Source organism: Macaca nemestrina, chromosome 9 (assembly GCF_043159975.1).
Source record: "Macaca nemestrina isolate mMacNem1 chromosome 9, mMacNem.hap1, whole genome shotgun sequence".
In the NCBI taxonomy this organism is placed as follows: Eukaryota; Metazoa; Chordata; class Mammalia; order Primates; family Cercopithecidae; genus Macaca; species Macaca nemestrina.
In genome coordinates, this window is record NC_092133.1 from 138988260 (window position 1) to 139059144 (window position 70885).

General features: G+C 38.9%; 1 protein-coding gene and 2 long non-coding RNA genes across 7 annotated transcripts in view; 1 reads left to right on the forward strand and 2 right to left on the reverse strand.

Moving 5' to 3' along the window:
- LOC105490785 (aldo-keto reductase family 1 member E2) overlaps positions 1-4763 on the reverse strand; it is a 20405-nt gene extending 15642 nt beyond the window's left edge. Inside the window, exons 1-2 of one of the 5 annotated variants that reach the window (XM_011756695.2) lie at positions 4608-4763; positions 162-329 (exon numbers count right to left, since the gene is read on the reverse strand). In XM_011756695.2, the coding sequence (XP_011754997.1) occupies positions 162-329; positions 4608-4646 (207 nt within the window). In that variant the 5' untranslated portion in view covers positions 4647-4763. Of the gene's footprint in view, positions 1-161; positions 330-4111; positions 4460-4607 lie in introns of those variants that run through there. The other 4 variants (XM_011756697.3, XM_071070528.1, XM_071070529.1 and 1 more) reach the window with 4 other exon arrangements.
- A 26018-nt stretch (positions 4764-30781) lies between these two features.
- On the forward strand, positions 30782-52820 carry LOC139356132 (uncharacterized). Its single transcript, XR_011607529.1, has 5 exons — positions 30782-30884; positions 42368-42438; positions 45541-45616; positions 47869-48003; positions 52625-52820. It is a non-coding gene; the product is annotated as an uncharacterized lncRNA (long non-coding RNA).
- Positions 52821-63246: 10426 nt separating this feature from the next.
- LOC139356133 (uncharacterized) overlaps positions 63247-70885 on the reverse strand; it is an 18819-nt gene continuing 11180 nt past the window's right edge. The window contains exons 2-3 of the long non-coding RNA XR_011607530.1: positions 64682-64827; positions 63247-63391 (exon numbers count right to left, since the gene is read on the reverse strand). This is a non-coding gene — a long non-coding RNA (uncharacterized lncRNA). The remainder of the gene's footprint in view (positions 63392-64681; positions 64828-70885) is intronic.

Sequence of the window (70885 nt, forward strand, 5' to 3'; positions counted from 1 at the left end):
TGCACACAATATAATTCAGCATGCTCATGAAGCTGTGAATATTCTTGTTTATTCTGATTCAAGTATGAAACAAAGTCATCAACTCCCATAAAGAAAGTAGAAAGCCCTCCCGAGATGTAGCATTACCCAAGCTCTGCCAGCCTTGCACAGAGAAGCCCTACCTTACTGGCAATGAACAGATCCTCCCGTCTTACGGCTCCTTCCTTGATCTTGTAACGGATCCCTGCTCCAACCTCCTTCTCGTTGTGGTAAAAGTAAGCACAGTTGAAGTGCCGGTACCCTGCGTCAATGGCTACTTTCACTGCCTCAGTCACTTTCCCCGGAGAAGCCTGCAAAACCAACAAAACAAAGTGTCTTCCCACAGTCAGAGGAACCCAACACAAATCTCCCCTTTAACCCAAGCATGTGGACCACATAATACATACAAAATTAAGTCACTAATTTGGTACTAGTATAATCAGTCTAAAAACAGGTAATGTCAGAGTTATGAAGTAATTTATGAATAATCTAAGTTCCAATTCCTTTACATATTTTGGGAAACAAACTATAGGTTATTTTTAGTGTCTGCAGAAAACTGAGCTACATGGTGTGCTTTCTGAATGATCAAAGCAATAAAAAAGTGTAGAATGAATAATAACTGAGATGCAAAGAGGCTTAAGATTTATCCTGTACACTCAGATTCCACAGCGTCCAATAATAAAGGTTGAGGTGTAGACTCACATGAAGGTATCCATTCAAAAAGAAGCATATAACAAACCCAAATGAATGCATGATGCTATAAGCCATAAGGTAGTTTAGAAAAGAGAAGAGTCACTCTAAATGAAGCTCAGGCAAGGGAAGGAACTAGAACTAGGGAAGACCATGGGGGTGGGTGGGCTTGCAATCACATTAAACAGAAGACTGACAAGGGCTTTATAGTTCACAAAGCACTTTCTCATTGGAGCTTCACAGTAATCCTAGAAGTTAAAGCAGCATAATTATCTTCATTTTATGGGCAACAGATTTAGAGTGGTTGAAAGCTAATGAACCAAGTATCCATCTTAAGTTAGAAAAAGAACCCAAGAAATTGAATGGAAAGATAAAAATATGATTAAGAATAACATCAATAAAATAGAAACAAAGATGTAACAGAGAAGATCAACAAAACCAGACGTCAGTTCTTGGAAAAACTTCAGTAAAATAAACAGACTTCTGGTCAGGTTGATGAAGAGGCCAATTTTTCAAAAAACTGACATGAATAGAAAGTAAAACATGCAGATAAAATGGACTTAAAAGAAAATATTACCAATAACTATATGTCAATAATTTGGAAAAATGATATAAAATGGGAAAATTCCTAGAAAAATTTAACTCAAGAATAAAGCTTGAATAGTTACATAATTAGAGAAAGGAAGTAATTTGAAAAAAAAGAGAAAACCACCAAAGTTTCATAAAATGTTCAAGAAATCATCTCAGTTTAACACAAACTTGCAAACAACAGAAAAAGACGGACTTAACTCATTCTACAAAACCAGCATAACCTTGAAATCAAAATCAGACAAAAATATTAAAAGTTACACATTCATCTTATTCGTGAATACCGTTGCAAAATTCTTAAGTAAAATAAAAGCAAATTGGATGCAACAATATTTATGAAAAGATAATATACCATACCCATGTTGAGTGTATCTCAGACATCTAAGGATGGTTTGTTATTAGAAAATCTGTAATTCATCAATATTAACAGATTAAAATACAAAAACAAAAGTAATCTCAATCAATATTTGTTAAGATTCAATACCAGTTTAGATTCAAAATCTAAATTCCCAGTAAGTTGGGGGAAAAAATTAATCTGATAAGAGTATCAATATTAAAAAAAACCCATCCTACATCCTTTAAAATCAGGTACAAAACAAGAACAGCCACTGTGCTGGAGGTGCTTTCCAGAAGCACCTAAACAACTAAGAAGCTGCAATTTTAAGCTTAAAGACTGGAAAAAAAGGAAAGTAAACTGCCATTATTTGCTGATGATATGATCATTTGTGTAGAAAATTCAAACAAACGTAAGGCAAATTAACAGAAATAATAGTACAGTTTAGTAAAGTGGCTGGAACTGTAATGAATATAGCAGGTGAAACAAGTAGAAAACGTAATTTCAGAGAAATATAATTTCCAGTAGTATAACACACTATCAAGAACCCAAGAATAATTCCAACAAAAGACATATATTCTCCTCAGGAAAAACTATACAACCATATGAAAATATGTTAGAAATGAATCATATTTAGGACAATTTATTAACGGAGAAGAATATCATGCTTGTAGAAAAGTTAGATTTAATATTACAAAGATGTCAATTATCTCCAAGTTGGTCGACGGATTTAATGTAGTTCCAATCAAAACCCCAATAAAGTTTTCCACGGAAACTTGTAAGCTAGTTCTAAAACTTACAGTGGAGAGTAAGGTGCCAAAATAAAAAGCCAGGACCCAGGTACACGCATCTGTCAAAACTCATCAAATTGTACACTGTAAATCCACAAGAGCAAAGAGAGGTGACCTGCCCTACTAGGTATGAGGGCTTATCAAGGAACTGTAGTAATTAAGACAGCGCCGATCAGGCACACAGATGGATCAAATGGCCCCTAATAATGAAGAGCCCAGGCTGAAGTCTCCAGACATCTCACGGCTCCCCTGGCTCTCTTGTGCTTCAGTCATCATCTTGAGAACACTCCCTAACTAGCCGCATGAGGACAGGAGGTGTGCGGAGCCAAGTGGAGTGGCCCCAACCATCCCAACTGAGACCAGCCAACTCCCAAGTGAAAGAGCCCAGCTAAGGTCCACAGAGCTGCTCTCCTGACCTCCCATGCAGGAGGTACACACTTGCTGCTGTACACCACCAAGGTCTGGTGTTTGGCCATTGATGCAGCATTTCTGGGGCAACAGATAACTGATAGATCTGTGATGTTCATTCACTATTAAAAATAGGCAAGTAAAAATAAGCCTTTGCATAGACCAGTGATGAGTGATTGTGATTAATCCAATTTGATGCACCTGTAGTCCAAGAAAGAAATAAAATATTTTGACCGCTTGAGCACAGTTTTCACTAATTTTTCCTTATCCTGTGTGCACAGAAGTCTGGACTCCTGCACCAAATTGTTGCATAAGTAAAGGGAAGCAAGAGACTCAACAGTTTAATCCATCAAGTGCTTCCTGAATGAATGGCTGCCAGATGCACGTCCTTTACTAGATGCTGAGAACCAATATGAACAGAATGACACTCCTAGCCTCTAAGAGTTGGTAAGCAAGTAGGAGAAATAATTTAAATAATATTTTCATGAGCAGAACTTGAGCATTCTGACTCCTCAGTAACTAACTTCCTATGTGACTTCTTATAGCTTTTATCAACAATGAAGTTTAGCTTTAAAAAAAAATGAAATTTTAAACGCTTTTTAGTGCTGTCTCAAATCACTGGCAGGAATTGAGTTCAAAGTAGAGAAAGGTCATAGAATAGAATGGTGGTTATAAGAGGCTGGGGCTGGGGGAGGTGAGGAAGGAGGGAATGGAGAGTTGCTCATCAAACGGTACAAAGTTTCAAACACACAGGAGACACAGCTTTTAAGACTTACTGCACACTAGGATGCCAAAGGTCAACAATAATTTACTACACGTGTATTTCAAAATAAGACATTTCAAACATCTCACCACAAACAATAATACCTGAGAGAAGTGATGGATATGTTAATTAGTTTGATTTAACCACGCTGCAATTGTACACACGTCTCAAAACATTGCAGTGCCCCCCATAAATGCACAGAGCGATAATATGTCCTTTTTCTCAGGCATCTGGACGGGCTACTTCTAAACAGGGAGGAACATGAGGTCCCAAAGTTTCCTTTAAAGCCTAATCAGCAATTCCAATTTTCCTTTTTTTTTTTTTTTTTCCAGCAAGGTCTGGCTCTGTGCCCCAGGCTGGAGTGCAGTGGCGCCATCAAAGCTCACTGCAGCCTCGACTTCCTGGGCTCCAGTGATCCTCCCACCTCAGCCTCCTGAGTAGCTGGGACCACAGCCGCGCACCCCTCAAGCCCAGTTGATTTGTTCATTTTTGGTAGACACAGGGTTTCGCCATGTTGACCCGGCTGGTCTTGAACTCCTGAGCTCGGGCGATCCTACCGCCTCGGCCTCCCAAAGTGCTGGGATTCCAAGCCCGCACCCCGCGCCGGGCCCCAACTTTTCTTTCTCTCATGACTGGAGAGGAGGCTTCGAGGTTCCCTGCTCAGGCTGAGTCCAGCGCCGCCAAGGCCTCCACTCTGCATCCCCGCTCCAGCTCTGAGTGACTACAGGGGCTCGGCCTCTCCACCGAGCAGCTCGGCCCAACGCCGCGGCTGCAGCCCCCGAGTCTGACGCGTGGCTGCCGCAGTCCCCGCTTGCGCGGAGAGCGCCTCCGCGGGCAACACCGACTCGGTTTTAGGAAAGGCCAGGCCCGGCCGCGTGTGGGCGGTAGGCGGGCGCCGGCCAGGCGGAGGGGAGGCCGCCACGCTTCTCCCCGGCCCCGGCCTGGACCCCGTCGGGCGCCCCCAAGTCCCGCGCTCCCCTAGGTTCGGCGCGCCTCCCTGCCGCGTCCGCGTCACCTTCCAGCAGCTGAGGCCCACGACGGGGATATCTCCCATGGCCGCCGCCGCCGCCCGCCGCCCCGCCGCCCCGCACGCGACTACCCAGAGACGCCGCGCCAGTTACCGCCGCGCTGGCGACGGGCGGCTGCGATTGGCTGGAAGCGCCTGGAGACGGTTGACAGTCCGACAATGGTTGGAAGCGTGAACGCTGGGTTTCCTGACTGGCTGCTGCTGTTGCGCGGCCGGCACTCTGACTGGCTGGTTTTATCAAGGACGGGCATCCTGATTGGCTGGAGGCGCAGAGCCAGCGGGAGTTTCAAATGGCTGGAGGCGCTGCGCTCTAGACATCCTGATTGGCTGGCGGCATGCACGACGGAGTTTTCGATTGGCTTGCAGAGCCACGCAGGCGCGGGGAAGGTTTTCCAATTGGCTGGCATTGCCGCTCACGCAGGCGTGACGTCCTGGTTGCCTTCTGCCTCACACAGGGTGCACACGCGACTGAGGGTAGGGCAGGGGTGCCAGGCTGATGGGGAGAGAGTCTTCACCGTTCCAGGGCATCTCCATGGCCGGGCCATCCTAGGGCAAGCTCTAGGGTCAGGGTGCAGAGTCCTGCGTCCCCTGGGCCACAGGGCACGCGGGAGTGGGGCCCCACCCCCTTGCACCAAGGATGGCCATTCTCAGGTGCCCTGAGGCCCCCAGCCTGGGAGAAGCGTGCCTGGCTTTGGTTCCCCATCAGGGACCCACCGTGCCCTTGGAAAAGGCCTTCCAGTCCCTGGGGTCCTTCCCGGCCCAGAGCAGCTGGGCTTGCAGGACAGCGGGGGTCCTGGGTGGTGCAGGAGAGGCCGAACCCTGCATGTGGAGTGGGGTGTCCTTGCTTGCAGCCTCGGGCTCCCGTTTGGAAGTGGATGGGGTGGACTGGACACCCCCCTTATGAGTGGACTGTGCTCCTCCGGGGCCAGTGGAGGGAAAGAGGGGTCAAGAGAACCTTCCGACACCCCTCTCATCTCTCCTGGAGTTTACAGCTCCCCTTCATTGCCCCCCTCAGCCCTGAGAGTCTTACTGCCTTGAGGACACCCACACCCAGGTGAGGGCTTTGTTTCTGGGTTCCTCGCCTGGGTCTGCAGTGCCAGTGCTGGCCATCAGGGGAGGCGGTGCCCATTTTGCTCAGTGGGGCAGCTGCAGCCAGAGAAACTCCCAGGGTCCCCCTGCCTCCCACCCAACTTGCATCTCCTGTGGGTAGCATCCATCCCCACAATGTGAGCTCCTCACAGGTGGGAAGGGGGCTCTTGGATACTCTCATTTATTCATTCAGAAACTGTGCCTGGAGCACTCACCTGTGCAAGGGGCAAGTTAGACCAGGGTGCAGTGCTGAAAATGACCTGCATGGGCCCTGCCCTCAGGAGCTCACCGTTTGGAGGAATGGATGGACAGAGCGTAAAAGCAAATGCATGAGAAAAAGAAAGAGCAGGTGCTATAGTAAAATAAAGCAGGTGCTTGTGGTGGGAGGCGGAAGGGACAGAGTGAGGGAGTCCTCAACACCTCAGTGAAGTGGCATTTGTGCTGCAAACAGAAAGGCAAAGAGTGAGGGAACCAGCCCTGCACAAGTCTGGGAACAGTGTGCCTGGGGGAAGCTCAACTGCACTGCGATCGTGTGTGATGCTATTTCATTGTTTTAATAGAAATTCCGTAAGTCTATGACGTTGAGCATCTTTTACTCTGCTTGTTTGCGATCTGTATATCTTTGATAAGGCGTGTTTTCAGGTCTTTTGTCCATATTTTTATTTGGGTCGTTCATTTTCTTATTGTGCGATTTTAAGAGTTCTTTGTGTATTTTGGATAAGAGTCTTTTATTAGATGTGTCTTTGTAAATATTTTCTCCCAGTCTGTAGCTTGTCTTTTCATTCCCTTGACATTGTCTTTAGCAGAAGGAAAGCTTTTTTATTTTAATGAAGTCAGCTTATCAATTATTTATTTCATGGCTCATCCCTTTGATGTTGTATTTTAAAAGTCACTGCAAAGGCATAAGAATGATATAATGGACTTTGGGGACTCGGGGAAGGATGGGAGGGGAGTGAGAGATAAAAGACTACACACATTGGGTACAATGTGCACTACTCTGGTGATGAGTGCACCAGAATATCAGAAATCACCACTAAATAACTTTTCCATGCAACCAAACACCACTTGTCACCCCAAAACAATTGAAATAAAAATTAAAATTAAAAAATCAGAGACCAGACAGAAAAAAATTAAAATAAAAATTAGTAAATTAGAATATCCTGGAACACAGTAATCACTATAAAAAATAAAAATAAATAAATAGATCACTGAACCCAAGATCATCTAGATTTTCTCTTATTTTCTATAAGTTTTGTAGTGTTGTGTTTTACATTTAGGCCTTTGATCCACGTTGAGTAAATTTTAATGAAAAGTGTGAGATATGTGTCTGGATTTATTTTTTTGCATGTGGATGTCCAACATCATTTGTTGAAAAGACTGCATGTTCTCCCGTGTATTGCCTTTGCTCCTTTGTCAAACATCAGCTTACTATATTTGTGGTGGTCTATTTCTGTGCTATTTTGTTGCGTTGATCCATTTGCCTGTTTCATAAATGCCACACTGTCTTGATTACTGTAGCAGATTTCTTGTAGGTCTTGAGGTCAGGTAGTGTGAGTCCTCTAACTTTGTTCTTTTCCTTCAATTTTGAGTTGTCTATTCTGGGTCTTTTGCTTCTTCATATGAACTGTAGATGCAGTTTGTCCACAAAATATCCACAAAATAATTTAGTAAAATTTTGATGGGATTACATTGAATGTTTAGATCAATTTGGGGACAGACAGCTGATGTCTTGACAATATTGAGTCCTTGTATTCATGAACATGGAATATCACTTTATTTATTTATTTATTTATTATTTATACATCTTTCATCAGAGTTTTGTAGTTTTCCTATATAGGACTCATAAATATTTTCTTAGATTTATACATAAGTATTTCATTTTGGGGGCTGCTAATGTAAATGGTACTGTGCTTTCTAGTTTCAAATATCACTTGTTGAATTCTGATATATAGGAAAATAGTTGACTTTTGTATATTAATCTGGTCTTCTGCAACCTTGCTATAATTGTTTAGTGGTTTCAGAAGAGTATTTGTCAATTCTTTGGGAATTAAGATAGGCAATAATGTCACCTGTAAACAAAGATAGTTTTTTTTTTTCTTCCCAAACTGTATACTTTTTTGCTTTTTTCTTTTTTGAGACAGTCTCATTCTGTCACCCAGACTGGAGTGCAGTAGTGGGATCTCGGCTCACTGCAACCTCTGCCTCCTGGGTTCAAGTGATTCTTCTGCCTCAGCTTCCTGAGTAGCTGGGATTACAGGCATGCACCAGCATGCCTGGCTAATTTTTAGGTTTTTAGTAGAGACGGGGTTTCACCTTGCTGGTCAGGCTGGTCTCAAACTCCTGACCTTGTGATCCACCCTCCTCGTTTTCCCAAAGTGCTGGGATTACAGGCATGAGCCACTGCACCCAACCTGTATACCTTTTAGTTCCTTTTTTGTCTTATATTAGAATGTCCAGTACAGTGTTGAGAAGGAGTCGTGAGGGGACTTTTTTTGCCTTTTCCTGATAGGAGTGCTTTGGAACAGTACAGTTTCCCCACACGTGCCCTATTAAATGAGAAAGTTATAGTGGGTGTTTGGGACCTTTGGTCTGAAAGATTTCTAATGGCCTCATTGACAGATGCATTTGTATGTTATGGTGTAACTTCACACTCGAAATATTTTTGTCTTTGTTATGGCATTCTGCTATAGCTGCTAAGATGCTGAGGCTTAAGAAATTCTTCTTCATGAATACTTATTACCTCCTTCTCAGGTATTGTCTTTTTATCCTTGTCACTGTCTTTAGTGGATACTGGGATTTGCTGTTTGTAATTGTTGTCCTAGTGATCTGCTTCCTGTGTGATATACTAGATCTATTAGTGTCTCCTGCATATCCCATGGCTGGGGATGTGAAGAGTAATAGATAAGAGAGCCTCCCATGGAAGTCGCTGAAGGGTTTGTGTGTTTGGGAGAGGAGATTAGGAAAGTTCACAAGTAATAATATAAACTAGAATAAAAAAGCAGCATGGGATAAATATAAATGATATTCAGTGGGATTCTAAAAGGAAGAAATTATATGAAGTTGTGAGGGATAAATGATCATTGAAATCAGCCTTCAAGATAAGAAGTACTAATGAATAGAAATAGGGAGAAATAATTCTTTGGTGGTTGAGGAGTTTTATTTAAAGATTCTCAACATATAACACATTGTCAAGGGGAAAAGGAGCATGAAGATGAAGTGTAGTGTGAATACACTTTTTAAAAAGTGCATTTTGGTGACTCCATGGATGGCCTGTTCTCAGGGATGAGGGAAGTTAACTCTGGGAGGGAGTGAATATTTTAGGTTTAGATATAGGCATTTCTTTATCCAGTTGCTTTATTGGATATCTTACACTGAATAATAATGTATAGGGAATAGTCTCTCTGGGGCATCCTTTGCACAGTGGCTCATTCTAAATCCCCATCATCAGTGCATGCATTGAGAGAATAACACACATCTGCTACAGCCTGTGTGTATGTCTCTCAATGTTTGACACAGCTTCACACAACCTTCATAATCACCTCAGCAAACTCAGGCCTAAACCCTTTGAGACAACAGAGCAACAAGTGTGATTTCTCTGCACACATATGATGTTTAGAGATGAGGACAGGGAGAAGTGCAGGAACAATAGCACACGGGTTTTTTTGCATCTGGAAAGATAAGGACACTCAGGGGAGAAAATGCAGGGTCCACTAGGGTTGAGAGAAACCAGCAACAGAAATGCCAGCTGCCCATGAAGCATCAAAGAAGCAGCTAACAAAAGCTAAGCCCCGTCCCACTGGTGGCGGCTCTGCCAAGCCTGTTTTGATAGAATTGAATTTTTGCACACCTCACAACAAAGCACTCAGCCTTTCAGTTGTTGCTTTCAGTCACTTATTCTAATAACATCATTAACCCAGGGAACAGCACTAAGTGATTCTGTTTGGGTTGAAGCCAGTAAGAAGCCCAAGGATGAAATGTATCACTTCATGCTGGATCTTTACAAACACCATTCCTGGCACTAATGGTTTACTTGACTTCTCTCCCTGATAGCCCAGGGACCTATCTTCTGCCAAGGTTTCAATGAAGATGACCAATCAGAATCATCTAAGCCAAAATAAACCTCTTTTTGTCCTCCAAGAGCAGATATGCTTGTGTGAATGACGCAGTTGTTGTCTTGCCAAGTCAACAGCTTTAGAAGTGAATAGACTACTTAGAGGCCAGGGATTATAAATGTACAAAAAGAGGAAAGACTCCACAAAGAGTATGTGAGATTTATGACCTTTGAGAAATAGCATTTGGCTGAGCCAGTGATGACAAGATCAAGTGGGGAAGCATGGACCTCTGCACCGAACCACTGTGCTAGATCTTTGTGAACAAGGAATTCCATTTGTTTGGTTATTCACCAGGACTCCAAGTATACTGTTTTGTCTAATAAGAAGCTAAAACGGCCAAATTCAGCTCAAAGGAAATACCATGGCCACTCAGGCAGCAATACTAGTTTACAGAATCTGGACAAAATTCAACTGCTGTAGTGGAAGGGAGCTCAAGAAGGAATGTATGAAGTCTCTATCTTAAATTCTGTTTAAAGTGACACAAAAATAATAGCTTGTCATGTGAGCAACCAAAAAAAGCCATCATGTGGCCAGGTGTGGTGGCTCATAGCTGTAATCTCAGCACTTTGGGAGGCTGAGGTGGGTGGATCACAGCGTCAGGAGTTTGCCACCAGCCTGTCCAAAATGGTGAAACCTTGTATCTACTAAAAATACAAAAATTAGCCAGGCATGGGGGCACACACCTGTAATCCCAGCTACTTAGGAGGCTGAGGCAGGAGAATCGCTTGAACCTGGGAGGTGGAGGTTGCAGTGAGCTGAGATCGGGCCACTGCACTTCTGCCTGGGTGACAGAGCAAAACTCCATCTCAAAAAAAAAAAAAAAAAGCATCACTTTTTAGTCATAAATGGATTATGACAGAAAAATAAAAATCACTGTGGTGTAGTGTCAGAAGACCCTCAAAACACTTCCCACTATTCAGAGTGCAGAGAAAAAAAAATCAGGAGGAAATTCTGCTTGTAAATGCTTATTAGACATTCCCAATAAAGGAAAATTCCTTCTTCATATCTCACATAAACTGGCCCCACATACACAGAAAGCAACCAGTAAGTGGCTAAAGTAAAGGATAAAAAGACAGCCACAAATATTAGTCCACAAGTTTCTGAGGACAAGATTATGATATCATAAGGAGCTCTTTTTCACTGAAGTTGAGCAAAGCCAACTATCCGGTCTTCTACCACAGCTTAACTGGTGTTAGACTTTCACCTGAAATGTCTGCCTTATCTTTGTCTCATGATGAAAATAAAGACTGTCCAAGCAACCGCAAGAACCATAAATGTGGTTCTCATCGATGCGGACACACGGGGGACTGCAACTTGTCAATCTCAGACTGTGCAGGCACGTACCCTTCAAAGCAGCAGTTCTTCTGCATTATAGCACTGTGTGACACAGGAAAAAATAGAAACAAAAGATGTGTCTGTAGCAAGGTTGCTTCTGGAGGTATTAAATTATGCATCTCTCCTCTCTCTGCTTCTCCTTCTTCCCTCTTGCTTCATGTTTCCTGCTGTATCCTCTCCATGTGGCTTTAATAAATGGGAGCATCTGCCCATATCTGAAATGGCTACAGGTGTTGCCATCACATAACCAATGTGTTGATTTAGTATAGTATTATCGTGTCATTTCACTCCAATGCCTGAACTTTGTGGAAAATGACAACCTTGAATGGGGTGGAAGACACTCATCTACCCCTCAAGTGAATTCCTTGCAGATTTGTTTATCAGTGATTGAGTACGACCAACCGCCACATGTTATCCACTTCCAATAAAATTTTAGCCTTAAGGAGAGTAATCCCAGCTCTCTCAAACATCACTACAGGGGATCCCATTTCTTGTTCAAATTCAATCTTGAAGTAGATTCCTTTTAAGCTGAATCAGTTAGAATTAACATGGATTGGAAGAAAAAAAGATTAAACAACTTTTGAAAATAATTGTAACTATTAAAATGACAATAACTGAAATTTATTGAGAATACCACACTTCAGGTATTGTACTAGGACATTTACCTGGCTTATCTCATTTAACAATTATTTGGTGGAATCTAACTATTTTAAATTGCTCATAGTATTGGTAAGTTAAACTAGCAATTTGTTTTTATTTTCCCACGCTGAATTATATATTAGATGCCTTTATTGTTTTAGTTTTGTAATTTTAAAAAATGTGCCCAGGACTTCATTGCAGGTATTCTTCAGTATGGGAAACTCCCCATCTCCTCTCTACTTTACTACCACTGTGCTTTTGTTTTTTTTTTTAAAGTTGGAAAGGTAGCCCATAGTTTAGAACTATGAGATAATTTCCTGTAGCTTTTCATTCTAAATTTTTGTTTGTAATAATATGATAGCATTCATTTATGGGATGACATCTGATATTAGATAATAATATTGTTGATACTATATGTCAGTTTTTATAGCTCATAGTCGAATTTACAATAATTCAATCTCAGATTTCTAGAATATATTTGTCCTTTCTGTAAATGATTTACATCTCTTCATAAAATCTTAGTTTGAACTATCCAGTTATGCCTTCTTGTTTTAGGATACTTCAAATGTCTTGGGCAAGAATTTAGGAGAATAATATAAATGGTAAAGATATAAAGAAATGAACAACGTACCACATTCTTTATAATGAAAGAATTGAAACTCTAGATGACAAGAAGCTGGTATATATATTAGTAAATGTTAAAGCCCCGTTGTGTACACATGAGAATGTGGAAGGAAAGGGTCTTGCATATCATCGATGGGGACACACAGGGAACAGCAACTTGTCAATCTCAGACTGTGCAGGCACATACCCTTCAAAGCAGCAGTTCCTCTGCATTACAGCACTGTGTGACACAGAGAAAAAAATAGAAACGAATGATGTGTCTGTAGCAAGGTTGCTTCTGGAGGTATTAATTTATGCATCTCTCCTCTCTCTGCTTCTCCTTCTTCCCTCTTCCTTCATTTCCTGCTGGAGCTGGGCCTTACAGCTCCTTGTCTGAGGGATCTGGGCAGGGAAGGCAGCAGAAGCTTTTGGACGACACAGGCTCTTCAGGCCAAGTGCCCTGGATACAGGGTGAAGAGAAGGAGCTTTGGAAAGAAGGGTCTGAGGGTAGAGCCTGCAATGCCTCTCCTGGACCCAAGGGTGGGTGGGTGACTGCTCTCCGGCGGAATGGCTGCTGCTTCATCCCTTGGTGTGAGGGACCCAGAGGGACGACTCACAGCCTGAATGAGGACGCCCTGTTCCTCTGACCCAGAAGCAGCCAGAGCCTGATAAATGGGAGACAAGAGCAGGGGCCAGCCACCTTCAGCAGTGATTGGCAATCCAACTGGCTTCTTCACCAACCTGGTTGGAATTAAGACCACTGGAAGGAAACAACAATGATTTTTAATATGAATTTAGTTTGTTTGTTTGTTTGTTTGAGACAGAGTCTTGCTCTGTCGCCCAGGCTGGAGTGCAGTGGCGCGATCTCGGATCTCGGCTCACTGCAAGCTCCTGGGTTCACACCATTCTTCTGCCGCAACCTCCTGAGTTGGGATTACAGTCGTGAGCCACCATGCCCGGCCTTAAGTTTTTATACTGCAATTTGTTTTGCCTTAAATAAGGAATGAAGACTGTTTGGATGAATTGTAGAATCTATAGAAGGGAATATTCTGCCACTACTGAAATCCATGTGGTGCAGCCACACATGCTGATAGGGAAAGTGTCCAAGGTCCCACACTCAGTGTAAAAGCAAGATGTGTGATACGGTTTGGCTCTATGTCCCCACCCAAATCTCATGTTGACTTGTAATTTCCAATGTTGGGAGAGGGACCAGGTGGAAGGTGATTGCATCATGGGGACAGATTCCCCCTTGCTGTTCCCGTGATAGTGAGTTCTCATGAGATCTGATGGTTTAAAAGTGTATGGCAGTACCCACTTCCCTCTCTCTCTTCTGATCTGCCATATTAAGATGTGCTGACTTCCCCTTTGCCTTCTGCCAAGGTTGTAAGTTTCCTGAGGCCTCCCCACCCATGCAGGACTGAGAGTCAATTAAACCTCTTTTCTTCATAAATGACCCAGTGTCAGATAGTCATTTATAGCAGTGTGGGAACAGATTAATACAACATGGAATTTGACAAATATGACACATTCAAACACATAATATACTGTACATACATACACACACATATACACATATGCATACATATACAAACATACACATGCCAATACACACATACATACAAATACACAGACACAGGCACATAGACACACACACAGATGTACTCACACACAAATACACAGACACAAGTACACAGACACATACACATATGCTGTATACACACGTGCATACACGTATGTAATATGCATACACACACAGAGAGACATAAATAAACACAAATAGACACACATACAAACGCCCACATAGACACACTCCCCCCCCACAGACACATACACATTCATATACACATACACACCCCATCTATCTATCCATCTATGTGCTCCATATGCATAGAGAATTTTGCAGTAAATGAGAAATGTAGCAGTGATTACCTATGGGAGGGAGCAGTAAGGCATAAGACAATTTTTAAAATGCTGGATGTTTTGAGATTTTTACAATATACATGTCTTAATTTATGATTTTTAAAAACAGTTTATAAATGGAAGCAATGTGAAGAAAGGCATTTTTATATTTACTTGCACAGGCAAAAAATGTAAAGCCAACATATTTTTACCAGCCTCATTTTCTAAATAATTATATTATTGTTGATTGTATATAGATTGATTCAGAGAAAATTCACAAATTGTAAATCAAGTTGATAAGGATGTACTTGAGCTTTGGAAATATTTTGTGAATTGATTTAATTCAATTGATTTAACCAATTCAAGGTGAATTCATTAATTTATAAATAAAATTGAGGAGAAATAATGGTATAATTAAAAATAGTTCCTACGTATTAGCGGACAACTTTCCTTCTAAGGTAGGACTTCAAAGTTGGTGAAACCCTTGTGCACTTTATAGATTGGTTCTTCCTGCCCTCTGGTGGCCATTACTCAAAATGCAGACAGAGCTATGTGGAGGTGAAACAATGAAACGTTTTTTGTTTTTGTTTTGTTTTGTTTTGCTTTGGAGACGAAGTTTCCTTCTTGTCGCCCAGGCTGGAGTGCAATGGCGCAATCTTGGCTCACTGCAACCTCCCCCTCCCGGGTTCAAGCGATTCTCCTGCCTCAGCCTCCCAAGTAGCTGGGATTACGGGCGCCTGCCACCATACCCGGCTAATTTTTGTATTTTTAGTAGAAACGGGGTTTCACCACGTTGACCAGGCTGGTCTGGAATTTCTGATCTCAGGTGATCCGCCCGCCTCGGCCTCCCAAAGCGCTGGGATTACAGGCGTGGGCCACTGCACCTAGCACAATGAAACTATTAATACAACCCAGGCAGTGACTCACGGAAGCCTGAGAAATCCTCTCAACATCCTCATTTTAATTTTGCAACATAATCGTGATATCTTGATTAGTCTCACTCGATATTACTGACATAAAATCGAATTATGCCATCTCAAGTATTTGACTTATATATTAAATTATCCAAAGCTACAATAATTTTCTGTAAAACGTTTACATGTATATTGTTAGACCTTACCACGTAAGAGGTGTTTTGCAAATAAGAAAATAAAAACACTTCTAAGTGTACTTATTTTTTTTTTCCTACTGTTAGGTAAGTCGTTTAAATATTCTATTTTTTGTTCCACATTACCACTCTGTATGTTCTGTCAAGTGTACACTTATTATTCAGATTCCATGAGGAATAGAGTGACTCTGAGGGAGGCTGGTACACTTAGTAAGTGGCAGGCCCAAGGGTTGGAAAACAATCTGGCTCCTGAGTTTGTGTCTAAGCTTTCCTTCCTTTAAAAATCCATAGGGTTGGCCGGGCGCGGTGGCTCACGCCTGTAATCCCAGCACTTTGGGAGGCCAAGAGGGGTGGATCACGAGGTCAGAAGATCGAGACCATCCTGGCTAACACGGTGAAACCCTGTCTCTACTAAAAATACAAAAAAAAAAAAAAAAAATTAGCCGGGCGTGGTGGCGGCGCCTGTAGTCCCAGCTACTCTGGAGGCTAAGGCAGGAGAATGGCCTAAACCCGGGAGGTGGAGCTTGCAGTGAGCTGAGATCGCGCCAGTGCACTCCAGCCTGGGCGACAGAGCGAGACTCCGTCTCAAACAACAACAACAACAACAACAACATCCATAGGATTAATTTTGAAGTAATTTTTAAGTATTTAACTAGAATGAGTTGATAACGTGCAACTTATAAAATCTTATAAGATACAATTTTTTGTTTAAGGCAACGTTCGTTTACCTTTTTTTTTTTTTTTTTTTTTTGAGACAGAGTCCTGCTCTGTTGCCCAACCCGGAGTGCAGTGATGGGATCTCTGCTCGCTGTAACCTCTGCCTCCCAGGTTCAAGCATTTCTCATGCCTCAGCCTCCCGAGTAGCTGGGATTACAGGAGCATGCCACCAAGCCTGGCTAATTTTTGTAATTTTAGTAGAGGCGGGGTTTTACCATGTTGGCCAGTCTTGTCTTAAACTCCTGACCTCCAGTGATCCGCCTGCCTTGGCCTCCCAAAGTGTTGGGATTCCAGGCGTGAGCCACCGTGCCCGGCTGGTTTACCGTATTTTTTAATACACTAATATGTGTTAGCCTCAAAGACCTAGGTTCTTCTCTAAAGTTTATAAACCAGGCTTCATGACTTTAGGGGAGGTGAGTTTTTAGAATATCGAAAAGGAGATTTTTCATTTTTTAAACCAAAATTTAGAAGCAGAACCTACCTGGCACTAGCGTCCTTTTATCCATCATGAAAGTCTGGTCCCTTTGGTAGGGGTCAAATGGATGCTTGTGGCTCAAGAGAAGGTAAACCCTGAGAAAGAGTTACTGAGTTAAAGAGTATAGTTTCAGATAAAAACGATTAACTTCAGAATTTTTTTTATAATTATGGAACTCCAGACTAAACATTCTTAGGGTTTCTGGTCCAAAATAGCTTCATTAAAAATATATATATAATATGTGTATTATATTATATATATATATAAATATAATATATATATACACACACACACACTTGGACATTCCACTGATCGCTGCTATTTCAGGTGGGGTCATTTTAAGCTGTTAGTCATCTCTGGACCAGTCGCTGTGATCATTCCAAATGATTTCCCCCCTTGAATTTCAGTGACATCTATGCTGGGCTCAAGGGTTCATGCCTATAATCCCAGCACTTTGAGAGGCCAAGGCAGGTCGATCACTTGAGACCAGGAGTTTGAGACCAGCCTGGCCAACATGGCAAAACCTTGTCTCTACTAAAAATACAAAAAAAAAAAATTAGCTGGGCACGTTGGCTCACACCTGTAATCCCAGCTACTCTGGAGACTGAAGCACAAGAATTGCTTGAACCCGGGAGGCAGAGGTTACGATGAGCCAAGATGACACACTGCACTCCAGCCTGGGCAACAGAGTAAGACTCTGTCTCAAAAATAATAACAAAAAAAAAAAAAGAAGAAGAAGTCAATGACATCTGGTGCTAATGTATGCAACTCATACGGTGCTAACTTTACACAACCAGTAGAGTAGGAGCAATGGAACGACCCCCAAGAGCTAGAGAAGAATCATCATCCCATAGGAGTTAAGCACGTAAGCCCCGTGTGTAATGGACCAGGTCAGGTGTTCGCAGAGTCACCAGTGATGCATCTGGAGATGTGTGACTCCCTGCAGCATCAGAGCAACTCCTGGGAAGTCTCACGGAGGCAGAAGAGAGACTCAGTGATAAATGAAACGCTACATCTGGCCAGCTGTACTGCCTATGTGAAGACCGTATTAAAATAACCAGGCAACTCTTTCGATGTTAGTTTAATAACAGCTATGCGAAATACTTAAAAACAACAATAACAACAACAACTGTTCTAAGTATTAATTCAAGCAAGTCCCACTTCCACCCTAGGGGTGGGGTATTCTTTTTAACCCAACTTTCATGATGGATAAACCAACGCACAGAGAAGTTCAGTAACTTTTCCAGGATTCCAGTCTTGTAAGTAACAGGGAGGACCGACTCCCGGGTCCACCCTGGCATAGAAGCACACTGTGCTGTCTGTGTAACGGCCGGCCTGCCAGTGCTGCAAGCTCCTGAGGACGGGAAATGTGTGTTACCTTTCCGCCGCAGGCCCAGTACCTTCATCACTGCTGTTTTCCCAACGCAGTGTGTTTGTTGGAGTGGAGGAGTGCTTGGAAGGCAGGAATTTGCTCTTTTTTTTCCATAGCACTGCCCTGGAGACAGGGACCAGATCTTCAAGAGGGAACATTATTTATTCATCATCAATTATGGCTGCAGTGTGAAACAGAAAGAATACAGATATAAAATACACAGTACCTGCTCTCACAGGCCTCATGTCTTCTTAAGATGACAAAGTGATGTTAATTTTAAGATAAAATTCTTATTTAAAGGGTGACTTCCATATTAATCCTAAATGAGTGTGGGTTTCATGTTGGAGTTTCAAAATACAGGAATCAAAAGCTGATAGAACTGAAAAGAGGAAATAGTCTGCAATTCTAGCTGGAGATTTCAACACAGTAACTGTTAGAATCAGTGCCCAGACAATCTGTGAAAAGATAGAAGAGCCGGACAACTCCATCCTGCCCAGGACATTATTGACCATACCCAATCGAAGCAAATACACATGCTGTTCACAGGTACTTGGGACATTCACCAAGAGAGAAGCGACCACATTCTGGGTCATAAAATGAGTGTGAGTATGTTGGAAAGGATGGAAATCCTGCCACATTTGCACCCCCAGCTGCAGAGGCTCTCTCTGGGTGCAGGTGGAGAGAACAAGCCTACTGTTGGGGTGACAGGCAGCACCTGTGTGCAATCGTAGAGGCCTGCACTAAACAACCTCAGAGTGTGCAGAAGAGGAGAAGCTGGTGAGACATGTGGAAGAGCAGCCATCAGCAGGACACAACTCCTGGCAGCAACTGTGGGGCTCAAGAGGAGTAACAGCCAGGAACATTCACTGGTTCCTGGCTTGGGTAATGGTGTGGGTTATGATTTGATTCACTAATTAAAAGTGCAAGGCAAGAGGAAAGATTTGGAATGAGTCTGTGCATCTGTGTCATTGTGTGTGTGTGTCCATGAGTTTGTATGTGTGTGTGTTTCTGTGTGTCTGAGGGTGTCTGTGTGTGTGTGTATGCATGTGTTGGTGTGCGTGTATGTGTGTGTCTGTGTGTATTTCTGTGCGTGTCTGTGTATGCGTGTGTGTGTCTAAGTGTGAGTGTATTTGTGTGTGTATAAGTGTGTGTGATTAGTTCAGATTTTCTGTCTTATCTATCAGAGAGAATATCAATTTGAACACAAGTGAGATAGCTCTCCTAGATAAATGGATGTCCAGGTCAAGTGCATTCAGGTGGTGGACAGGCCCAAAGTTGTGAGTGGAAAGTGGGGAGGGAGAAGTGATGGGAGAGGGTCCTGAACACCTCCATTAACCAGGACATTGACGGATGGGCAGAAGCTGAGACCATGAAACTTGTGCCACGGAACTAGGAAAGAACCCAGGGGAAGGAGTTGGGCAGGCATTACTGGTCGTTCACCCAACAAGCATTACTCCTTCATCCACACTGGCAGAACCTGCCCAGCCCTTTCCTCGTGAATCAGGACAGTCCTGTTGAGTGTAAACCTGTCCTGTGGTCCTCTTCCCTATGGGACTGAATCATTTAGAGGGGGGAATGGCTCCTAAGCCCAAATAGGACTTTCTCTACTTAGGAACTCCTAAGCTAAGGGGAGTCTTTTCCCTCAAGGCTGTGAATCATTCATGCTGGGACAAGGGGTCCCTTGTCCCAAAGGATTCCTAGAAAATTTTTTCAGGTTCTCAAAGCCCGGGAAGAAACAATTGCCTTGCATTTGGTGGACAGTGGTGTGTCTGGTTTTGTTTTTGCCAAACACAGGTACTCTCACACAGTCACATGTCACATACGTGCACACAGCACTCTCCATTTCTCTCTTATTACTCTCCCTCCTTCCCTCTTTCTCTTCCTCCCAACTTCCTATGCCTTTTCTCAAACACACACACATGCACACACACACACACACGCGCGCGCACACACACACACACGCACACACCACAAAAGCTCAAGTGGATCAAGCCCCCAAATCAGCATCATATGAACGTGGCCACATTGAAAAAGGCAGCAATAGCACCTTGACGATGCAGGCCCTGATGATGAATTAATCTTGGAGACTCCAGATATTGGGACCTCTTGTTGCCAGGTGTGGTTAGTTTACCTGAGATAATAAAATTTCCTTATACAGTCTTTCATTTTTACCCATTTTTTAAAACTTAAAGCTAAAGATATTCCGATTTTTATACGGTGGCATCACAGACACCTGAAAAATGGCTTAAAGGAGGGGAAGGTGAGGCAGTGACAAGTTCAGTGGTGACATTCACACAAGCGGCTTCAGTGTGACCCATGTGAAGGCAAGATTCATCATGTAAGATTCGAGAGGGAATGAAAAGTGAGGAGGCAGGATGTGCAGGCTGTGCCCTCTTCTCTACAGGACTTGGCTGTGAATGGAGAGATTGAAGGCCAGGTAGGGTCAGAGGGACGATACTTCCTTTGGTTTTGGGTTTGGATTTCTTTTGGCCTATTTAGTTTTGCTTTGTTGCCTGTTTGTTAACGGGCACTGGACTGTGTTTATTTGCCGAGGGGAAGGCTTCACTGAAAGAGGGAAAACTTGGCACAAAGAAGAGCCTGGATGTCATCAGCGGGTAGAGAAGCAGAGAGAAATGGCTCCTTAAGGAGAGGTGGAAGGACTGGCCTCTGTCCTCAGGAAATAACAACTGGGTTGTCTGCTTCTGCTGCAGAGTTGTCATGGGCAACCCTTACACACTTCTTGGCAGAAAACTGTAGCTTCCTCAAGGGAATTAGAGCTTTGCCCCTATTAATTCTCTCCTCCAAACAACACCATTAAGACTCTGGCTATTTGTGAATGGTATCTGTGGAGGAACAGTAAATATCCCGTGATGTTGCTCCCAAGCCCCTGTGCTGACAGAGAACAGCCCAGCAGTTTTTGTCCTAAGGTCTCCTAACCAAGGATCTCCAGCAAAGGTGGAAAGAAGACGCCCTGGGTCTATTCCAAGCCTCCGTCTTTCAGTTTCCTTCATCTGTCTGCTCATCCTGTCTTCCATTCCTGGATCACCTGGTCTTGTCAGACACTGCTGTAATTCCACTGTGCAACTCACAATGGAAAACCTGTACAGGCATTGGGAAAGGGATGGAACCAACAGTTCTATGAGCCTTTTGGAATTAAAAACTTGCTGTGTCTGTGCATAGATAGATTTATTTGTAGTCAAGAACTCTCTGCATTCATTGTAAGTTTGAAGTGGTCTGTGAGTCCAAAGGGCATTACAGACGTGAACGTGGAACTGCAGAAGAGGATTATCTCACTTCTGCCCACTCTTCACTCCAGCCAGTGCCCAGCAAAGTTGTAGGGACACTGGCTAATGAGACGCAAATCATGGTCACATCCTTTCTCAAGAATCCACCCATGTCAGTGCTGTTTAGCCCAGAATAGTTCAACAAACATTATCAGGTACTTGTGATGGAGCCAGGCACTGGGCTAGAAGCAAGGGATATAAATACAATATCACTTTGGGAGGCAGAGGCAAATGGATCACCTGAGGTTAGGAGTTCAAGACCAGCCTGGCCAACATGGCGAACCCCATCTCTATTAAATATACAAAAATTAGCCAGGCATGGTGATACTTGCCTGTAATCCCAACTACTCAGGAGGCTGAGGCAGTAAAATCACTTAAACCTGGGAAGCAGAGGTTGCAGTGAGCCAAGATCACGCCACTGCATTGCAACCTGGACAACAGAGTGAGACTCCATCTCAAAAAATAATAATAAATAAAAATGAATAAATAAATAAATGTAATACCACCCTAATTGTTCTCCAGGAGCTTAGTCTTATAAGGAAGACAACCCTTAGATAGATAACTTCACTTTCACATATTTGCATATGAATATATACACATATATAATAGGTATCTGAGCTGCCTATTATGTTATACATAAAAGAGGAAAATAGCCTTTTCTTGGAGACTGAGAGGTTGCCTGAGTGGAGACATAAAAAATGATGAAAAGATGTCTTCATAATAAATATGGTACAAAAAATATCCAGGAAAAGAAATAGTGTGAGCAACACAGTAGAGTCAGAGAAATACAAGAAATATGGCTTTTGTGGACCACGGTATTTCAGGAAAAGGAGAGAAGAGATGAAGCCGCAGGCTTTTGCTAGAGATCCATTTTTAATATGCTGAGGAATTTATACACTTAGAGATGAAAGGGGTCTTTAGAAAGCTAAGAGCCATGATTGATATTCTACTTTGGATGGATGGTGCCGGGACTCAAGTGGATTCAAGTGAGGATAAGATTGGAGGAAATGACTAATGTGGCATTGCAAATATTTCAGGCAGAAGACAATGGCACTGGATGAGAAGGGATGTGAATTATTCTAAAAATGTTTGCAAAGCAAACCCAGCAGCATGTAAAAATGGCATCATGTCATGACCATGTGGGGTTTATTCTGAAAATGAAAGACTGATTTAATATTTGAAAAATCATCCATGTTAATAAACCATATTAACAGACTAAAGAAGGAAAAGCATATGATCATCTTTAGAGATGCAAATAAAACCCTGAAATAATTCAATATTTATTCATTCAATATAATAAGATGCCCTCAACTAAAAAAAACACACACACAAAATCCCTACAACTGAAGTCATTTGTTAGTGAAAGATTGAATGCTTTCTTTCTAAAATCAGGAACAAGACAAGGATGTCCCCTGTTACTATTTTTATTGGTCAATGTAGGTAGCTTAATAAGGAGCAAGAAAAAAGAAAGCACATAGATTGCAAATAAAAAAAAGTCTGTTTCTATTCACAGATAGTGTAATTGTGTAAGAAAATACAAATGAATCCATAGAAGGCTACTAGAACTGAAACATGATATTAGCAAAACAATGTTTAAAAATCAGGCCAGGTGCGGTAGCTCGTATGTGTAATCCCAGCAGTTCGGGAGGCAGAGGGAGGAGGATCCCTTGAAGTCTGGAGTTCCAGATGAGCTTGCCCAACATAGCAAGACCCTGTCTCTACAAAAAAAAAAAAAATTATCTGGGCATGTTGGTGTGTGCCTGTGATACCAGCTATGAGGTGGGAGCATTGCTTGAGCCTCCAAGTTTGAGGCTGCAGTGAGCTATGACTGTGCCACTACACTCCAGCCTGGGTGATGGAGTGAGACCCCCCATCTCTAATAAATAAATAAATATATAAATAAATATCAGTTGCATGTTAATATGCTAGCAATGAACAATTTGAAACTGAAATTTCAAGATTGCCATTTTAATAGCACCAAAAACCTAAAATAATTATGACGTATAAATGTTATAAACTCTATGAATGACCTGTATGTCAAAAAATTAAAAAAAAAAAAACTTGTGAAAGACACATTGATTAAAGACCACCTAGAAAGACATAAAGATGTTCGCTAGTCATGATCTGGAAGACTCAAGTGATATTGTCTTTCTCCCCAAATTAATTTATAGAATTAATGCAATTTGAATCAATATCACATGTGATTTTTAAAATAAGAATTGACACAATACTTCTAAAATTTAGTAAAAATTCAAAGGAATAACCCAAACCACACTGAAAAAGGGAGAACATAATTGGAGGGCTCATGCCACCTGGCTCAAGGCTCACTGTAGAACTGCCATAGTCAAGTCAGTGTGGCATTTTCAGGATAGACACCTGAATGAATGGAACTGAAAAGAGAGTCCAGAAATAGACCTGCTAAATATTATCAATTGGTTTTCTCCAAAGCTTTGCAAAGGCAATTCAATTGAGAAAGAAAAGTCTTTCTAGTAATTGATGCTGGGACATTCATATGCATAAAAATTGTACTTTGACCCATATCTTGCACTGTATACAAAAATTAAAATAGATTATAGGCTTAAATATTAAGACATACAAAGTTTATTTTTTAAATTACTTTGCTTTAAGTTCCAGGATACATGTGCAGAATGTGCAGGTTTGTTACATAGGTACATGTGTGCCATGGTGGTTTGCTGCACCTATTGACTTGTCCTCTATGTTCCCTCTCCTCACCTCCCATCCCCCAACAGGCCCTGGTGTGTGTTGTTCCCCTTCCTGTGTCCATTCGTTCTCACTGTTCAACTCCTTCTTATGAGTGAGAATGTGCAGTGTTTGGTTTTCTGTTCTTGTGTTAATTTGCTGAGGTTAGTGGCTTCCAGGTTTGTCCATGTCCCTACAAAGGACACAATCTCATTCCTTTTTGTGGCTGAATAGTATTCCATATTCCATGGTGTATATGCAACACATTTTCTTTATCCAGTCTATCATTGATGGGCATTTTGGTTGGTTCCAAGTCTTTGCTATTGTGAATGGTGCTGCAGTAAATATACATGTGCATGTGTCTTTACAGTAGAATGATTTATATTCCTTTGGGTATATACCCAGGAATGGGATTGCTGCATCAAATGGTATTTCTGGTTCTAGATCCTTGAGGAATCACCACACTGTTTTCCAAAACTGTTGAACTAATTTACATTCCCACCAATAGTGTAAAAGCCTTCCTGTTCCTCCACAGCTTTGCCAGCATCTATTGTTTCTTGACTTTTTAATAAACTTCATTCTGATTGGTGTGAGATGGTATCTCATTGTGGTTTTGACATATAAAATTTCTAGAAGTCAACTTGATGACCATAAGTTCAGCAAAGAGTTCTTAGATATAAGAATAAAAACACTGTCCTTGAAAGAAAAGGTCAAATATAATTAATCGAAATTAAGAAACCTTGCCTTTTGAAAGACCCTGTTAAGAAAATAAAAAGACAAGCCAAACTATGAGAAAACACTAGCAAAACATATATTTAATAAATAAGTAACATTCAAAATATATAACAAACTTTCAAAATTCAATAGTGAAGAAAGAAAGCAATAAAAATTGGGCAAAATATTTGATAAGACATTTCACCAAGTAAGATATATTAATGAAAATAAACGTGAAAAGATGCTCAATATTCTTAATTATTACAGGAATTCAAATTAAACCACAGTACGATACTACTACACCTCTATTAGAATAATCAAAATTAAAAAGCACTGGCTACATAAGGTGTTGGTAAAGATGCTGACCAAACAGAGCTCTCCTCTATTGCTGGTAGAAATGCCAATGTTATAGTCACTTTGGAAAAAAACGTTTCAAGTGGCTTTGTTTGTAATCCTCCCTGGAAACTGGAACCATAAAGAGACCTTTCTACCGTATTCACACATTTACCCACTCCCAATCTTTATTTTACTAGGAATCTTTTAATGATAAACATATTCCAAATAAGAACCAATAAAGATTTTGAATATAAAAAATAGAGGTTTTTAAATTCTGAGGATTAGCAATAGTGTACATGTTGGCACATATGTATTTTATTTTTACCTGTATACACTTTCTCATTCTTTTGCAAATCAAAGTCTACATTAACCCTGAGACCCCAGCTCCTTCATTTTATCCTCACATGATAAACTCTGAGAAAACTTTAAAACACATTTACAAAGGACATGATTGCAACTCTTGCATGCTCTTTCAGCAGAGCTAAACTCAGGATATAATTATTTTCTTCAAAAGTTCGGTTGACTCAACATATTTTCTAAAGAGGAAATTCCAAGGCTTTGAAAAACACATCTGTGTTATACAGAAAACATTTTCTAAGCAGGAAAAGTCTTTCTGACTATGCAAAATGTCATCAGATTTTCAATCGCATGTTATCTCTCTCCAAAGACTCCTTTTCCTTGAGTCAGTATGGTTTAGAAACATGGGCAAGCAAGTCGTGGTAATGTCAGAAGCTTAGCCAAACGACTATGGAAAACAGATACTGTATTAAGGGATTTTCTTAGGATAAAACAGCAGCTTTTTAAGTCAGCTCTGCATCTCCGGTTTGCATGGTTAGGCTTGATAATGGCACGCGTCTCAAAAGCCCGAGATAAGCGATGCCCTTCAGCTGCTCCTCATAGACGTACTACCGACCACTGGTAATTATGTCTTTAATCTTTTGAAGTAAAATGTTGTTGATTCTTTTCAGCTTGTATTTTTCTCTACATCTCATTAAAAGCCTACAGTGAGTAAAAATAATAGATGAAAAGTTGATGTGGATGATGGAATCTAGAAATGAAACTTGAGAGCCTGATGCATCATCTGTCCATCACTGGTTTTCAACGCATTTCTTCTGCCCCTCATGCAAGGAGGCGGGACCCACACTTCCAGCCCTTTGGAGCCCCTGGGGAAACTCTGAGATATTCCAGTCCCCACCTCTGTGTGTTCTGATGTCACAGGTCCACTCCACGGAAGGACTGGAGCATAGAGGTCTGATACAACAGCAGAATCTAAGCTGCACAGCTCTATACCTCTAACAAGCAGTTTTGAAAATACACGGATATTATCATTTTTATAAAGAAAATCAATTCAAAATTATGCATGTTTCAAGAAGTTGGAGATAATTTCCTTTATTTCGAGGAAGACAATACTGAACTATGGGAAGATGGACAAGGTTAGTTCCAGCACAGAGAGTCAAGCTCTCGACAGACATTGGCCTGGACACACAGAAGGGCAGGGTTCAATACTCTCCACCAAGCAAGAAAATCGTTCTGTTTCCAGGCTACTGGGAAAGCTAGTTCAGAAAAGGTGGGCTCCATACACTCTTATTCTTTTCTGCACCCCTAAAATCCTGAGACAAAGATGTATTCTTAAACTAGGCAAATGCTCAAGCAGTCATTGTAGATTCTGAAACCAAAGGGACGTGTGATTTGCTTCTTGTTGTTTATTTGTTGTGTTGTTTTTTGTTTAGTGTTACCCTTCCAAGTCATAATAAGTAATATTTGAGAAGCTGCACTAAGGTGTCAAATGTCGCTCTTGATTACAGGTAAAGTACGATTTCAACAACAAATATTATTTTAAGTGAGTGATTTCTTAACAACACAACGTCCTCCTTCTGGCAGATGGACCAAAGAGGCTTAGCTTTATTGCTTTGTTAAAACTCAGTCACTCTGTGACGAAAGACGCTATTTTGCACTCTGTAGATCTATATGGGAGACCTCCCTGCGCTGTGGCTACTTTCCTGCAGGGTTAGGTAGGGATGTGCTCTCCATGGTTCCTGCCAGCAGGAATTCCTCCTTTCCCCTTCCTGGGCTCCTCCTCCACAAGTACACAGTCCACAGACCTTGAACTTAGGTAGTGAGAGTAAGAAAGAAAGAGAAAAGAAAAAAAGAGGTAAAAATAAACATCCATAAGTTCCATATACACTGCTGTGAGCGAGTGTGTGTGCTTTAGCAGGATAAAAAACTTCTAGTATTGAACAAGCCAACTGAACCTGGACTTTTCCTGCAGAATCCTCAAATAATTGAGCATCCAATAGAAGAAATTCAGCCAGAATGTGACATCATCTGGCCTAGTTTCAAGAACAACTCTATGTTAGACATTCTTCGCTCTTTCACCTGATGGGCAGGTTGAAGTGTGGCATTGCCTTATACCCCATCCCTTGCTGAACACTGGAAAGGAAATCACCCCTATGATTAGTGAACGTATGTCCATTTGTCTGTTCTTGTTCAACAGCAACATAAACTACAAAAGCCTGGATTTTTTCTAGCGCTAGGAATTTGGATGATTTAAAACATCTGATCAAATTCAGGTAAAATAAAACTGGTGCAGAAATCTAGCTATGAAAGAAAAATTGAATAAGAATAAAAGATCAATGTGTTGATTGCTTGCCCATCAAACTTGTACAAGGATAACATAGGCTAAGATATGTAAACATCTAAATATTAGAGACATGTGACATGAAATGTACACAAAATTTAAAACATGAAACTATACCTAACTGGCTATGTACTGTTTATTTCAAGAATTGAATATTTCAAGATATTTCAAATATTTCAATAAACTGAAATATTTCAAGAATTGAATTTAACAATGCATGGACTTGTTTACAATTACAAACAACTTTATAAGGCATATTTCTCAATTTTAATACCCAATCCAACAGTCCCATAACAGTGGAGAAGCCCTTAGCACTTCTTGTATCTTTAAAAGATTGTAACATTTTCTTTAAGACTTACAACTAAATCTTTAAATAAGAATTAGCTATTTTAACATTAGAGGATAACAATTTTTTAAAGGACTGCATTTTTTTTTTTGCTCAGAGAGTTACATAGAAAAGGACTTTCTCTTCACTTCTCTTTCTCTTACACACACACACACACCCCACCACAAATCAAGTGTTTTCATTTAAAACAAATATTTTGGACGAGATAAGAGTGTCTGAAAGACAAACTGTCTCTTTTTTGGTGGGGGAAAAGGTGGAAATGGAATGAAATCATAAAAAACACAGACGTAGATAATTAGTTTAAGAAATCATAGTCATGTTTTTAATAAAAATTTTAAAATTCAGATAAAGTCATTATTCGTTTGTTTTTACATTAATTAATCTCATAACTATTAATTAAAACCCACTAGGAAGTGGAAATTAAAATACTTAAGCAAGTCTTTCTGGTTGCAATTAACAAAACCCCTCTGAGCTGGCAGAACGCAGCACCAAGGGCTGTTGTACTTATCTGAGGCATCTAAGGGAAGGCAGAGGGGCAGCAGGGCCTCCGAGGGAACCATACCACAGGCTTACTGTGACCCAAGGTGACAAACATCTCATCTCTGTGTCTCTCTTCTGCTTTGTTCTTTTCTCTCCTTGCAAACCAACATGTTCTAATTTTGGGTGTGCATGAGTCAAAACTACCCAAACTCTTCTCAGCCCTGCCTGCAGGACACCAGTTAAACGGCTTACAGACACTGGTTAGAGTTTGAAATCCCAATCCACATTCCAGGAAGAGAGCACGCTGTTGGCCCTGCCCTGCTCTCCTGACATCTCAGGTTCATCAGTTATACCTAGAATGTTTCTCAGGAAAGGGTTTGGACTTGGAGAGTGGATCCAGGAGTTGTGAAATCAGAACAGAGATTTCAATGCAAGGGTGCCCAACACCCCCGCTTCATGATCTTGGTAGAAAATCTACTGATAATGTTATATAACCACACAAACAATGTTTGAAAGTCAACATACTGTCCTAACTGTAATGTAAAGGAGAAACAAAAGGAAGATCATTTAAGATAAAATGATATGATTTTAGTATTTAAATACTTTGACACACCCAGATGCACATCCACTGTGTGTCAAATCACTGTGAAGATGACAGTTACATTCAAATACGTAGGGATTTGATATAGGTGAGTTGTATTGGATGCTTAAATGCCACAAGAACAATGCTCTTTGCGATGATTTTCCTGAACTATGGAGAGTTTAGGGTAAATTTCTGAACTGAAACTACCATCTTCTCTCAATTTAAACATTAATTGAATTTGTATAAAATTTAGTGAATATTAAAATTATGCAAAAATGTGTGCTTTATTTAAGCTTGTGGAGGCTCAGAGAACTAGATTAGTATCTGGGTGTCTGTGAGTAAGCAGTAGGGCCCTGGCAGGCTGTGCAGGAGGAGGATGGCTCTGCATGGCGGCAGCTAAAGTCCCACTCACTGTGGGACAGTCAGATCCCCTGACATGCTCTACTAAATAACAGTGACACCCTCGCCCATTTGTGACACTTGCACATATCCCCACACATTCCAGATTACTGTGCCCATGAAGGGCCGTGGTTTTTAGAAATACACTTTCTGAAAGAGAACTTCACAAGCATTAAATCCCATTGCTTCCCCTCCTTTCAGTTCCCAAACCCTGCACTTTCTCCCACTGAAATTTGTCTCTTCAAAGTTGCCAATGTACACCTTAAACACATTGGTAATGTTCAGCACTTATCTTACTTGACCTATATTTCTCTGGCTACATTCATGCAGTTTCCCATGCAGACATCTCTTCTGATAGCATCTCTTTAGTGTTGATGCTCCTCAGATCTCAGTCCTACAGTTTCCGCTTTTTATCCCGCGTGCTCCTAGGAGCATCCTTTTCTCTCTCAGCCCTTCTGTGATTAGCTCTAGGCTGATGTTTCCAGCATTTATATCTTCAGTGCAGACCTCTCATTAGAGATCCATAGAGAATGTTCAGCTGCCTCCTAAAAATCTCCCTTCAGCAGTCGCATGGGGACCTGAAATGCAACACCTATAAAACCAACCTTAACATCTCCCCACCCACCCACCTTTCTCCTGACCCAGGGACCGTATCTTAGTTTAATGGAGTAATAAGTGGAATAAGACACCTATAATCAAGAAGCTGTTGGTTGCCCTTCTGGGTGGGCGGAGATATATGTTCACATGAGAGCACAGTTATCCTTGATCCTCTTAAGTCACTCCAATGATTCTCTTGGTTATTGAAATGTTAGACTAGCAGATACCTAGGCCCCAAGCAAAGACAATGTTACAATCTTCTGGTTCTAGGTGAGTGTGTGTGTGACTGTCTTGGGAAAAGCTGTATTTCCCTAGGGTATTCGGCTAATGAAGAGGCTGGGCAAGGTGAATAAGAAGTCAGGGGAACTGGCCAGGCGCGGTGGCTCAAGCCTGTAATCCCAGCACTTTGGGAGGCCGAGACGGGCGGATCACGAGGTCAGGAGATCGACACCATCCTGGCTAACATGGTGAAACCCCGTCTCTACTAAAATACAAAAAAACCAAAACTAGCCAGGCATGGTGGCGGGCACCTATAGTCCCAGCTACTCGGGAGGCTGAGGCAGGAGAATGGCGTAAACCCGGGAGGCGGAGCTTGTAGTGAGCCCAGATCCGGCCACTGCATTCCAGCCTGGGCTACAGAGAGAGACTCCGTCTCAAAGAAAAAAAAAAAAAGAAAAAAAGAAAAAAAAAAAAGTCAGGGGAACTTACAAGGAGATGACTAAGACTCATCTCTTCTTTCCAAGGTAGGTAAAGAAGAACGTAGAGGCGCTGAGCTTGTGGCTCTGACCAAGAATCACTGGCAGACAGTGATCCAAGGACCCTACAGACCTGGATATGAGGTTGGTGGGATGTTGTGATAGAAAATGTCGATGATCCCAGTATCCAGTCGCTGTTGATTTTCAAAGTAACTGAACCTTCCTTCTAAGTTTTAGCTAGGAATGTGGCCACACACACCAACCATATTCCTCCATTCCCTTCCATCTTCACAACAGAGTTCAGGCAAGTTGAATGGAGTGAAGGGAATGTGTGCATGTGTGCGTCTGTGTGTGTGCGTGTGTGCATGTGTGCGTGTGTGCATGTGTGCGTGTGTGCATGCATGTGTGCATGCGTGCGTGTGTGTGTGTGCATGCGTGCGCATGTGCACCTCAGCCACAGAACTCTCTGCTCTGGACTTTCCTTTCCCATCTGCTATACAACATGGAGATAGCAGTGGCCTGGCTTCAAATCTGCAAAGTAGAAAAAGCCCCCAGAGCAGAGAATCTTAGCCTAGGTTTCCATGAACTAGTTATGAAAATAATAATTGTTACCTTATTTGTAAGAACTTCTAAAAAAATTATCATTGCCTTTAACTAGGAATGAGGAAAAAAGAAACAATAGCATTAGCAGTACCTCTGATTCACCAACTGAAACGTTAGATGATTTCATATCATATCACAGGAATGAACGAGACTTCAAAATAAGTGTACCGTTTATGCTCATCACCACTTCAAAGTGATGCTGGGCACAAAGTTCCTCCCTTAGATTAGGTTATTTAATGTCATATTAAAGCAGCTTATGTTACCATATCACAATTTTCAAATATTTTGTTTTTATATTTTTATATTTTGAAAACTATATTCACTTTGTTTCCTTTGTAGCCGTATGTTTTTTGTTTGTTTGTTTGTTTGCTTGTTTTTGCTCTTGCCATGTTACTCAGGTTGGAGTGCAGTAGTGCCATCATAGCTCACAGCAACCTCCAACTCCTGGGCTCAACCAATCCTCCCACTTCAGCCTCCAAGTAGCTGGGACCACAAGTGTATGCCACCACACCTGGATACTTTTAAAATTTCTTGTAGAGATGGGATCTCCCTATGTTACCCAGGCTGGTCTTGAACTCCTGGGCTCAAGCCATCTTCTCAAGTTGGCCTTCAAAGTGCTGGGATTATAGGCATATAGGTGAGAGCCACCATGCCTGGCTATCTATATTATTATTTCTTTTTGAGGAGTCTATAGGCTTTAACATGCTGCCAAAAGAGAGCACTACATATGATAAGGGTAAGATCTCTTGCCTAGAGTGTGGTTTAATAATACCATGAGAAGAGCCTAAGTCAATGGCTCCATACAGCAAACTGCTCCACTAGCCTGGACCACTCACTGTGGAACGGCTACATGAAAGATGAATGAAATTCCATATCCTTTAGCACAACCTCTATGTGTCTCTCTGTTTAGCAGTCATGGAACTGATCCTCCCTCAGTGTCTCCAAAAAGAACCGGCCCGGCTGACGCTTTCCTTTGGGATTTCTAATCTTCGGAACTATGGAAGAATACGTTTCTGGTGTTTTAAGCCACAAGTTTATGGTCATTAGTAATTGCAGCTCTAGCAAACCCATACAGATTTTGCTACTAAGAAGCAGAGTGCTTCTGTAACAAATACCTAAAAATGTGGAAGTGGTTTTGGAATTGGGGGTTGAAGGCTGGAAGAACTTTGAGGCAAATGACAGAAAACGTCTAGGTTGCCTGGACAAGCCTGTTGGGGGAAATATGAATGCTTTCAGTGATTCTGCTGACGTGGAGACCTCAGCAGGGATCTGGGATGGAAATGAGGAAAGTGTTATTGGAAATGCTAGGAAAGGAAATCCTTGTTATAAAGTGGCAGAAACTTGCCTGAGTTGTATTCTGAGGTTGAGTGCAAAGGATAATTTGTAAGCAATGAAGTTGGCTATTTAGCTGAGGGTATTTCAAGGAACATGAAGAAAGTAAGGCTTGGTTTCTTCTTAATCATTTTGGTAAAATATGAGAGGAGAGAGATAATTTGAGGAAAGAATATTGGAGCAAAAAAGGGACCAGGACCTGATGACTTAGGAAGTTCTGAGCCTTTTTGGATAGCAAAGGATACCGTGATGAGGAACTTCACTGTGGACAGAGAAAGGATGTCCTGTAATGAACACCAAGGGAGTGCCCAGAAAACCTTTCACTGAAAAGATTAGACACGTATCATGGATCCAATCTGAGCAGAACCCAGGGAAAGAGATAGGGTTACCCAGGAAGAATTCTGGAGAACTCTTCTGTCTAATGACATAGATTCCCTTGTTATACACAGGAACCCATGAGGATTTTGAGAATGTTAAATCAGTAGAAACACTGCCAACTTTGACCAAAAGGGACAGAGACAAGACAAAATGAGAGAAAGTCATGGGACTTATAAACTTTACAAGCAGGAAACAGGCCAATAGAGCTACTTGACAGCCAACATGCTCTACCCTTTCAGAAAAAGGAAGAATGACTCCAAGGACAGAGCTGTGGTTTTAGAGACTGACTGAGCTACTGCCACCTGCACCCAGAAGCCAGTCACACCACCGCTAAAGGCCCAGGGGCAGGGGCCACCCACAGAGCTGCTGTGGGCCCAGGGTGTGTAGGATCATGCTGCAAAAGATTGTTCTCAAGCCGTAAAACCTAATAGGGTCTGCCGTGCTAGGTTTTGCTTAATTCCAGTGGCCCCTTTATCCCTCCCATTTTTCTCCTTTTTGGAATAAAAGAAAAAGCAATAACAAATGTCTTCTTAGTTTTAAATGGAGAAGATGTAAACACACCAATGTATCTTGGGAGCAGATAACTTGTTTGCTAGATTCACAAGTCCAGAGAAGGAGAGGAATTTCACCCTAGGATGGATCCTTCTCTAAGTTTGACCTATATCTGATTTAGATGATTAGATTTGGTATCTTTGACCTGATAATACTTTTTAATGAGATTTTAGACTAAGAATAGATTTTAGTCCAATGGGTTAAGATTGTCAGGGATGTTGAGATGAGGTAGATGTCATCTTCTCATGGAGCAGACATGGATTGGAAGTAGACAGTAGGCAGACGGTAGAGGGCTGAATTCATGCCTCTCCAAAAGATATGTCGACTGGGAACTTCAGAATGTAACCTTTTTTTGGATTAAAGAGTTTTGAAGATACAATTAAAGGAAGAATTTCAAGATGAAATTATTTTGGGTTGGGATTGGCCCTAAATCCAATAACTGATGTTCTTATAAGAGAAAGAAGATTCAAGTTTGAGACACATATACACAGCTCCCAAATGCAACCCCTGTCCTGACTCCAGCCCTGCTCAAATAGGTTGTTTTAGAGACAGAAAGTTTCTTCTATTTATTCCAATCAGAGTGATGTCCAGGACTTCATTTCATGATTGGGGAAGAGACTGGACCACAGGCCTGGAACTGCAGCCAGCCATTTGCTTCCAGAAGGGAAGGCAACCTGAGTGTGCAGCCCAGACACAAAAGACAGGCAGAACCAGGAAAAACAGAGGAGCAGAACTGCAGCATGCATGAAATTTCTTTTGAAACTTGAAATACAGGAAGTCGAATCCCTGAATAGACCAATAACAGGTTCTGAAATTGAAGAAGTAATTAATAGCCTACCAACCAAAAAAAGCCCAGGACCAGACAGATTCACAGCTGAATTCTACCAGAGGAACAAAGAGGAACTTGTACCATTCCTTCTGAAACTATTCCAAACAATAGAAAAAGAGGGACTCCTCCCTAACTCATTTTATGAAGCTAGCATCGTCCTGATAACCAAAACCTGACAGAGACACAACAAAAAAAGAAAATTTCAGGCCAATATCCCTAATGAACATTGATGCGAAAATCTTCAATAAAATACTGGCAAACCAAATCCAGCAGCATATCAAAAAGCTTGTCTACCCTGACCAATTCGGCTTCATCTCTAGGATGCAAGGTTGGTTCAAAATATGCAAATCAATAAATATTATCCATCACATAAACAGAACCAATGACAAGAACCACATGATTATCTCAATAGATGCAGAAAAGGCCTTTGATAAAATTAAACACCCCTTCATGCTAAAAACTCTCAATAAACTGGGTATTGATGGAACATATCTCAAAATAATAAGAGCTATTTATGACAAACCCACAGCCAATATCATACTGAATGGGAAAAGCTGGAAGTATTCCATTTGAAAACCGGCACAAGGCAAGGATGCCCTCTCTCACCACTCCTATTCAACATAGTATTGGAAGTTCTGGCCAGGGCAATCAGGCAAGAGAAAGAAAGGCATTCAAATAGAAAAAGAAGAAGTCAAGTTGTCTCTGTTTGCAGATGACATGATTGTGTATTTAGAAAATCCCATCGCCTCAGCCCAAAATCTCCTTAGGCTTATAAGCAACTTCAGCAAAATCTCAGGATACAAAATCTATGTCCAAAATCACAAGCATTCCTATACACCAATAATAGACAATTGGAGAGCCAAATCATGAGTTAACTCCCATTCACAATTGCTTCAAAGAGAATAAAATACCTAGGAATACAACTTACAAGGGATGTGAAGGACCTCTTCGAGGAGAACTACAAACCACTGCTCAAGAAAATAAGAGAGGACATAAACAAATGGAAAAACATTCTATGCTTATGGATAGGAAGAATTAATATTGTGAAAATGGCCATACTGCCCCAAGTAATTTATAAATTCAGTGCTATCCCCATCAAGCTACCATTGACTTTCTTCACAGAATTAGAAAATATTACTTTAAAGTTCATATGGGACCAAAAAAAGAGCCCGTATAGCCAAGACAATCCTAAGCAAAAAGGACAAAGCTGGAGACATCATGCTACCTGACTTCAAACTATACTACAAGACTACAGTAACCAAAGCAGCATGGTACTAGTACCAAAATAGATATATAGACCAATGGAAGAGAACAGAGGCCTCAGAAATCACACATACAAGCATCTGATCTTTGATAAACCTGGCAAAAACAAGCAATGGGGAAAGGATTCCCTACTTAATATTTGTTATTGGGAAAACTGGCTAGCCATATGCAGAAAACTGAAACTCGACCCCTTCCTTGCACCTTATACAAAAATTAACTCAAGATGGATTAAAGACTGAAACATAAGTCCTAAAACCATAAAACCCTAGAAGAAAATGTAGGCAATACAATTCAGGACATAGGCATGGGCAACGACTTCATGACTAAAACACCAAAAGCAATGGCAATAAAAGCCAAAATTGACAAATGAGATCTAATCAAACTAAAGAGCTTCTGCACAGCAAAAGAAAGTATCATCAGGGTGAACAGAATGGGAGACAATTTTTGCAATCTATCCATCTGACAAAGGGCTAATATCCAGAATCTACAAGGAACTTAAATAAATTCATAAGAAAAAAATAACCCCATCGAAAAGTGGGTGAAGGATATGAACAGACACTTCTCAAAAGAAGACATTTATGCAGCCAACAAACATGAAAAAAAGCTTATCATTACTGATCATTAGAGAAATGCAAATCAAAACCCAGTGAGATTCCATCTTACACCAGTTAGAATGGTGATCATTAAAAAGTCAGGAAACAACAGATGCTAGAGAGGATATGGAGAAAGAAGAGGTCTTTTACACTGTTGGTGGGAGTGTAAATTACTTCAACCATTGTGGAAGATAGTTTGGCAATTCCTCAAGGATCTCGAACCAGAAATACCATTTGACCCAGCAATCCCATTACTGGGCATATACCCAAAGGATTATAAATCATTCTGCTATAAAGACACATGCACATTTATGTTTGTTGCAGCACTATCCACAATAGCAAAGACTTGGAACCAACCCAAATGCCTATCAGTGATAGACTGGATAAAGAAAATGTGGCACATATACACCATGGAATACTATGCAGCCATTAAAAAGTATGAGTTCATGTCCTTTGCATGGATATGGATGAACCTGTAAACCATCATTCTCAGCAAACTAACACAGGAACAGAAAACCAAACACTACCTGTTCTCACTCATAAGTGGATGGAAGTTGAACAATGAGACCACATGGACACAAGGAGTGGAACATCACACACGGGTGCCTGTCGGGGGTTGGGGGACTACAGGAGGTATAGCATTAGGAGAAATATCTAATGTAGATGACGGGCTAATGGGTGTGGCAAACCACCATGGTACGTGTACACCTATGTAGCAAACCTGCATATTCTGCACATATATCTGAGAACTTAAAGTATATTTTAAAAAGAAAACAGAAACCTAAAATACTCTGACTTTTCAGTTATGTGTCAATAACTTTACTTTTTAGCTTGAGCCAATTCCAGTTGCGACTTACAGGTTACATTTTTGTTACACTGTCACATTTGCTAATACAATTGATTTATAAGATTTAATTTACAGAAAGCACAATATATTTTAAACCATGCATTTGCATCACATATTTCTGAGTGTATATGCTGTGAGAGCCTTGGTAATTTTATCTGAGAACTGCATATTATTCAGAACCACTAAGATCATATCCTTCAATCCCTCATTTCGTAAGTGAGAAACTGAGGCCATCAAAAACAATTGAAATTGTTCAGCTTAATAGATGTAGGTAATGACGTAGTTAAGCTAAAAAAATTAGTTCATTTTGACACAAAATCACTTCTGCCAGCACAGGACATGTTTCATTATGTTCCATGAACTGTGAAATTCTTATTGCAAGTAACCAAGCTAAGCCAGCTAAGAGAGGTTTGTGAATGTGAGAAGTCCTCTCTCACACCTGGAGTGGAAATTGAGAACATTCCATGAAAGATTGCAGAATCCATTTCAGGCCTTGGAAGGACTTCCACCCGCCTCACAGAGCAACAGCTACCAACACCAAATGAAAGCACAGGAAGAAAAAGAAGCAAAGTAGCTGCTGCTGTCCCACCTTCATTGATTGATTTATCTGACAAGTGCTGCGTGTTACTTTATTCCAGGCCCTTTGCTAGTTCTTGGTGATAAATGATGAACGGAACCCAGGCTCTGCCCTTATGGAATCCAGCAGGAAAGAGAGTTCAGCAGAGATAGTTGTAACACAGCTGGAGGGGGAATTCCTAGGGAGGAACTGGGGTCAGAGAAGGCTTCCTCAGACTTCAGAGCAAGGAGGATTTAGCAGGTGGGAGTAGGAGGACAGCATTTCAGACCAAGAGTAGAGCATAAGCAAAGGTTTGTGATTGGGAGAAACAGGGAAAATCTGTGTCATTCACGTGGCTGAGAGATGGAGTGCAGGGAATTCCGAGCCCCCAAGAGAGAACCCCAAGACACCAGCAGAGGTAGAAGCTCACAGGAATCTCCACAGAACGTAAACACCTCCCCATGAAATAATAAAAATGAGGCCTTAGTTGCAGAAAAGGATTGAGTATCCAGCTGTTATCTGGATAGAGACTTAGCAATGTAAAAAGTCATTTTCAAAGCAAGTGAATTTTATAACTTTTAAAGGCCATATGCCTACAGCATTAGAAATCATATGTTTTGGATTTTTGCTTATAGAAGTGTGACAGGTGGCTTTCCTTTCACACATTCTAAGGCATTTTCAGGTTTAGAAAACTGGAATGCATAATTGAACAAAAGTCCTGTAAATAAACATTTATTTTTCTGTGTCTTTGCAGAAACTAAAAATTCCTCTCTTTAAAATGTTACCGCAACATGATTTATCTTTCTGCAAAGAGATACCTAGATCACTTGAGTGATCTTTTTATTTTTGAGCGATATTTTGTTTCTGATACAGCCTAGTCTCATTTGTTTTAATAACATATTTTTTTCTTACTGTATACATAGGTTTGTCTAATTACATCCTGGGTACTCTTGAAGTACTTTGAGCAAAAAGAGCAGATGTCAATGTTTCCCAGCTTTCTGTAAATTCTTTTAACATACATAATCCCCCACTCAATTGTAATTTTTTTCTAATTAAGAAATATTTGTTGGATGCATCTGTTCTATGTTAAACTATGTGTGCCTCATATATGGACTCTGGACTCCTTAGAATACTGTTTATAGTATTGGTGGTTAACCCATCACTTCCCACACTCCAGACATCCTAATGATGGTCAGTTTGTCAGGAAAGCAGGAGCCAAGGAGGGACAGTGTAATGCCTTTTTGGTTCAGTTCCATTCTGAGACTAGCAAAGCACATGCCTTGCCGGTCATGACCCATATTCATGGGATGTTTGTATTACAGGAAACAGCCTAAAGGTACCTACAAGGGCACACTCCTACAACAGCAGAGAGTCCAGATGTCCCAATACCCATAACGATATATGTTTTGAAGATAATAATAGCTATGCTTGGATGTACTCACACACTAGATGGTCAAGGCTAGTTTTCTTTAAATCACTACAGCAATAAATTTGTCATGATGCCTGCTCACCTGCACGTAGATACAGCTTAGCTTAGTCTTTGCATAGACAAGACCTCTATATAACGAAAACTTAAAACAAAGCCTGTTGGTTTTTCCTCTTGCTTTCCAAGGGTGCCCTACTCTATAATAAAATAACTTTTAATAAACCCGCTTTTTTCACTGCACTTTGTGAATCACCCTGTATTCCTTCCTTCATGAGATCCAAGAATCTTCCTTGGATCTGACAAATCCAGTAACAAATCTATTCCAAAACCTGCCGTGCTCTCTTAAATCTCTTTTTTTTTTGGCCGGGGGCGGGGGGAGATTTGGTCAGAACATTGTAATTTCTGTGGACTTTTATTTGTTCTTCTAGCCAGTTTCAGGAGTTCCCAGATTCTCAAAGTAGCAAGGCAACAGGAAGCTTGCATTTAACCACATCTATACATTGCATTCAATTTTTAAAACACACACAGGGTGTTACAGTTCTGTGATGCCTTTAATTGTTCCTTATAGTCACACAACTGAAACTTAGTGTAGAGTAAAATGAGCTCATTGTTCATAAAACAGCTCAAAAACTGAGTGAACATGGTGCTCTCACTTAAAATGGAATGCTCTATTTTATTTATTTTTTGTCATCTTTATTGAGGTGTGATTTAGATACAACAAAAAGGAAAAATTTTAAGTGTGTGCTGGCAAGAGCATCGTCATTGTCCATAAAAGTCATCCCAGGGTTCCTCCAACCCTGCTCACTCATCTTTCTATCACAGTTGCTGAGTTCAGCTGCTCCACAACTTCACATAAATGGATGCACACTGTGGCATTTTTTTTATTTCTGGCTTCCTTTGCTCAGTATGTTTTTGAGCGTCATCCATGTTGCGTGTTAGTCCTTTCTCATGGCTAAGTAGCTCTCAGTTATATGAATATGCCGCAATTTTTAAATTCATTTGCTTGTACCTGAACCATTAAGTTGTTTTTAATTTGGAGTTATGTACAAGTCTTGCCACGTACAAGGCTTTTTCTAGAAATATGTTTTATTTTTTCCAGTAAGTATCCATGTATGGAATTGCTTGGCCATAATTTTAAATTCACCAACAGCAGCATATGAGGTATGCAGTGGCTATGTATTTTCACTAAAAGCATTGTTAGCCTTTTAATTTTAGATATTATATTTGTTATAAACTGGTATCTCATTCATTATGGTTTTAATTTGCAGTTTTCTGATCACCAATGATGTTGAACGTCTTCTAATATATTTGTTGACCATTCTCTTGTGAAGTAGTACCTACTTAAGTCCTTTCGACTCGTTTGTCTTATTAATTCTTATTGTAAAAATCATTTGTATATGCTAGATAAATATATATTTTTCCTCCATGTCTGTGGTTTCTAATTTTATTTCCTTAATGCTGTCTTTAGAAGGGCAGATGGTTTTACTTTTTATGATGTTTAGTTTATCCTTTCTAAAAAAATGTATGTTTTATGCTTTTTGTGTTCCATCTATGTTTTAAGAAGTATTATAATTTTAGCTGTCACAATAAGGTCTCTCTAATCCACTTCAAATAAATTTCATAGTGTGAGATAGAGGTTGCTTTTCTTTTTCATACAAGTATTAAGACACCCTTTGTTGAATAATTTATCTTTTTCCATTGAAATGTATTTGTGTCATTGTAAAAAATTCATTGACCATATTTGTATGGGTCTATTTCCGACTCTTTTTTTTTTTGTCTGTTCCACGGATCTATATGTTTAAATTTACACCAACTCTGCCATATCTTGGCTATTGTTGCTTTATAGTAAGTTTGGAAATAATATGGTGTAACTCTTTCAACTTCATTTTTCAAAATTATTTTTGCTTTTCTAGATTCTTTGATATCCACTTACATTTTAGAATGAGCTTATTAGTTTCTGTGGCAGAAATATCTGTCAGGATATGGATTAAAATGCATTTACTATAAATAAATTTGGTAAGAATTGACATCTTATTGATACCATTGCCATACTGTATATTTGTATTTGGATTGTCCTTTGTTTCCCTCAACATTATATTTTTCATCATAGATGTTCTCCATAATTTTGTTAATTATATTTATTGGTATTTTATGGCATTTATGCCATTTAAAATTATATTTTCTAATTGTTTGAATATATTTAGAATTCTAATTTATTTTTCAAAGCCACCTAAATCCTTGCTAAATTTATTAGTTAATTTTAGCACATCAATTTTTGATTACTTAGGATTTTATATAGGAACAACTATATAATCTATAAAAAGAGGCTATTTTAGTTCTTCATTTTAAATCTTTCTTATTTGTCTTGCTTTCTTGCACTGGCTAGGATCTCCAGTAAAGTATTGGCTACAAGTATGTAGAGCAGACTTACTTTCCTTTTTTCTTTTTTTGATCTTAGAAGAAAGGCATTTAGTCATTCACATTAAGTATTTTGTCAGCTATAGTTTTTTTTTTTTTTTTTAACATGTCCTTAATCAGGTTAAGACAGTTTCATTGTGTTTTTGAGAGTTTTTCATGGATAGATGCATTATTTAGTCAAATGCACTTTTTGCATCTATATGGTGATTACATATTTTCTTCTTATTCTGTTCTGTGGTGAATTACATTGATTGATTTTTGACTATTGAACCAGCTTTGCATTTCCAGGATAAAACCTACTTGCTTGTGGTGTATTTTACTTTAAAATATTGTTTTATTTAATATCTTAATATTTTGATGATGTTTTTATATTATTTCAATCTTCAAGTATATTCTTTTGATATCTTGTGTCAGGTTTTGGTATCAAGGTTATTTGCTCCTATGAAATGAGTTAGGGAACATTTTGTCCTCTTTTATGTTTTTTTTAAAAAAGCTTCTGGAATTGTTATTATTTCTACATAAAATATGTTATGAATTTAATAATGAACCTAGCTTATCCTGGTGTTTCCCTTGTCAAAGACTTTATTATCAATTCTATTTTATAGTAAGAATAGTTGCGTAAGAATAGCTGTTTTTATACTATATTTATATTATACAGTATAAATACAGAGAGAATAGCTGACTTTAGCTATGTTTATAAATATAGCTATTCTTATACAGCTATTTTCTCTCTTTCTCTGAATAATCTTACTAGAGTTCTGACAATTTAATCTCAAAGAAACTATTTCTGCTTTGTTAATTTGTCATTGTTTTTGTTTTATTTCATTAAGTTTCAGAAAACCTTTCTTTTTCTACATGTTGCTATTTAAAATAATGGATTTCCTTGTGAGAAATACTTCAGGTGAGTATCACAAGTACTACTCTACTGTGTTTTCACCTTTATTCAGTTCGAAATACATCCTAATTTCTCTTGTGATTTTCTATTTGAAGCATGGATGATTTTGAAATGTGCTATTTTATTTCTAAGTAAATGGAATTCCTCTAGAGTTCTTATTGTGTTTGATTTAAATTGAAAAGAACATGCCAATCCCAGTTATTGGAGGCTATCTTTTCTTTTTTTTTTTTTTTTTTTTTTTACAATACAAAACTCATTTATTAATGCACCCCAAAATATCACTAGATTACATTTTATTTATTTATTTATTTATTTATTTTTTAAATTTATTTATTATTATTATACTTTAAGTTGTAGGGTACATGTGCATAACGTGCAGGTTTGTTACATATGTATACTTGTGCCATGTTGGTGTGCTGCACCCATCAACTCGTCATTTACATCAGGTATAACTCCCAATGCAATCCCTCCCCCCGCCCCCCTCCCCATGGTAGGCCCCGGTGTAGGAAGGGGAACATCACACACCGAGGCTATCTTTTCTAGTAAGACTTCTACAACTTTCCAATATATTTTTCCTTTTTTCATAGAATGTTTGGAAATGTGTTGTTACATGGCCAAATATTTAGGGGTTTCCTAGAAATATTAGTAGTTTCTATAGAAAAATCTTGTTGATCAAACTAAACAGGATCATCTCATTATGGCATTTCATAGCCTCTAGAGCAAAATACATATATTGAAATATAGAAGATATTTTACTCTTAAAGAATTCTATTATATGTATAAGAGCTGCTGGTTGTTTTTTTTTTTTTTTGAGACAGATTCTCGCTCTGTCGCCAAGCTGGAGTGCAGTGGCGTGATCAGTCTCAACTCACTGCAACCTCCACCCTCCAAGTTCAAGCAATTCTCGTGCCTCAGCCTCCCGAGTAGCTGGGATTAAAGGCACCTGCCACTACACCCAGCTAATTTTTGTATTTTTAGTAGAGACAGGGTTTCGCCCTATTGGCCAGGCTGGTCTCGAACCTCAAGTGATCTTCCCACCTTGGCCTCCCAAAGTGCTGGGATTTCGGGCGTGAGCCACCCTGCCCCGCCCAAGACCTGCTGTTAACACCAGAGATCTAGGATACCTTGGGTCTATTTTCAAAGGTCCAAGTTTTGGCTACGGCATCCTCTATTGCAAAAACACTGGGTGTAAGGTAGTACAAAAAAGGTTTGGTTAACAAAATATAAATAAAATATAATAAAATAAAATATAATCCACCATTTCTGAAATGGCTGCTCAATACCTTCTGAAGTCTTTCTTGAACCACAGGAGACCACAGGGCTCCTTGTTCACTCTGACATCTTCACAGCAACAGTGCTCAGTTTGGAGACTGAACTGTGGGAGGCACAGTAAATAGAACACAGTTGACTGTGGGCTGAGCTTCCTCACTGTTGAGATGACTGTGCTAGTCTCCAGGGCACAGACGCATTCACTGTCCCAGGAATAAGCTCTTAAGATGGGCCATGCTGCCTCCTACCTGCCTTCACTGCCCTCAATAGATGCCACCCTACCGACTCTTCTCAGCATTTTTATCATCCTAGACACATCTATTATGGCATGTACTGCATTATTTTCCTGCGCATTTTACTAATTTTTGCTTTTCTGGATTACGATAGTGACTCAAAGTATAAATTGAATTTATTTATTTAATAAGAGTAGAAGAACTGTGAATAGGATATGGACATTATTAACATTAATGAAATGGGCAGAGAAGAAGATAGTAAATAAAAATTTGAACATTTTTCCAAGACATACAATAAGTAAGAGTTATTATGTAAAGAGAAGAGAGTGTCATTAAATACTCAACATTGTCAAATGAGTCAGAGAAATCAATTGTATGAAGAGTGACACATGACTTTTTTTACTTGGCAATTAGAAGATCATGGATTAATTTTCCATGTACATATTCATATTCAATAAAATACAAAGCACAGAAGCTGATGTATAAAGCATTAAGCTATATAAGACAGTAAATAACAGAACTGATTAGAAAAAATATGACACATACTTAAGATGAAAAATTATAAATGCATTAAACTGAGAATTGTGACAAATTTGCTGAAAAATCAATTTAAACGTTGTTCAATCGCTGCTATGTATCTTGAAAGTGGTATAGTGTATTCTTGCTATTTTACTTTATACATTTTTCATGTTTTTCAAAACACCATTCTTGTTAATGTATTAAGTTCTGAACGTCATTTCTTCTTTGTTACATCTCTTAATGATAAAGATAATTTTGGCATATTAGTAAACACTGGAAGTGTGTTAAGACTTATATTAGATAAGTATAACTTACGTTTTTCTCCAAAACAATTTTGGTCTGTACCATATTTGTACATAGACATTATTTTTCATTCTCCTCTTATTTATTTATGGCCAAATATTCTCTACTATTTTTAATTACTGGTGACTCAGGAAAGGATAATTTCTAGGCTTATGCCCCCAAAACAGATGCCTATGTTAAAAGAGCTATTTTACTTCCATCAGAAGGTCAGCATTACCTGCTGAAGATGAAATTTATTCCACCTTTTGTAGAAGTTTGATCACATTATCATAACTCAATGACAAATACCACAGTATGATTATTTGTACTTGAAATTATAAACGTGTAAATCCTTACAGTATTCTATAATTGAAACACTATTCAAAATAATTTTCCATTTAAGTAATCTAAGTTGTGTGTTTTTATAGTAGATTCAAAAGTCTATGAAATTTTAACCATGCCCTCATGTCCCTGAGTATTAGAATGTCTAGTGCATTAGTATGTTAGTGTATTGGTATCCTTGTTGCTAATCCAGACTGCCCTTCCTTATTTTACTGTGTCATTGCTGTTCTATTTGCACAGTGCTGGTGCTACTTGGCATGTTGAGCGTTGACAAGAAAATGACACAAAGCAACTTGCCAGCCATAACTTTACACTTAGTTCCATATATATTTGGAGTTAGCCAATGGTATTTCAGCTAACACGTATTTTATAGGATGCCTTCGATCATAAGCCACTGCTTTTATTTTTTGTTCCTCTTGCCATGTTACATATATGGCTGATGACATTTTCCTCCTTGTGGTAGATAAAGAAAAAGTACATGAAAAATCATTTCCAGACTGTGGTCTCACAGTGGCTTGTGGAGCGAGCATATAAATAAGGTACTGTGGATAATAAGCATGCTGTTTTAGTATTTTTTAAATCTGCCTTTTAAAATGCATTTTAGAAGGAATATATCAAGCATACATCAAATTTATGTAAGTGCTGTTGGCAGAAACATTACATATTTCCCCCTTTCAAATTGAAATTTTGAAACATTAAAACATGGTATTTATGTCATAAAGTGAAATGTCTCTCTAACTCTATCCAAATATGTATATCTCAGGTTTTCTATATTTATATAAAAAATAGTGTTTCTCTTAACATTTTGCTAGTTTTCTCTCGTCATTAATTATATAAAAAGATCTAATTTAACATTTGCCAATGCTTTATTCACAAGTGTGCTTTGTTGAAGAAGTAGATGATTTAAATATTTTTATGATTTTATTTGGTCCAAACAGGTTTAGACCACCATTTACCCAAATAGATTTGCTTTTTAAAACTAAAATGCCAAAAAAATTATATTTTTAATATCAACATTTTGGAGGTTAGGGAAAGTTACTATTATATTGATATTGTTATAAATTGCAAATTTTTCAGCAGTCATTTTGAAAACCAGGATTTATTCAGACAACAAGTAGTAAATTTATTTGAGATGATTATTTATATGTGTATAAATAATACACATTTTTTATTGTAAAATAATACGATATTTTTTATTGTACAATATTTCATTGTTTTATAATACAATATTTTATTATTGTATTTTACAATAAATATATTGTGATATTTTAAAATATTGTAAAATATTACAATATTTTATTATTTTATAATACAATATTTTATTATTGTAAAATAATAAAATAACGAATCTACTAATAATACACTTATATGTGTATAAATAATACACATAAAAGATCTCTATTTGTTAAAACCTGAGATACTGATTCTTATGAAGATAAGAATCAATAACTCAGAAATAGCCAAATAACATTTGAAGGGAATTTTTGACCTGCCAGTGGGACCTCACATAATGTTAATTTTGGTTATATACTAAAATAATGACAGCAATGATAGCTAACATTTCATGAGTAATTATACCCACAAGGCACTGTAAGTTATGCCATATATATATATATATAATCTCATTTAATATATATATATTATATATATATATAATCTCATTTAATCCTCACAACCAACTTATGAGGTAAATAATACTATTAACATTTGAAATAAGATAAAACTGAGGCTTTACAGATATTACAGATATCGTCCACTGTCATTCCACCAGGAAGTATCAGAAGGAATTCTCTAACTCCATAACCTGTGGTCTTAGTCACTGTCCTACACAGTTAATGGTAAACAGAGGGGTGGGGTTCCAAGACTATGGTACCTGCATGGATCCTAGAGGCTGGAAATAAATATATTTGCCTGGACAAAACTAACAACACGCCAGCCTGTAGTTGTTATTGTAATGCTTTTCAATTTCAAATCAGGATATGAGGTCTGACAGGTATGAGTAGCTAAGGGAGAAGGCTGGACAGAATTTCTGATACCCTGGCTGTCTTACACATTTTGGGAATAATGATTGTTGTAACTGTAGGTTAAATGTGCTGAATTACAACGAACCAGTCACAACATTGCCTTTTCCAAATCATTCATGAAAGGAGTGATGTTAGGTCAGATCGCACGCATTTCTTCAGGCCATTCCTAGAATATTGTCCTTATGAAATTCCAATGTTGTATTTAAGAATACATTAAAGAAAAAGAGAGAGCTACCAATAAACTGATGAAGGAGAACACATTTTGCTGGTGTTATCTGGACGTTAAGCTAAACAGGATGCAGGCAATTGTATTTAAAGTCATAAGACATATACTTTTTGAAATCTAAGCAAAGGCTATATAAATATAATTACTTTCCCTAAACTACTTCTTTTCTTTCTAACTGTAGTAAGCAATTACCTCTCCAAATAATATTTACGGAATCCATTTCAATAAGAAACAAGGAAAAAAGTTGAAGATTAATTTTTTTAGCCATACTTAACCTCTCAGTCACATTTTAAAATGTCTTCACTGTTCCAAAATGTGGCACATATGCACTTGGAAATAGAAACTGAAGTTTGACTTGTGAATACGGTCCATATATTAAAAAATAAAGTCAGAAAAGGCATTTATTGAGCTGTGTCATTAACTTATTGTGAAGTATAGAGTGTAGACAAATGACTGCTAATGGAGTTGTCTACCTGTTTAATGGGACTTCAACTTGGTCTGAAAAGAATGATCAGTGTTTGAATGTTGAATTTTCACACAGGAGAGATGAATGCAGTGGCTTTCCAGGGGCTGTTAATATGTGGAGTGGAGAAGCAGTCTAGGAATGAACCTCTCACCAGAGAAGAGAGAACAAAGGTGTATAACTGTTCACCAACATCAGAGCTGGAAGTTTTTGGTAAGATATTACTTATTGGTTATCTTCCAGACCTATTTCCATTACCTATTGGCTTTGTATGAATGTCTGAATGATGCCACATGAGATGCTCAGAATTTTGGACTGAGAAACCTGCTGATCAGCCAGATACATCCAGCGATCACTGGATTTTCTAAATAATTTCTGTTGTTCACTCTTCATTTCGCTACCTGGCAGTCTCAGCAACCACCAACTCAAAGAGGAAGAAGATGTTCATTCTCATAATACCTTTGTCACTTCTCTAGGAAGCTGATCTTGAATATCCTCACCTGCACAGAATTAGATCATATGACCCACTTAACCACTTTTAAGGCCAGACAATCCCCCAAAAGAAGGGTCTGGGAACCATACTCTCCAGCTACTTCTGACTAGGGCAGTAAGACACACTAGCAGCTCGGTTTCACGTCAAGTGACGTGGGCGGCTTTCTTCTGAAGCTTGATTTCACCGTGTGCCAGAATGCCTGTGTGGAACTCTAGTTTCAGAAGCTAAGCTATCAAGTGGTACTTGGGAAAATCCCAGGTGTGATGAGATTCTAAATACCAGGGGCAGTGAACCATGTGGTAGAGCTGGATAGGGAAAATACTGTCATTCGCAGAGTGAGCACACAAACATTACCTTGAGTATATCTTCAGTCTCAGGGGCTTGCTTCCTCATGGTTTTTCTATAGTGTGTTTTGTTATAGAAATACCTGCACATGAACTAAACATGTGTTTAGGGAGGACTTCTGCTCTCTCCACTGCCCCGAGGGCATGTTGTTGGATAGGTGATCCCTAGTAAATCCTGCTGTGGAAGAATATTAGAACATATTTCATGGATACCGAAAGATAGTGATGCTCCCACAACATTATGTGAACACGTTCCTCATGGATAAGAAAGGGAATAGGGAAAGAACAAAGGATGGGGGGCAGGGGCCCTGAATGGAGGCTGAACTTTCAACTACTAAGGCTGAAATCCTGAATTCATCATTTACATAAGAACAACTAACAGTTAAGTAAGAAATTATCAAGCTATCCTTTTGTTAGCAAGGTTCTTTACTGCTATCAAAAGATACAGATGCATGTAAGAAACTTGAGATTAAGGAGAAATAAGGTCACATTTTTGCAGATCTGAGTTAGAGCTCTGAATTTTGTTTCCCATTAAATATTGCATTTGACTGACTCTGTTCATGTGTGGGTGAAGTATCACATACTTCTGTATGCGTATTTATATTTTTTTGTTCTTTTTCAACTTCTGAAAATATTTCATTATGGCTTTTCAAATAATTCTCCAATATTTATTGTGAGCCTATTATGTACAGTAAAATACAATCATTAAGAAACTTACAGTTCAGTTGAGGGGTCAGAACTTACGTGTATATAATCATACTACAATGTAATATAAATGCTAAATTTGTGACATAGACTAATAATGCTGTAGTATTTTAGTTGAGAGTTAATTGCAAATTGCTTGGGATGTCTAGAATAAAAAAATCTTGGAGCTGATGGGATGCACGGCATATGATACACTGTCAATAATAATAATCATTGTTAATGGTAAAAAATATATATATGTGTGTGTGAATGTGTGTAATTTGGCTCCATAGACTTGCATCGAGAGGAGAAGGAGATGTGAATGGGGGGAAACATCAGAATGATGACTCCTACAGTTGTTGGAGCAATTAAGATATTAGGAGGAATATTTCATTGTTATAATGTAAAGGGGGTAGGGAATTGAAGAGCTCTGCTTACTATCATGATGGATTATGTGCATGTAGCAGAAAAGGAAAGAAGTACTGCTGACAGGAAGACCTAGGGTCTTCCTTAGCCAGAGGTCTCTATAGACACGTCATCAACAGTAATGGCAACAGCAGTGTATCATCGTGACAATGTGCTTAATCAGGGCTCAGGTGTTGAAGATGCGGATTTGGGAGGGCCTCTTGTTGGGGTGCTTAAGCCATCCTGGTTTCAGTCAGGTCAGGTCCACTCATCTAATACTGGCCTGAGGCCCAAGACCAAGATACAAGGACTGAGGCTGATAAGTGATTTGAAGCAGTGCCTGATATTCATGCAAGAAGCTAGAAATGTCAGTTGCTGCTTGAGGTAAACATTTGTTTTCCAGGGTAAATGTTACAGCTTCTGCTTCTCATAACAGTGTCATTCAAGCGTGTGTCTAAAGGACAGCAAGACATCATGGAAATAGCTTTCATTCCTAATCCATAGTTGTGTTAAACTATAGAACCATTTAATCCTCCAGCTCATTGTGATCATCAAAACAGAAGCTGCAAAATATTTCCTTCATTATAAAAATAAAACCAAGTGCTGCTCTCTGCTTCAGATTCCTTTTGAATACTAATGCATAAAAACCAAGATTAAATTAATCTCAGCTGTCTCAGTCACACTTGGCTAATGAATCATAAAATAGTTTCATCTTCGTATGACAAGTTGCCCTTGATGGCAAATTAAAATCTTAATAAGGGTTTTTAAAATACACATGCATATATACATGCACAATCTCTTTCATTAGAGCTCAATGTCAAAATACAAATTCTTTTGCTTTGCATTTCAGATATTGTAAACTTTAGAGAACATCTTCTGGATCTTTTTATCTGGCGGCTTCAAATTCTCTGTATACAAATGCCTTTAACTTAACCTTTGAAATAATTGTTTTGGAAATCTTGCTAGAGTTACTGGATAGTGGTTTGTTTCTAAAAATTATATATATGTCATTTATTAACTGCTTACTTAAATAATGCAAAAATGAATGGTATAATTTTCTACCTCCCGTGCTTCCCCAATAACGGTGGCTTCTTTGGGGCCGTGATGTAACAGAGATGTCAGAGACCAGTTACAGAGGCAGATTGCTGCAGTGCTAGGGAGGAGAAAATTTTGGAAAAGGAGATGAAACAAATAACAAAAGCAGTAACAGCAAATTAAACTTTAGCTTGAATTTTATATAGCATATACTGGTAAAAATATTGTTTCAAATAACAGTGGCTGTGTGGAACAGTGCTTCTCAGACTTTCATATGCATGCACACTGCCTGGAAATCTTGCTAAGTATAGATTCTTACTCAGGAGATCTCGAGTGGAGACAAGAGTGCATTTCTAACCAGCTACCTGTGATGCTGATGTGGCTGATCCGCGGGAAACACTTTGACAAGCAAGGCACAGCATAACGTACATGTAAATAGAATAGTTTGCTTTGTTTGAAGATATAAATCCAATTTTAGAAAAAGATGTATCTAGGCAGATAGTTATAGTTTTTCTAAATATGGTGAATTAGCCGGCTAACTTCAAATACCTTTTTCTGCCTACCTGTGAATTCGCTTTCTTGGAATTCTCAACATTGGATTAATCTCATATGAGATTTGATTCAGAAGGGATTCCTAATGCGAGTATTAGTTTAGACGTTTTTTATAAAGAAAAATGGAAAAATGGCAAAATATAAATTAAGAAGACAAGCATAATTTTAAAATTATTATTACTTTTGTATTTGATTTGTTGGCTGGAAAAGGGTATGGCATTTTATATTTCTGAAAGAGGATTTAAAACAAGATTTAGAATATTACATCTAATTCTAACAATTTACTAATCATCAATAATTCTTACTTTAAGCACCAAATCTGATGCTCACTGGAACAAGTATGTATTCAATTGTAATAATGTTTATGCCAGGTTAAAACTCCAATCCAAATGCCAAGACATTTAGAAAACTAAATTCTTAGATGTTATCTCAGGACTTTTTTTTTTCTCTTTTTCCAAAGAGAGAATAATGTTATTGACGCACTGACCTTTCTCCCAGATTCTAAACTCAAATGATTGTTTAAAAAGCAAAACTCTTACAGTCAAACTGCATACTTACTGTTTGAATGCTTCATAGCAAATCTCCTTAATAGATTTATTAGAATAAAATGTTTGTTGCACATCCATTCTATTATCCTTTTTTGTAGAATGCAGAGCCTAGGTACACTGAGACATCCAAGACTGCTGCCGGTTCAAGAAAAACCGAATATAAGGAACAGGAGTCAGTTAGGGGCTTCTTTTACAGATGAGTCATATAAAACCATATGGGAAGGACCCAAGGAAGATTTACCCATTGTTAAATTTAAATTCATCTGAGTTATTGGAATTTAATTTTAGAACCATATACTTGGATTATGATATTTTTGCCTAATGTGACAATACTAAGTGATAGGACTCAAACAAAAGATTCCTAACAACATTCATATGCTACTCTATCATTCAAAAACGATGAATTAGTTACTTTTAATGTTACACACATTTGCAATTTGTTTTTATTGCAAAATATTTTCATATATCAAGTGTCAAATGACTAACACCTAAAACAAAATAAATTTTTACACATTTAAAAATTATAGGCATTCGATATTTTAAAATAAACTTTTTATTTTAGAGTGGCTTTAGGTTTATAGAAAAATTATAACAATTAGAGGGTTTCCATATATCCCCCACTGGTTCCTCTTTCTATCATTAGCATCCGATCTTAGCATGGTGCATGTGTCACAATTAATAAAACAATATCAACGTATTATTCCCTAAAGCCCCTAATTTATTTAGATTTCCTTGTTTTTTACCTATTTATGTGTTTATTTTTTCTGTTCCAGGATCCCAACCCATCCAGGACACCATGTTAGTTACAGTTATCGTGTCTTTTTAGGCTTCTGGCTGTGACAGCTTCTTAGACTTTGTTTCTAATGACCTTGATGGTTTCAAGGAGTACTGGTTAGACGTTTTGCAAAATGTGCCTAAACTTGAATTTGTCTGCTGTTTTCTTTTTTCTCATTATTAGACTGAGGTTGTGGTTGTTGGGAGTAGGATTATAGAGGTAAAATGCCATTTCCATCACATCAGTACCGGCTGTTTGCTGTTGGTGCTAACATATCACTGTTGATGTTAGCCTTGAACACCTGGTAAGATAGGATTTTTCAGGGGTTTCCATGACAAAGTGTCCCTCTTTGTCCACTTTTCCACTCTGTATTCTTAGAAAGGGAAGTCACGGCCAGGTGCAGTGGCTCACGCCTGTAACCCCAGCACTTTGGGAGGCCGAGGTGGGCGGATCATGAGGTCAGGAGATCGAGACCATCCTGGCCAACACAGTGAAACCCCATCTCTACTAAAAATACAAAAAAGTAGCCGGGCATGCTGGCAGGTGCCTATAGTCCCAGCTACAGCTTGGGTGACAGAGCAAGACTCCGTCTCAAAAAAAAAAAAAAAAAGAAAGGGAAGTAGGGAAGTCACTACGTAGCCATTGCCACACTTAAGAAGTAGGGAGTCCTGTTCCAACTTTCTGATGGCAGAATATCTACAATAATTATTAGGAATTATTTTGCATGAGAGAGATGTCTATTATGCTTGTTAATTGTTAATATTTATTTGTTAATTCATTCAGCTCTTTATACAATATGGACTCATAAATATTTATTTTATATTTTGGGTTATGATCCAATAGTATGTGCTTTATTTACATTGCTCATTAAAGTTATTCCATCTCTGGCCATTGGGAGCCCTTTCAGTTCCCTCCTGTGTTCTTCTGACATACTCATCTCATTGTGGGTTTGTTGTTCTTTTGTTTGATTTTAAACTTTCTGACCTTCTGGCACTACAATGATGCTAGGGCTTATCTTGTAAATTACCTGGACCAGTCCTGGACTCAGACATTTCTTCAGTAAGTCCTGGTTCCTTCTACTGGAAGATAGTATTAGAAACCAAGATCTAGGTCCTAGGTATGCATGCTGCTATTGGTGAGTCGTTGCTTCTAGGCCCTCTCAGTTGACACAGCACAGAAATACATGTGTGTACACTATCCCATGTATGTATGTATGTCTGTAAATGTAATATTTAATATATAAACATGTGTTTACCAAAACTGTATTAATAACATTAAGTTGTGTGCGAGTTCATACGGAGGCCTCCACCTCAACTCATAAGGATCATTGTAGCTGCTTCCTCTTCACTATCTATAACTTTCAACTCCCGAAATGAACACCTGGGTGGTAGCAGCTACCATTGATATACTTAACTGCTCAATTTAAGTTTACATGCATAGCGGTTTCCCCAGCGGGAATCAACTTGATCAGCCAGACTGCAGGACTTAGGGGCAGTCCCTTACAGACAACTGTCATTTCAAGAATTACTCAGATCAGCACCTCTTTCCTCCATCCCCTTCAGGGAGGTGGTTTTATGCATTTTTAATATAGTTAAGTTAGACTTTTTAGTGACATATATTCCATGCTGGGCTCTCCGGACCTCCTGATTTATTTTAAACTTGCATACAGTAAGGTTTACTCTTTGAGCTGTAATTTTCTGTGGATTTTGACAAAGACATGGTGTCATGTACTTATCATTACAGTTCCGGAAAGTTTCACTGCCCTGAAAATCCCCATGCACTTTGTCTACTCTTTTCTTCTCTACCTCTGCCCTCTTTCTGACCACGTTTTATCTTTTTACAATCTCTATAGTTTTGCCTTTTCCAGGATGTCATAGAAATGGAATGGTACAGTATGCAGTCTTTTCAGACTGGCATCTCTCACTTGGCAAGAGGCACTGAAGATTCACCCAAGTCTGTGTAAGGCTCCGTGACTCATTCCTTTTTATTTTTGAGAAGTATTCCACAGTGAACCACAGTCCGTGTATCCATTCAAGTACTGAAGGATGTATTAGTTAATTTCTGTTTTGGGAAATTATGAATAAAGCTGCCATACATACTTGCTTGCAGGGTTTGGTCTAAACATACTTTTCAAATCAGTTGTGTAAATACTTAGGGGCATGACTACCGGGTCATATGGAAGACTATGGTTAGTTTTGTAAGAAACTGCTCAAATGTCTTCCAGTGTCTGCGACATTTTGTATTCACCAACAATGAGCAAGAGTTCTGCTGGCTCTGCTTTCCTGCCAGGTATTGCTATTTTGGCGGGTTTAAGAATAACCATAAATATGTGGTGAGTTTTGCCACTAGTTTAATTTTTATTTCCGCAATGACATGTAATATTGAGCATCTTCGTCTTTTCGTGTGGTACTTTTACCCTTGCTGAGGTATTCATTCAAATTTGTCCATTTCTTTTTCTTTTTTTCTTTCTTTCTTTCTTTTTTTCTTTTCTTTTTTTTTTTTTTTTTTGACAGAGTCTTGCTCTGTCGCCCAGGCTGGAGTTCTGTGGCGTGATCTTGGCTCACTCCACCCTCCACCTCCATGGTTCAAGCAATTCCCCTGCCTCAGCCTCCTGAGTAGCCAAGATTACAGGAGGATGCCACCACTCCTGGCTAATTTCTTTCTTTCTTTCTTTCTTTTTTTTTTTGTATTTTTAGTGGAGATGGGGCTTCACCATATTGACCGGACGGGTCTCGAACTTTTGACCTCAGGCAATCTGCCCGCCTCGGCCTCACAGAATGCTGGGATTACAGGCATGAGCCACCACGCCCGGTCCCATTTCTTAATTGAGGCATTTGTTTTCTCATTGTTGAGTTTTAAAAGTTCTGTATTTATTAGAGTCAAGTCATTTTATCACACACGTGTTTTGCAAATACTTTCTTGGGCTTCCATTTTTATTCTGTTAAATTCCTTTTACAGAGCAGACATTTTTTATTTTAATAATGCCTAACCTAAGAATCTTTTTTTGCATGTGAATGGATCATGCTTTTGGAGATGTATTTAGAAACTTAGAGTGCATTTCTAGTAAGTTAGAAATGTATTATATTAAACTGAAGGTCAGGTAGATTTTCTGCATTTTCTTTTAGAAGTTTTGTACCTTTGTATTTTACATTTATGTTGATGCATCATTTTGAGTTAATTTTTAAAAAATTTTTTATTTCCATAGGTTATTGGAGAACAGGTGGTATTTGATTACATAAGTTTTTTAGCGGTGATTTGTGAAACTTTGGTGCACCCATCATCCAAGCAGTATACACTTCACCCAATTTGTAGTCTTTTATCCCTCACTTCCTTCCCATCCTTTTCCCCGAGTCCTCAAAGTCCATTGTGTCATTCTTATGCCCTTGTATCCCATTTTGAGTTAATTTTTGTGAAAAGTGTACAGTCTGTGTCTAGGTTTATTTTTTTGGAAATAGGTGTGCAACACTTCTGATACAATTTGTTTAAAAAACCTGTTCCTTCTCCATTGAATTACCTTTAGACCAATATAAAAAAATAAATGAGTATGTTCGGATCTATTACTTGGCTTCATATTCTGTTCATTGATCAATGTGTTTATTCCAGTTTTGAAACCACGCTTTCTTGATTACTATAAACTTTATAGCAAGTCTTGAAATTGGATGATGTGAATCTTCTAACTTCATTCTTCTTCATTAGAGGACAATTCTAGATCTTTTGCGTTTCTTCATACTTTTGAATCAGGCTGGTGATATCTAAAAAATAGCTTGCTGGGTTTTGAACATGAAATATTTCTTCATTTATTTAAATCTCATTTGATTTCTTTCATCAATGTTGTAGTTTTCCACATGCAGATACTTACATATTTTGTTAGATTTGTTCTAACAAAAGAGTTCCTTCTTTTGGTGCTATAGTAAATTGTATTCTTTTTTATATTTTACATTCCAATTGTTTACTCCTAGTATACAATAATTATATATGTTAATATTGTTCCCTGTGACTGTGATATACTCATTTGTTACTTATATATATATATATTTTTTGAAATCTACACAGTCATTCGTGTGACAGTTTTATGTCTTCCTTTCCCATTTGTATATTTTCAATTACCCTCTTTTGTCTTTTTGTGCTAGTTAGCATTTCGGGCACAATGTCAAGTGGAATTGTATGGGAGTACATCCTTGTCGTTTCTAATCTTAAGGGAAAATCATTAAGTGTCTCACCATTAGGTATGATATTAGCTGTAGGTTTTTGGTAGATGTCTTTTTATCAAGTTGAAAAGGTTCCCCTCTATTCCTAGTTTGCTGAGAATTTTTATTTTGAATGGTTTTGAGGTTCGTCAGATGCTTTTTCTGCATCTATTGATATGAGCATATGATTTTTCTTCTTAGTTTGTTGTCATGATGGATGACATTGATTGATTTTTGAATGCTGAGTCATTCTTTTGTATCCTTTACTTCAGGTATGAAGTGATCCCACTTGGTTGTAGAGTATTTTAAAAAATACATTGTTGGCTTTGACTCACTAATATTCTGTTGAGCTATAATTATAAGACATGTTGGAGTCTAGTTTATTATTTTGTAATGTTTTTAATCTGGCTTTGGTGTTAAGGTAATTCTGGCCTCATCAAATGTACTGGGAAGTATTCCTTCTGCTTCCATTTTCTGCAGTGAAGTTTATAAAGTTTAACCAAATTCTCCTTGTTTTAATGCCTAAGCATCACCCACTACTGTGCCTCACATGTCCCAGTGTGAAGTCTCTCTGAATCAATTTCTTTCTGTATTGGGGAGGTATGGTTACTAGTCTCAGATTAATGGTTGCAAATATACAGTTTGATAAAATAAATAAGACTGATAGATTAGTAGGGTGACTATAGTCTACAATAATTATCGTATATTTCAAAATATCTAAAAAAGAATAATTTCAATATTTCTAGCATAAAGAAAAGACAAATATTCAAGGTGATAGACATCCTAGTTGCACTGGTTTTATCTTTATTGATTACATGAATGCATTAAATTATCACGTGTGTCCTGAAAGTGTGTACATCTATTATACATCAGTTAGAAAACATTTAAAAACTCAGATGCCTGATCACTATTTATTCCAGCTGTCAATTGGCCCTCCTGGTTTTGAACCCCGTCAGTTCACTGCGCTTGCAAAACTCAGAACCTCTCGTTTTTTATCTTTCCCCATTCTTTAGTGAAAAATCCTCTTGAGATTCAGCTTCCTTTGTTCTGCTAAGTCAGTTTCCGCCATCCCCGTCCAAATATTTGTTAATGTCTCTCATCCACTGCAGCCTCTCCTTTCAGTCACCTGTGTGTGAATTTATACTTCTTCTCTATCATTTCAGCAGGATTTGCGGAAGGAGTAGACATAGGTGAGCATGTGTCTAATCTACTACATTTACCCAGAGTTCCTATAATTTATTTGCTTAGAAATGTTATGAAGCTTTTACAAAATCATATGACATCCATAATGCATTATTTAATAGAGCAGAACCTTGCATTTTATGAGTTTATCGTTCATGCAAAAGTAATAGAAACCTGAAGGAGAATTGCAAGGCTTGAGGCTGAAAAACATCTAATTTATGGAATTTGAGAATTGTAGCATCCCTGGGGTAGAGTTGGGTGTTTCTCTTTGTGGCAGATCTTCTCCTTACTCTGGAATAAAATGATCTGGTGAGTATAGATTCACACATATGGTGAAGTTTCAGTATAAACTCATGCAGGATTCAGGTTGGAGCCTAGTCATTATTCTTGGTACAATGGATTAACCCAAATACAGTTTCTTCATTTGGAGCTACTGTACATTTATTTAGAAATGGAAATTGGATATATAAACAAGGCAGTATCTTTGTACAATAGAGCATTTTACCCCTAATTTTAGATTTGAATTATTCAATGAAGAAACATGAGGCATAGGCTTTCAGGAATGTGGAGGCCATGCTACTTGTAGAAGCATGATCTCCACTCAATACTCTGAAGAAAACTCTATGGAAGGACGTGGCTTGACTACCACGTCCAACTAATGATTCGCTCTTCTTTAGAAGGTTATTTAAGAGCAGATAAATATGACTTTGGAGAAAATGGACTATTTCATTTGTGTTTTTTGGTGACCAAACCATTTTTTGAGTTTCTGCTTTCTTCTTAAGTAAATAGCTATGTTTATTGTCAATTAATGTGGAACAGGAAAGAAGGCAGGACCCAGATGTCTGCCATTGTTTTGAGAAAGGATATTGATAGGTTTTCCCAAGCCATCTCCGCCAACCCTCCTTGACACCCTTTGTCCTGGGATCTGGCTCAGCAGGCACACTTATGGGGGGTGGCACATATTCTCAGAGGCTGGGAAGTTTATGGGGAAGAAGGGGAATGAACCCCACATCCAGAGACAGAATTACCTGAAACTTTAACATTCAGGGACTCTTGTTTGATAAATCCCTCCAAAATCTTGGGAGAGGCTTCCTCCGTGGCAATATGTTTCCTAAGTCATGTTTTATAAATGGCTGCTTTTTATAGAAATTTATTTAATGAAGAAGAATCAGATTTTCTTCTGATTCAAAGCCCCAGGAATGGATGAATCACATGCCCATTTCCGACTGTATCTGCTCTCCTTTCTTCGCTGGAACTTTCTCAGCCAAAAGCATCGTTTGGAAGAAGCAAAAACAATCTTATCTAAATGGATGTGTGCAGAGAGGACTTTGTATTTACAAAGAATTTGTTTTATTTCCTGCTTCCTGTAGATGGAGCTAAATCCTTAAGCATATGTTTACATGTCCTGGAATTCCCAGGAAGGAGATCTTTGAAAGACAGTAATAATGTCTGCTGCTGAAGGCTTTTAATTCTTTTGACAATAAGTGGTGCTACGATGTGCACAATTCGGTGCTAAAGAAGGAAAGTTATTTGCAGGCAGAATCCTGTACCTGCCTCCTAGTCTCTGCAGAGAACAGAGTTTGTCCTTGAATAGAAATGGCCAGCAGTGTTACTGTTGCTGTGTTTTGTATTTTGTCTAAGGTCATATTCAACTTCTTTTTTTTCTCATAAAAAATTAAACTGTTAAACTGCCCATTATCCATTGTCCTTTTACACGGGTGTTTCCTGGTCTTGTCTGTTGCTCAGTGTGCTTGAATGACCATGTATGACAAATAGTAATGAGCTCATAGTATTTTCCTTAGTCAGTTAATAAACAGTGCATATCTTTGGAAGAAGAGACACACTTTATTACTTCCCCATATGGTTTCAAAGGGATGTGAGAACACAATGAGTCAGGCCAACAGGAAACTTAAAAAAAGAAACAGAAAAAAAAAAAGATTTTAAAGAATCTTATTGTGTTTCTCCCAAGTTGCTCATAGCAACTTGTTTATTTGATTCTAGAAATAGGCAAAGAAATTTTATACCTTAATAAGAAAAGAAAAAGATAAATAATATTTCAGGGAGTTGAAATATCAATATTTATATGGAAAACAATTGTATTAAGTGAGTCCACATATGTCTTACGTGCTTTTTAGTGTATCCAAGACAGCATTAAACACATGTTACTTCTTAAAAAAAATAAATGACCCCTAAAAAGTTTTTTAAGAGATTTTTCTACTTTTTTCCAATTAGCTTCCATTTTTGTAACTAGTACAGTAATTCACAGGCAAAGTAAAAACAAACCAGCAGGGCGCGGTGGCTCAAGCCTGTAATCCCAGCACTTTGGGAGGCCAAGGCGGGTGGAGCACGAGGTCAGGAGATCAAGACCATCCTGGCTAGCACAGTGAAACCCTGTCTCTACTAAAAATACAAAAAAAATTAACTGGGCATGGTGGTGGGCGCCTGTAGTCCCAGCTACTAGGGAGGCCGAGGCAGGAGAATGGCGTGAACCCGGGAGGCAGAGCTTGCAGTGAGCTGAGATCCGGCCACTGCACTCCAGCCTGGGCGACAGAGCGAGACTCCATCTCAAAAAAAAAAAAAAAAGGTAAAACAAACTGATTATAACATAAAATATTACTTTGAGCTATTTTGAGTATTTTTAAACTTCATAATTATTTGAAACCAGGAAGCAAGAAATGCTGGAATCAAAGTTAATTTCAGGCTCCAAATTAAGCTGCGTATTAAAACCTCTCTCATCTTATGTACATTTTAATTCTTTAAAGTTATGAAATTTTCAAAAATCAAATATATATTTTATTTGGATTATACATAAATTTGCAGATTGAGTTAATTTTATTCATATATGAGCTTTAAATTTATATCCCTAATAATTCTCAGAAACATCAGAGTACTCAGTTTTGTAGGCTGGTTAGCATTTTGATATATCATTTACTATTAGTTTTTAGAGGTTAGAGCATCAATGAAAAGAAATATTGGTACTATAGAGGCAAGTTCTGAAATCTGTGGTTTCCGAGTCAACATTCAGGATTGTTCTTTTAAAAAACAATATAATTAACATTGCTCAAAGTTACATTTACTATACTACAAAGAGTCTCTTGTTTTGATTTATTAGGAAGACATTAACAGCATATTCTTTTTTATGCAGTTTTCTTAAGACTCCATTAAAACAAATGGCTTTCCGGTCTGTGCCCCCTTCCAGGTCAGCTAACAATTTTATATTGATTTGCAAAAGAGATTCCATTATAAAAACCTTTTGTAATTATCTAAATTCCATGTGTTTAGGAAGCTTTTGAACCATCCAGGAATAGGCTAATTTCCGTAATGGTGAGAAAGAATTGTATAGTGGATACAATAAATGCTTGTCTACTTACTTAGGCTTGTGTATGAATCTGTAAGTGTATGATTTGCTAATTTTGTTAAAAAAATAGTAAAAATTCCAATCTTCATTTGTATTGTTTCCTATATAAAAAAGCAAAGCATTAGCAATTATAGTTATATTTCTTAGTAATGTACTGTCAATCAGCTATCTTGAAAATGGAACTGGGAAACCAGAACTTAATATTCAATGTGATAAGGAAATTTGAATTCATTTTATATACCATAAAGCTTATAAAAGTTATTAATAAGTAACCATAAGAATGGATTAAAAAATACTTAAAGCATACCAATTGACAGATTTGTAAATATCGTTGAAAAAGTTGGAGATATCTTGGCCGAGATATCTACAGCACCTTTACCCTTTAAAATTTTCATATCAATATGCCTTCTTATGAGGTATGTGTTTGCTGTGTTGACCATGTTCAAATTAGTTATTTCAAATTCCCCTTTGTTTAGGACTCTTGAAAGCACACAGGACTAACTGAGTTAGGACAATGGACTTCCAGTGCTCCCTTGGCTGTTGCCTTATTTAATAAGGCCTGGCTTGTGCAGTCACTAGTTGGATTGGATTATGTTCTTCCTGACATTTCCATTCACTCTGTTGCCCAGCCCTAATATGTTAAGCAAGATGAGCTATCCTGGGGCCAGCATGATTTTCCTTTAAAAGCATCCTCATCAGATTTAAATATTTACTGCTTTCCCCCACATCAAAGTCAATTAAATAATTTCCCATACAATTTTTGAAAGCCAAAAAGCAATCTAGAAAGGAACACATCCAAACCCAGTGACTCCACTGTAGAAAGAGAAATGAAAATGTGGGTTTCACTGGAGTGTTCTGGCACGGAAATACTGTCTCTTGTTAACTTTTGGAATCCTGGAATGTGGCCCTAGGAAGGAAAACCCTTGAACATTAACGGGCCTCTTAATGAATTTCTCTATTTCTCTATGATCTTTCCTTTAGTTCCATAGCTCCCATCTAAGTAGAGGGTGAGGTCAGAGGGAATATGGAAAGACATAAAGCAAATTATGCTGTTGGCTATCCATATCATACAACCTTGTTCATGCTGATTACGGATTGCAGGCATAGGCAAAAACGAGTTTGCATTTCCTGAGCATATCTGACCTCACCTTTGTTGTGAATAAATCACAGACTGTCCTGGATTCCAGAAGAGTTCCAGCCAGTGATGCTGGCATTCCAGGAGAATCTTCTGATTCTTTTGGCAAAACTCGGTTCAGAACATATTGCCAGTTCTTCAGGGACTCAACTAAATGTGGATTCCATTCACAATCACTTTTGCTTTGCATGTCGTGTACACTTATGACCAACATGTTTATCAGCAGTTCCAGAGGGCAGCTGCGAGGTTGCTTCCAAATATTACAGTCTGATTCCATAATGTGTGTAGAATTTGGAATCCATTATTCTCATATTTAAAGACAGGTTTCAGATTTCAGCACTGAAAGATGTCTTCTCAGTTCTTTCATTGCTTTCAGGGTGCTCAGCTCACATGGCCCGAGATAGGAATTGTGCAGCCTCCACAGCCACCTAAACTATAGACTTTCTAGAGGACTCTATGAAAGCCTGTTTCATGTGCAGCATGATGGAAGAATACAGTTAACTTTTTCAATACTAGAACCATAAAAAGTCACTGAAACTATATTACCTTTTTGTTTATCCTAAAAGAGACAAATATTCACCCAATCTGGAAACACAGAACATCTTCAAATGCACCTCTACGTTGTTGAAAAAGGCATGATTTGGAGAACTTTAAAAGTGTTGAATAATGAAGAATTCTTTTATTTATTCCTTTGATAATTCTACTAAAAGTGCATTTTTTTTAACAAGAAGACAGTTTCTTTGTTCTTTGTTCATTAACAGTGCTTTATTCATCATAACTTTGAATCAAATTATCCCTTTCACAAAACTGCTCACGTTGTTTCCTGTTCCTTGGCACGATAAAGCCATGCATATGTATGATGCGTCACCAAGTGTCATTTTAGGAAAGACCCTGTTAGTGTGCCTATGGAGAGAAACAGAGTTAGAGTATTGTAGCCATGGAAGCCACTTTACTTTGCAGACTTAGCTTCCTGGAGGGAATCTGGCGATGGGAAAGGAATTCCATTTTGCATACTACATTGTTAGCGTGCAAATGCTCCACTTATTTATATCATTCAATTCAATCTGGACATCTTATTTTAAAAATGTGTATCTCAGTCCCTCTTTGAAGAAACATATGACAAAAAATATATGAATTAGAGCTCACAATTTTACATTATTTGTAGATCATAATAATGATCTTGGCATTTGTATTTACCTTACATGGAGATGGGAAAACATTTTGGAAGGTTTTTTGGAGAATAGGAGAGGGGAATGAAATATATCATTAAAACAGGAAGACATTGCTGTCACCTAATCAGACAGCCTCAGGACTACCAGCAGATGGTGCAATAACCTATTTAATCCTTGGCATTATCAGAAAATAACCAAGAATGGCATTTTCTTTCTTTGCTAATTAATTCTGAATGCACCTAAAAAATAATGACTTTAATGATAATAACATTTAAAATGATAACCATAGAATCTATAATAATTTTTAAATAATAATTATACATAATATCTGTCTTTTTGAACTAAAAGACACTTTAGAACTCTCTGGTCCAAGCCTTCTGTTTAATAGCTGAGGAAACTCAAGTTCGTAAGTTTAAACTTCAACCACCAGCTAAGGAGGGTCATGATGAGAGTCCTGGTCATATGACTGAGCCCATCACTCATTGATTCAACAACATTATCCCTCAGCAAATACCATTTCTAGCCCAATAAGCAAAATTTGGTGGGGTGGGGGGTAGCATTTGATCATCCAAGTTAAGATTTTTCAGCAGATGTTTATCTGGGGAGACTATTCTATTGTAAGAACATTCATAGTTTTAGAAAAGAGGCATTTTCTGGGAGAACATGCTCTCCTGTCCTCTCTGTTTCCAGCTGCAAACTAACGTGTCATTTTGCCAAATGCTTCCTGTCTAGATTCTGGCTATTTCTGAGAGAGAAAGAGAGAGAGAGAATTTTTTTTTTTTTTACACATTTTCTTTGTACTAGGAAAATATTTCTTACACAGTCAACAATAGCTTATTAATGGGAATGATTTAAGGAGCCCAAGCTTCTATTCTGTTGCCAGAATGCCAACGGGAATGTATGCTACTATTCAAAAAATAGGTGTTGACGATAGCCTGCACTATTGCACGGTGGTGAAAGAAGAGCGCTGAATGTTTCAGTTCATAAAAAATGCTTGATGCATCAAAAAGAATCACCTCACCTGATTATTGAAAAGTACAGAGAATGAATATGACAGCCATGCACGCTCAAAAATTTCTTCATTTTTGGTAATTAACATTATTTCTTCTTGATGATGTTGCCAAATGACTTGAACACAGTTTTAAGAACCATGCATGATCATTTATGCTGAAAACAAAAGAAATTAGAAGCTTTCGTTGCACAGGTAAGAAAAGAAAATTTCTGAAAACCAAAACTTCCTACCAGATCTATCCATATTTGTTTTATTAATGGGTAATTCTTTCTATTAGCTGATGAAAAGATAATGTTAGTTTAACAGTGAAATAACTTTTAATGTATTATAATCGGTGAATACATGGTAAGCAAAAGTACAATCAAATGTCTGATTGAAAAAAATAAATTATTTTATGGAATTAAAAATATTATTTTATTAAATAAAATATGGTTTTCTTTTGAAAGTGTCTGGAAATCAAATTGCCAAGATCAATGCAACCACTTAACTGAGTTTCATTTTGACAAAAGGCAATCTGTGGCAATATTGCTTTAGAAGTAAGATGAAATGCATAAATTCAGAAAAAACATTTTGCCGATTGCCTGACTCAAATAACTGGTTATTATTATTGTTATTACCATTAGAAGACAAAAACAATGGCCTCCCAATTTTCAGCATATGCTACTCTTAAGCAGAAGGACCTTTAACGAAAGCTAAGCATCCAGGCCTTGGTTTACTCATCAAAGCCAATGACCACATCAGATGTTCCCTGGGAGCCTCCTGACATTTAGCATTTGGTGATTTTATCATCTTACTCCAAATAAAGGAAGCAGCAAAACCTCTCTGATTGTATTTTGAGGTCTCTGCATAAATAACTGTAAAGCATATTTGACCACGTTATGAGAAAATTTGGTAAAATAAATTTTATTTGGAATGCCTACTTGAACTGGAAATTAACAATTAGAGGACATGACTTCCCTGACGTTTACCTCATTAGAAAATGTCTTGTACAAAACACCGGCAAAAATCTTCTCTTGAAAACAATCCTTTATTATTTAAAAGGTGGAATTTATGCCCCCCAAATTTATCCTTCTAACCAAATTTAACCCATTTTGCATAGCTCATGTTTTCTTTTGGCCAATGTTTAAACTAGCTTTTATTTTTTTAATGATTAGAAGCTTGAACATGTAAAAAAAAATACGTATTGATAACTTTTATAGTATGAACCAGGAAAATATTTAAAACCTTTTAAACCTAGTAATAATTATTTCAAAATGTTGCCTACTAATGATGACTTACTAATTATCGCTTTGTCGTCTTAGCATCTACCTACATTTGCTGAAGAGTTGACAAATTTTCAAATCTACATCTTAGGCCTCAGTTTCTCCATTTGAAATGTGAGGAATTGGGCTGAATGAGATCTAGGTTGTCCTGCCATTCCGAGTGTGTTCCCTCAAGACAGTGACTGTGTTAAGGACTGCAGGGCCCAGTCAGTCAATGGGGTATGTCCCTTAAGCCTTATCCAAAACATTCTGGGTGTGATGTGTTTCAAAATTCAGAGTTTTTACATTTCTTTTGGATTTTAGAATGCTAATACATTACAAAACAGTATATTATATCATCCCCCCAGCAAGGTATGGGGCAGCTCCATGTAATTAAACTCATTATGGATTCTGTGGCTGCTGGTATGAAATTGAGAGTAGTGGTAATCCGGGACTCTAAATAGCTTGTCATTAGCTCAGGTCAGTTACTGTGGCTAAACACGTTATGGACAATCTTTTCTCTTTGTTTTTCTTTTTGTTTTTACTGCATTTAAGATTTCAGAATGGTGGACAAAGATTGTGAATCTGTACAGCTATAAAGCTTACTAATTAAAATAAAGACTACACACACAAAGAGAGCAAACCTTGTGATGACTGCACAGTAATGAGGATTCAGATACAACGTGGTCGCTACCTGACTCCCACCTCCACGAAAACCCATTCTCAAATGGAGAGACAGGTTCATATCCAGAAGAGGGCGTGGGCTTTAGGGTAGAGATATGGCTTTCTCAGTCAGTTTTTACTTTGTTGGTTCCAGTATGATTTTCATTATCTTTACTTTTGTGTTTTTTACGGCAATGCAAACATACAAACTAGTGGGAAACAATGCTGACTTCTATTAACTTGCAATAACCCACATTTTAAGCAATGCAATGATTCAGACCTCAGTGTCAAGGGGTTTTATTATGGAACCACTAGTAACTCATAGACTCTTCCTATGATGTGAAATAAATGAAGACCAACCAAATAAAGGCAAAGGCTATGTATTCTGAGTTCGCCTAGAGCAGAGGAGTCAGCTACTGTCATTTGTGTTTGGCAGAGACTGAAAGGCAGGTAAGAGGCTGTGAAGCTTTATAGTGGAAAAAAGGGAAGGCTCAGTGTGCCCTGACTGGAGGCTGTTGACCTGGGGAGCTGTAGGCAGGCTACCTAGAATCGGGGCATCCTATGGGATTGGCTAGGAGAGCATACTTGGTTTTCTCTGTTTGTTTCTTAGTTGGGAGTGAGGGCGAAATTTAGGGAAGCTGTCAGTTGTTAATCAAGGGGTGGCCATTTTGGGCAGATTGCTCAAAAGTAGAGTTTCTGGGTGAGAGTACTATTTTCTTTTTTAGAGACAGGGTCTCTCTCATCACCCACCCTGGAGTGCAGTGAATGATCATAGCTCACTGCAGTCTGGAACTCCTGGACTCAAGTGATCCTCCTGCCTCAACCTCCCACAGTTCTGGGATTATAGGAGTGGGCCACTGCACCCGGCCCAGAGTACTATTTTCATATATGGTCTAGTTGTCAGCCTTTTGCTTAGTAACCCTCTCAGTGTAAGGCAGCTCTAGTGGGTAGTTACAGAGTTTCTAAAAAGGAGAGACTCACAGGGGTTAATTTATGAATGGAGACTCTCAGGAAATTGTTATGACCCTGCATTTGCATAGAAAACTCCATAGTTTTTCTTGGGTTATTTGTTTACATGAAGCAGCTTCCGAGCAGGACCCATTAGACACAAGAGGCTGCAGGAGGCTCCGCTGCATCTTGCAGTCCACAGCTGCAGAGAGTATTTGTGTAAAATTCATCTCATTCTCATCAAGGAGCTGACATTAACTTTCTAATTGTGATCATATAGCAAAAAGACTTTAAGAACAGTCACGAATTTCAAATCTTAAATAAAATGTTCTCTTTTCATGCAAAGCTCCCTCCTAATGAAGTATGCTACCAAATAATTTGCTTTGCAGTTCCCAGGGAAGTTATTGAGAAAATGATGAATAGAAAGAAGAGGCAAAGAATAGAAAGATTGGAAAGAGAGATGGGCCAAAGAGCTTCTGAGTAACTTGAACAAAATCAAATACTAGGAAAATTAATGATTAGTCAAACTAATTGATTTATAAAATGAATGGTCCACTCAGAATAAAAATAATGATATTAAACGGCAGAATAACTGCATTTGAGGTTATTGAAAGGAAAGAAAATCTCCTCAGTGACTGGAGTTAATGGCCTGCTCCTGCCCTGCTATCAACTTCCTTCATTCAGAATATATATATTTTCTCTCTCTCTTCCTCCCATGGAATATTAATATCCATATGACTATTGAATTTGCCCACAAATCACAATAAAGCAAAATTATTATTTGAATATTACTCCCATATTTTGAATACTCCCCGAAGTGCCTTTTGAGTGATTAGAGTGATTTTTCCTTTAGTGCATGAAGATACTGAGTTTAAAATGAAGGCTGTATACACAGCCCCTAAATTCATAATATCGTTTTACATTTTTATGAAGATGTTCATCTGAAGCTTTCAAAGCCCATTGCTGATTTAAGGTCATTCACATTCAGCCATGAAGCTGCTCTGAAGACACAGGAACTGCGTAGCTTTCTATTGGAAATGTCAAGGGCTGTGAAAAGTCTAAGATTTTTATCCTACTTGCAACCAACAAGCTATGCAGCCACAATTTTATGGATGGTGTCAAAAGCCATGACACTCCTGGGTAAGAAACGAAAGACTTTACCACTTGTGGTGTAGCAGCCAGCTGGAGCATCTTGTCTTTTGAGTTAGTGCCAGTTGTTCCCTAAGTCCCACAGGTAAGGATGTGAGTTTTCCCAGATGGAGGCATGGAAGCACATATGCATGGGGTGGTGATGCAGGAGAGGGGCGCTGAACTTAGAGAACCCAGAGCTTTAATAATGGGTGGGAAGTGTATCATTCATCTGCTCTAGAAAAAGTCATGGAGGGAGTCTCCTTCATAAAAGGACCTTTCATAGTGTTTGCTATTCAGATACCCTTGGAAAGATGAGCTGAGACACAGGGTGGCCAGTGCCTCTGCTCACAAGGTGTACCCGAATCCAGAGGCCCGTGAAAAATTATCTTCCAAAACAATGATGAATTTTCCCACGAGCATACCTCTCCACTGGCCACTATGATTAATCCGGTCAATTATTCCCCCTCGACCATGAAGTTTAGGCTGCTAACAACAGCATGAGGGCAACCTGCAGTGGTGACCTAAGCTATGACACCCCACCCCAAGTCTGGGATGCAGCCAACTGAGCAAACTGCACGAACTGGGAGGCAGCTGACCACTGCTCACGTCTCTCCTTCGCGTATGTGTTTTCTTACTGTTCTTGCACTGTAAAGGCAGAGGTTGCATCATGGCCCTTGCAGCCTGCAAAGCCCAAAATAATTACTGGCTGACTCTTCTCGGTGAACATTTGCTAACCCTGTCACAAACCATCAGGTGCCACCGCAGATTGCCCTGTGGCTCTCTCATTAGGTTTCTGAGTGGACGTTTCCACATGGTCTGAGGCATTCATCCAAGAAGAGTAGGATGTATTAGTGACTGTGCAGATTCTACCTTGGCCCACCAAGAGGACATCCAGGGTAGTCCTGTCATCTGTAACAACACTGGCCAGTGAGTTGAGGCTGTGTCACTGATCACTTCGGCCAAAGACAGGACATTTCTTAGCACCTGTTCTGATTGGCTGACTTCCATGGTCAGGATGAGGGTTCTCAGGATGCGTGTAAATACCAAGTCTCTCTGGAAAGCTTCCCTGAGTTACCAAGGGATCCTCAAGTCTGAGAGAGCTCCACCATCATCCAAGGGCCACATGGAGTTTCTTGCACTGCTTCAAGGTCTCCTGCGATAACTCCTAAGATGGAAGTCGCTGTGTTTTGGGGAGGTAGACTGCAGCATGCAGTTTTGACAAGATGGCCCAGGTCATTGTTCAGGTCTGATTTTTCAAATTCAAAAAACTGCAACCTCAGGCATAAATGATTAAGGATGGAGCCCAAGTCTCTGGGTCCCCAAGGGGGACTGAAGCAGATACTCACCCATCTGAATGTACTGGAGAACAGGAAGGAGAGACTCAAGCTTGCCTGGTTCTATTGGATACAGACTCTCTCATCTCCACCCCATCAGGTCCTATGGAAGCCCAAATTCAGCTGAAGAAGTTAAGGGAGTGCTCAGTGGGGAAGGGTGGGAGGGCAGTTGGGGCATTTTGGGGTCCTGTTGTTGTTGCTTCTGCATCTGATACAGCAGGAATTGAAATGTTGCACGCTTGTCCTTCCCATTTCCAAGTGCTGCCTTCCCATCAGTAAGAGCCGCGGTTAGAGAGGGACCAACAGGAGGATAACTCCCACATGCTTAGCGTTCCAATAATGGAACATTAGGCATAAATTGATAAGGTGCTTTAAATGCAATTAATCTTCTGCCAGGATTCATTAAATAAGTAGAGAATGACTTTAAATATTTACCCATCTCCTAACAAAAATGTACAACTGGGGACAGATGTTTTGCACTTTTATGTCTCTACGGACTGTGTAAGAGTCACATCTTACACAGTGGATCATCATCTTCTTCTTAGACTGGTTGCTGATGACAGTTCATTGATCCAATATGGTAAAGTCATGTCCTGGTCTGTGTGCTTTGGGGTCCACAACTCTAACAGCCTGTTCTAAGGTTCTCGACCACGTCACTGTCTAGCTAAACCATTCTGCATTTCAGTAGGTAAACCAGCAAGAGGGCTTAAGAACCATGTTGCCCTGTCCACCTCTCTATTTCTGATTCTTTTCTGGCCTGCGATCCAATGTTAAACTGTTTTTGTTTAAACTATCCTCACTTTAAACTGTTTTCCTCTTTTTCTTCTCCTTTTTCCTGATCTCCTTTATGTTTTTCATTTCTCCTCCATCTGAATATACCAAACCATCCTTTTGCT